Source organism: Hylobates moloch, unplaced genomic scaffold (genome assembly GCF_009828535.3).
Source record: "Hylobates moloch isolate HMO894 unplaced genomic scaffold, HMol_V3 SCAFFOLD_13, whole genome shotgun sequence".
Taxonomy (NCBI): domain Eukaryota; kingdom Metazoa; phylum Chordata; class Mammalia; order Primates; family Hylobatidae; genus Hylobates; species Hylobates moloch.
The window spans coordinates 103,746,521-103,818,609 of record NW_026652288.1 but is presented as its reverse complement, the minus strand read 5'-3'; positions in this window follow the sequence as shown (position 1 = coordinate 103,818,609).

Below are 72,089 nucleotides of genomic sequence, written 5' to 3'. Positions count from 1 at the left end.
GTGCAGGGCATGTATGGAGAGCGCTCTTGGGATTGATGCCTGTGGGGGAGAAGGAAGGAAGCAGGATTGTGTCGAGGGGGAGGTTGAAGCCCCTGCTGACCCCAGGAGGTCTGGAGCTGGAGGGCCCTTCAGCACTGTCCTGGGTGGGGGTGAGGGGCCTTGAAACCTGAAGCCGATCACTCGGCTCCCGTAGGCTGCCCTGAAAGTGTTTTCCTGCTGCCCAGGCCAACCCCCGCATGGAATGAGGGTGGAGGGCGGTCTCCTGGCGGCACTCTGAAGCCAAGTCTGAGTGGCCCATCGCAGTCTCCACCACTGAGGCCCTCTAGTGCAGCCCAGGTCACCTGCAGGGGATGTTAAGACAGATTGCTGGCCAGGCGCAGTGGCTCATGCCTGTTATCCCAGCACTTTGGGAGGCCTAGGCAGGTGGATCACCTGAGGTCAGGAGTTCAAGACCAGCTTCACCAACATAGAGAAACCCCATCTCAACTAAATATACACAAATTAGCTGGGTGTGGTGGCATGTGCTTGTAGTCACAGCTACTTGGGAGGCTGAGGTAGGAGAATCACTTGAGTCGGGAGGCAGAGGTTGCAGTGAGCCGAGATCGTGCCATTGTACTCCAGCCTGGGCAACAGAGCAAGACCCTGCCTCAAAAAAAAAAAAAAAAAAAAAGACAACTGGGCTCCAGCCCCCAGTGTTCCTGATTGAGTCCAAGGTGTGGCCTGGGAATCTGCATCTGTAATAAGCTCCCAGGGGATGTTGATGCTGCTGGACCCAGGACCACATCCTGAGAAGGACCGTTCAGGTCTAATCCCCTCAGATTCCGCAGATGGGGAAGTCAAGACCCTCTGGAGAAGGATCTGTCCAGGTTGCACAGCAAGCCGGAAGCCAGGACGGTCCGGAGCGCAGGGCTGCTGACTTCTGGCCCCAGCAGGCAGGATGAAAAAGCACCTGGCGCCCGCCCTGTTGAAGGGGAGAGGGAGAGGAGAAACCAGCTGGGCGGGGAGGGGTGGGACTGTCTCTGAGGTGGCACCTTGTCGGTTGGAGCGTGCACAATGGGCCAAGGTATGGAAGAGTGTGTGTCCCCAGCCTGTCTCCTCTCCCTGAGCCTTGGCAGAGGCAGGGCTTGTCCTGCTCACTGCGGTAAGAGTAGGGGAAACTGAGGCAGATGGCTTGTTTAGGAAAGAGGGGGCAGCCACCTGGTGTAAGACAAGATCTAGCAGCTGAGCGGATGGGGTGGGCTGAAGGCAGGACACCAGGGGGAGACCTGGCTGGGCCTAAGCAGTCCTGTTCAAGGGGAGCAGGGACTGGGTGCCACCACCCTTCCCCTTGAGAGGCATCAGGGAGTAGCTGGGTGAGGAGGGCCTTCAGAGGGGCTTCTGTGTCATTCCGGGTCCCTCCCCTCCCCGTCACCTGACCCACCCAGAAAGTAAAGATCTGCGGGAATGGTCAGTGCTTCTCCCACGGGGGACCCAGCCCTCCCGGCGGGAGCAAGGCAGCCTGGTTTGATGTGGGTGGACAGGTGCCTTCCTGTTTGAGGCGTTCCCTGAGTTCACAAGGAGGACGAGGCAAGGGGGCCAGAATGGATTGGCTCAGCATCACAGACCCATGGACTGACAGCCAGAGGGGACCTGGGGATGACCCTGCTGCTCCACCTTCTTCCCTCTCCAGCACAGAAGACAGAGCAGAGAAGCGACTCACTCAGGTTCCTTCTGTGAGCCAGTGGCCGAGCCCAGCCTGGAGCCCAAGGCCCCTGACTCCCAATCCAGTGCTCTCCCTGCCAGAGGAGCCTGCTGCATCCAGAGGGGAGTCCTCATCCCTGCATCTCCTGGGACCCAGCCCTGAACCACGCAAGCAGAGAGGGAGGGCAGGCTCCCTGGGTCAGGGAGACAGCCACTTATGCAGGTCTCCACAGGACTCTGTTAGATCATCATTCCCGTCTCGCACATCTGTCCTTGGACATTCCATGGAGTCCCTAGATATCCTTGCTCACGTAAGAAAAATATCGATTGCGTTCATATGGTGCTTCCACGCAGAGGAAGCGGTGCACATAGGAAAGAGAGCTAAGGCACAAAGCCTGGGCGGGGGGAGCCGATGCTGGCGGACTTGCATGGGAGGGCAGCACCTTTTCTTTTGCTAAATCCGGGGCACCAGAGTCTGGGGGGAAGAGGGTTGGGGATGGGAATACGGATGATTTGGGGAAGTGTTTAGGTCCCATTTCCTCTTGCTCGGCTGAGCCAGCAGCAGGGACAAGGAGCAGGTTGGAGCACATGATTTGCAGCTTCTGGACTTGGCTGGTCAGGCTGTGGGGGCAGGAACAGAGAGGGGCGAGGGGCCAGTCTGACAGCCCAGCCCAGAGTCTGTGCCTGTTCTAAGGCTCTGCTCATTTCAAAGACATGGGCAGGCCGGCCCAGACCTGTAAGTGGACAACCTTAACAGTCACTCGCCCTAGGTGGGCCCTTTTTCAGACAGACAACATATCTCTGGAATAATCATAATAACAGTTGTAACCCTGAGGTCAGCAGAAAGCTGTCTTCTGCGATTTCAATAAACTTACCTGTGTCTCCTGACCCACACCCTGTGAGGTCCAGTACCCTCCCCAAGATGCCTCCGAGTCCCCAGGACGTACAGCTCCGTGAACAAGCCCCTCCCTCAAATGCCACCTCCTGGGCCGCTCTTTTTTGAATGGCCCACAGTCTGCACTCTTCAGATTGAGGAAGAACATTGATTCAGAATGAACGTTACAGGCAAAAATTCTACCTGGATGGGGGCGTCTCCTGCCCTTGCATCAGGCGGGAGGAGCGTGGGGTAGCCCCACGCCTGGTGATGCTGGTTTTAGAACTTGGTTCCCTAACGTACAGGTGCCCTTTCCCCTTCATAAATTGTCACTCATCTGTGGGGTTTTCCTCTGAGACTATATGAAGATCCTGCTCCCCAGGAACTTCTCACTCAGTGGTTTTCACATCTGTTGAGCTGCTGCCTCAGTATTAGTGATCTCCAGGTGATGATTGACCACTCCTGGCTCCGCCCGGACTTACTTCCTCGCCAGCATTCCACTCTAAGGAGGAGGTTTCCTTCTCCCACCCTTACTCTTTAAACCTGTGGCTCTAAACCTGAGCTGCATATTTGAATTACCTGGCAGCTTTAAAAAATTGTTCATGCCTGCCTCCCTGCACCCCGCCCCCTGCCCCCGCTGCATTCTGATTTTGGGGTCTGGGTGGAGCTTGAGCATGGGTGTCTTTTTAAAGCTCCGGTGAAGCTGTTTTGTCGTGGGGGTGCTGAGCATCACTGCCCAGGGAGATGGGGAGCCACGGTGGGGGGCGGGGGTTGAAGCAGAGGAGAGAAGAGCTCACTGGAGCTTGGGATGGTCCCTCTGGCTGCAGGAGCCTGGGCTTCCAGGCTTCCGAGGGGAGCGGGGCAGGGGCAGGGAGACAGTGGAGTGAGGAGGCTGCTTCAAGAATCCCACTGAAACATGATGAAGGGCAATCGAAGGAATCCAGTCCCCTAGCTGCTGGAGTCCCGAGGGCTGTCTTTGAGGGGCTGAAGTCAATAAAAAAGTCATAAACATTCTTTTTCATAGGCATGGAGGCGTGTTTCACGCATTTCCACCTCCCTCAAAACTGACACTTAGACGGGATTGGGAGGGCAGAGAACGACTGAGAGGGTGGGCCGAGAAGAGGCCAGGGCCCGAGCCAGTCCCGGCCACGGTGTTTGCTCTGCAGCCTGCATGTCCCCTTAGCTGAGTCGCCAGCTGGCTGTCCCTTATCCGGAGAGTGACTTAAGGCACATGAGGGGAAAATGCTCATCTTGACCTAATGATTCTCGTTAGTTTGAGGATTACTCACGCTGGGCTTTATTCTGCTCTTATTTAAAGAACATACAGGCCGGGCGCAGTGGCTCACGCCTGTAATCCCAGCACTTTGGGAGGCCGAGGCGGGCGGATCACTTGAGGTCAGGAAGTCGAGACCATCCTGGCCAACATGGTGAAACCCTGTCTCTACTAAAATACAAAAATTAGCCGGGTGTGGTGGTGCACGCCTGTAACCCCAGCTACTCGGGAGGCTGAGGCAGGAGAATCTCTTGAACCTGCGAGGCAGAGTTTGCAGTGAGCTGAGATCGTGCCACTGCCCTCCAGCCTGGGCGACAGAGTGAGACCCCGTCTCAAAAATAAATAACAAATAAATAATGTACATCTGTATCTGTCAAGAACAGTAGGCAGGTGGGAACCCAGGGGACCGTGGGGTTTTGGGAGGATGTTACATGGCTCAGTGACCAGAATGTGACCAGAATGGAGTGCTGGCTGCTGGGGCTGAGCCCACGCCTCCTGGGCAGATGCCAGGGCAGCCGCCCCAGCCCGAGCCTCGCAGTCCCTTCTGGGGATGACAGACCTGGCTTGGCACCTCTCCTCCAGAGAATGGGGGTGGGGGGGCCTTTCTTGGGGCCTCTGAAGGGTTCCCCACTAACAGATTTCTTAAAGGGCTGTGGCTCCAGTCACTAGAAGGCTGGCCCAGCAGCTGTTTCGTGGACCTTTGCCCTAAACTCAGGAAAACGCTTAGGCCAAGGCCTGGCCGGGAACCGCTCACTCCTCCAGCCCTCAAGACCTGCTGTCCACAGGCCACCCTCTCAGGAACTGCCACCCAAGGCCCAGAGCACGTGACCACGGGCACTTGGCACCTACGGAGTCCTCTAGCCCAGCTTCTCACAGCCACAGCTAACCTCATTCCATCAGGACCTCCTTTGATGTCTGTCTCTCATACCCCAAGAACCCGGGGGGCCTGGGCATGGGCTGTGCCTGGAGATTGTGCCCTGGGAAGCACCAAAGTCACGAGTCAACGATCACACGTGACTCCAGGGAGGGGGCCGTGAGAGGTGCAGGCTGGGTGACACAGGTGTCGGAGGGGACAGGGCGGGGATGCAGGGGGAGGGTTGTCATCCTTGAGAGAAGTAGCATCTGAATGGGGTCTTGAAAAGACACTGAGGACTTCTAGGGGCAGGGGAGAGGGCTTCGGTAGAACAGCACTGCCTCTCCAGAGAAGCCAGGCTCCTGAGGGAGCCCCTGTCACCAGGAGGAGCGGAAGAGGGGTCAGAACTCCAGGTTCCACTTGTGTGTGGAAACAGGCAAGGGCAGACAACACCCCTTCTCCCTGTTAGGCCGCTTCTTTGTCATAACAATGAGAAAGGGCATTGTCTGTGTGGCCTTGGGCAAGTCCCCTCCCCTCTGGGGCCTCAGTGTCCTCACTTTCTATGAGGTCCTTCTGGCTCTGGCAGTCCGTGGCCCTGGAGTTACTCCTGGAGCATGGATTCTCCGATAGCTGGCTCGGGCTCAGCTTGTCACCACCCTCTCCTCCCCACTGTGGCTCCCGTTCTGGGCACAGTGACAGGCAGCACGAGGGGTTTGCAGACCGGCAAGCACATGATCAACCGTCAACCCAGGAGCTGCAGGCAGTGGGAGGAGGGACATCGGGCTCTAGCTTTGGCACCGCGTGACCTTGGGCAAGTCACTTCCCCTCTCTGGGTTTCAGGCTCCTCTTCTGTCAAAAGGGGCAATGCCTGCCTCAGTCCTTGAAGAACTGTTGTGTGGCGTGAACTTGGTGGCCTTTGAAACCAGCGCAGAGCTGCTGGGTGAATGTGGGGGTGAGGACAGCTAATTCCCTCCTGGGTTAGACTCGGCAGGTCACTCTCTCCCCACGCGGCATTGCACATCTGGGGCAGTGGCTTTTCCTCATAGCTGGGAGGCAAGAATTCATTGCAATTCTCCTTCTTCGGTTCCCCATCCCCCATCCCCCATCAAAAAAATGGCGTTGCCTGCCATCCAACCCCGGGGAAATGCTGTGAGATTCAATGAAGTGACATTTGCAAAACAGCCTGGCTATGAAACCAGCTCTTCTCTTGGCCTCCTTGAAGCTCTTCATGTCTCCCCTACCGCTGAGTGGGGCTGGTGGAATCCTCTGGACCTCTGGGCCCCCAGCTTTAGAGGCTCCTCCTGGCTGCAGGGTCCCTTCCACACTTAACCTCCTGCAGCCACAGCTCTGGGTTCTCACCATTTTGTTGCAGTCTCTGAGGCCTCCAGAGCACTCCCTCCCACACTGCTCAGTCTCTGAGGCCTCCAGATCAATCCCTCCTACAACTGCCAAGCCCTGGCTACCTGGCCCTCTGCAGGCCAAGGGTTCAGCTGAAAGGACAGCTCTTTTCTTTCCTTGCAGTTTTTCTCTTTTTAAGAGAATATCAAACCAAGAAATGCAGATTCGAAGAAATCAATCCTTGCTGTAGTTACAGCAAATCAATTCAGCACAAATTTACATAGCACCTGCTGTGGGTGGGTCCCGCAGCCCTGAGGAATCAAAGCTGAATCAGGCCCCATTGAGCCTAAGATGAGCTCGCCCAGCTCACAGGGCAGGAAGGGAGATGGACCCGGGCATTCATCGTTCAGATTCAAGCTGAAGAGTGTTCCAGACCAGAAAACCAGTTACCACTCGCACTACCATGTCGTTACTTGGCAATGTGTACTTAGCTTTTTATTATATTTTAATGTGGGGGGGACAGGGTCTCGCTCTGTCTCCCAGGCAGTGGCACAATTGGTTCACTGCAGCCTCAACCTCCTGGGCTCAAGCGATCCTCCCATCTCAGCCTCCTAAGTAGCTGGAACTACAGATACGTGCCACCACACCTGGCTAATTTTGTTTATTTTTTTTGTAGAGATGAAGTCTCACTGTGTTGCCCAGGCTGGTCTCAAACTCCTGGGCTCAAGCCATCCTCTTGCCTTGACCTCCCAAAGTGCTGGGATTATGGGCGTGAGCCACCATGCCCAGCCCCTACCTTTATTATATGCTGACACTACCTACTTTGGATTGTTCTGAAAATGAATAAAATACTGCATGTGAAGGAACTCTGCAAGCAGAAGCACTCCAACTGTGCTTTGCTGCACCTAATGACCAATGCTCTGATGGCTGTGGAGGTGCGGGAAAGGCTGTGTCAGCCTGGAGAGCTCTGGGCATGTTTCTTGGAGGAGGTTGGATTTGTTCCTTTAAAAATGGTGTGTTCTGCTCTGATCTTTGAAAACTGGCAAGCCACATGTAGAAAAATGAAAAATGAAACTGGATCCTCATCTGTCACTTTATATAAAAATCAACTCAAGATGGATTAAAGACTTAAATCTAAGGCCTGAAGCCATAAAAAATTCTAAAAACCTCTAATAACCTTGGATAAACTCTTCTAGACATTGGCTTAGGTGAATAATTCATGACTAAGAACCCAAAAGCAAATGCAACAAAAACAAAAGTAAATAAATAAATGAGATCTAATTAAACTAAAAAGCTTCTGCACAGCAAGATAAATAATCAGCAGAGTAAACAGACAACCCCAGAGTAGGAGAAAATACTTGCAAACTATGCATCCGACAAAGGTAATATCCAGGATCTACAAGGAACTCAAACAAATCAGCAAGAAAAAAACAAACAAACAACCCCATCCGAAAGGGGACAAAGGACATGAATAGACAATTCTCAAAAGAAGATATACGAACAGCCACCATCATATGAAAAAATGCTCACCATCACTAATCATCGTCAGGGAAATGCAAGTTTAAACCACTTTGAGATATCACCTCACTCCTGCAACAATGGCCATAATTAAAAATCAAAAAACAACAGATGTTGGCATGGATGTGGTGAAAAGGGAACACTTTTACACTGCTGTTGGGAAAGTAAACTAGTACAACCACTATGGAAAACAGACGGAGATTACTTAAAGAACTAAAAGTAGAATGATCATTAAATCCAGCAATCCCACTACTGGGTATCTATCCAGAGGAAAAGAAGTCATTATATGAAAAAGACACATGCGCACACGTTTGGAGCAGCACAATTCACAATTGCAAAGATATGGAGCCAACCTAAGTGCCCATCAACCAACGAGTGGATAAGGTATTTATACACCATGGAATACTACAGAGCCATAAAAAGGAATGAAATAATGGCATTCACAACAACCTGGAGTTGAAGACCATTATTCTAAGTGAAGTAATTCAGGAATGGAAAACCAAACATCATATAGTCTTACTTATAAGCGGGAGCTAAGCTGTGAGGATGCAAAGGCATAAGAATGATAAAACCGACTTTGGGGATGGGGCAGGGGAATGTTGAGAGGGGATGAGGGATAAAATACTATATATTGGGTACAGTGTACACTGCTTGGGTGATGGGTCCACCAGAACCTCAGAAATCACCACTAAAGAACATACCCCATGTAACCAAAAGCCACCTTTACACCCCAAACTATTGAAATACAAATAAAAATTATTTTTAAAAAAGTTTTCTTCAAACAACAAAAATGGTGTGTTATTTCATATTAAGTTTGTCCCAAATAACAAACAACTTAAACTGTAAAGCTATTTTTTTTCCATAAAGCTTTCAAAATGTAGGTGGGCTAGGCCAGTGTGGTAGCTCCATGGGGTCAGGGACACACGGTATGCTTCTGTCTTGTTTCTTCTCTAAACATGGCTTAATTCCTAAGATTACTTCAAGATCAAAAATGGCTGTTTCAGTTCCAGCCATTATGCCTGTATTTCAGCCACTAGGAAGGAAGGAAGGAAGGGGTATGACCACTTCCTGTAAGAAAAGTCCCTAATGTTGCATTTACTTGTTGACTAGATCCTAGACATGTGGCCATATCTGCTGCAAGAGATGCTGGGAAATGTAGTCTTTATTCTGAGTATCTATGTGCTCAGCTTAATATCCTATGGAAGAATGGGGAACAAAGATCAGGACTAACAAGCAGTGGCTGCCACAGCCGGGTGGGCCTCTGGCTCCCTGCAAACTGTGTCTCCAACTTTTATTCCTTTTTGCTTTAGGGAGACTTCTCCTCCCGCCCTGGCCATCTGGTATTCAAAGAGTGGACCTGCACAGGGGTGGGCTGGCTGGGTCTGATTTCTGACTGTCCCGGGAAAACGTCAAGCTGGACCTCCAGCTGCTCCAGAGCGAGCTCTGCCAGGAGGGAAGGGGTTGTGGTCGGGGGCTGCGCACTGGGGTCTGCACAACCTCAGCAACAATCAATTCATCTGAAGGTTTCCCCCAGCATGGAAGAGAGTCCCAGGTATGAAGGCAGAGGATGGGGACCGGGTGTTAGGGAGGACTGTGGGTGACCCCTGCCCCTTGCTAAGTCCGCCGCCCGGGGTCTCCTGGCCCAGCGCTTTCTAGGTTTTGTTTTCTCCTGGGATGCACGTGCCTCCTCCCGTCAGATGCTAACAGGAAGGAGATCTCCGTTCTTACCTCCTGCCCGTGTTTCTCATCTTGCTGAATAGTGTCACAGCTCCTCAGCCCGCAGCACACAGAGGGTGGTGGCACCTCTTGCTTTAGACTTTCCCGGAGGGTGGGACAGCACCAGGCTCAGTAGCCCAGAAAGCAACCAGCCAGAACAGGGAAGCCACCAGCCAGAACAGGGGCGCCGACTCCTTTCTCCCCTCGGTGGGCCCCCCTTTCCGACTCTCCCTGCGTTCTTGGTTCCTTCTCCAGGGTGGCTGCTAGATGACACTCGGGTTCTAGACACTCTTGGGGTGACTGAACAGACCCTCAATGGGCGCTCGTAAGGCCTCAGCGCCACATCTCAGCACAGGCATCCGCCCTGCCCGCTCTTACTCTGGGGACCCCCATGTTGCATCTCTCCCCCTCACCACCTCTCTGACCTCGGGCGGCTCAGGACCCCTCGTTTGGCCTCAGTTTCCTGTTCTCTGAAAACAGGGTCGATAATCCTGCATGGGCAGCCCTGTGCCCCCGAGAGGAAGCTCCCGAGCACCAGATGTGGTGCTGGATTCGAGGGGCTCTGCAGACAGTGCTGCGTCCCAGCTGAGGCCACCTGTTTGCTCTACCTCCTCCTTCAGGCTGTACCCCACCCACCACGCTCTTCCCCGATTGTATCGATGCTATGACCACGTCTTCAGGGCAGGGCTGGTGCCAGTGGGCGAGGAGGCCTCTATCAGGCCAGGATCAGCCAGCCCCAATCCTTCTCTGAATGCCCCCATCCCTGCTGCTGAAGGGGGCCACTGTGCCTGGGTGAGGAGCCAGAAGCCCTGGCAGAATGAGGAGGCCGGCAGGAGGTGACACCGGACGAGGACAGTCAGAGTCCACCAGCTTCATTTTCCCAGGCCGTTTACGGAAGAGCTGTGCTTTGCAGCGTTGGGGCGCTGTGGGGCGGGGATGCTGCCATTTGGTCCCCAGTTTCTGGCGTGACGCGGTGGGGAAAGCACGGGAAGCAGTCAGCCTGGGAAGCTCGCGACGCCTCTTGGCTGTGAAGAAGGTCCCACGTGGCTCTGGGTCCTCAGGCGCAGGGCCCCGATGGGGACAGGAGGTGTCAGGGCTGGGCCCTGGGGAAGGAGGGAGCTGCTGGGGGGGAATGTGGTGGAGGGCGAGCTGTCCTCCCTCTCCGGGCCCCCAGCTCCGTGGATGGAGGAGGGCCCAGGCTAGGCCGCCCCTGCGCTTCCTCCCGGGTTGGAGTGCAGTTTGTGTTGGGGGGTCTGGGAAGAGCCGCTAGAACCTTTGCGCCTCCACGCACCACACCTGCAAAGGATTCAAGATGCTTTTCTTCATCCCCACAGACGTTTATGCTTTAACTTAATCTTCATCATAATGAAGCAAAGCAGGTGACTTCATAGCCCTTTACGGGTGAGGCCCTGGCTGCAAGAAGCTCCTTAGGCCAAGGGCAGCGTTTGGCAGGTGCTTTCTCTTCAGAGCCTCGGCCTCCTGAGTGGCCTGGAGAGGTTGGGACTCCATCCCCTCTGGATCTAATCACCTGGGATTTTCTGACCCGGGCGGGGATTTGGGCGGGCTTCTCTGAGGCCCCAGCCAGGAGGCAGTGTGAGGAGCTGCTGGAGACCCACTCCCCAGTCCTCAGCGCTGGGGAAGGAGACTCTGTGCCTCAGTTCACCTTTCCCACGGAGCCAGGCCTGCATCCCTCCACGTACAGCGGAGGGGCCTGGGCAGGAGCTGGGGGGCTTCACCTGCTGCCTCCCTCAGGTGTTCCCACCTTGCGGCGGCCCGTGCTTGCCCTTCCTCCCAGGTTCCCCTTCCGAAGCCTGGGGAAAGGGAAATCGCTCACCCCCATCCTCGGCCTGGGACGCCCTCCCCTCCCTGCCTTTCAAAATCCAGCCCATCCTCCCGTTTCTCTTCAGTACCCTGCTTCCACCCCACTTGGATGTGGCCTCCCCACCTTGAAATCCCCTCTCCAGGCATTATCTACCTCTCCTAATAGGACCATTTTTGGTCTTGGGTGTAGGTATTTGGAACCTGTCCTGAATTCTGCCCTAAACTGAGAACTTTGAGGTATAGGAGGCATCTCTGTTTCCCTAAATAAGGACCTAGGTCCCAGCAGGCACTCAGTGGCTGTATACTGAAGGAACACTGGTGGACACAGGGTCCCCACTCCCCAGTGTCCACCGAATGAGCAGTTCAGATCTAGAGTGTGTGCTCGTGGCAACATGGTGGAAGGTCCAGAGCTTTCAGGACTTCAAGGTACAGGGATGGGTCATAGACTTCGTGGGTCAGCTGGCCACACTCAGTGCTATTAAGATGTTGTTTGCATGGGACACACTTTGAGTTCCAAACAGCCTAGTGTTAAATGAGCTCATGGGAACAAACTGTCTTGGGTGAACTTGGGGACTGGTTGGATCTCCAAGCCCCACGCCCAGGTGCCCGTCTGAAGACAGGCCAAGGTGGGAAGCACAGGAACACTCCTGAAGTGGGAAGCCGCAGGTGTGAAACGGAAAGGCATCCAGCCCCTGGTCCTTGTCCTTTTAAATTAGAAAGGCCTGAAGCCGTCTCCCTGCTCCACCCCGCCCTAGCCTGCCCCAGAAGGGCAGAGGAACTAGAAACTCCGCTGTGGCTTGGACCACAGCTGTCTATTTCACTGTGTGTCCTCAACACTCTTCCCTGAACCTTGAAGGTCAATATCACAACACTTCCTGGATCTGAAATAAAGTAATCAGTTGTTAGATCCACTTAGCCAAGGCCCACCTCTGAGTATGCAGTGAGGCGGCTCTCCCTTTCTCTTTCAAGCTGGAATCAATCTCTGCGTAATTAACCCAGTCTGACTCAGTGTTTAATCTGCAGGTGTGTCTGCCCAAGGCCTGTGGCCTGCGGCCTGCGACCTCCTGGCTCGCTGACCGCCGTCTGTCTGCTACTTCTACCCAGATGTATTTTTCCAGAGAAGGATCTGCTGTTGCCAAAATGCACCAGTTAAACACTTAGCTTTAGGAGGAAAAGTCTATCAAGGACTGTTTTGATATGCGTCCAGCCCCTGCTGTCAGGAAACTCAGGATTGAAAGAGATCTGTCTCAGGAACTTTCTCTAGGACTCAAATTCTAGATTTTGCTCAGCCATTCTTTTTTAGCGCCTTAACTTTTATTGATAATACTTTTGCTGCCTAAGAATATATATTTGATGTTTTAGCATTGGATCACCATCTACTCTACACACAGAATTGTATATGTAAGCGTACAGCTTGATGCAGCTGCACAAACGGAACACACCTGCTTAACCCCTTGGTCATTTTTAAAGTCCTGATTTATCAAAATAAGATTTTGTCAGGAGGGAAAGCCCTACTTGTGGGTACAGATCAGAGCTCGTGTTAGACACAAGTCCTCACGCAAACTGGAAGGTAGGTTTAACTGTCTCCTGTGTGCAGAAGAGGAAACACAGGTTTAGACAGGTGAGGCTGCCTGGCTTGTAAGTCTGGGGGGCTGAGACTCGGCCCGTTCCTTTGCCTGCAGGTGTGCTTGGAGGTCCTCGTGCTGTCCAGCTAGGGATCTGGGCATGTGTCTTCTTGGGGTCAGGCAGCACACACTGCCCACTTCTTTGCTGGGAACATTCTCAGTCCATTGGGAAAGCAGAGCCTACATATATCTATTCCCGGGTGACAGGTGTCACCTACCAGTCATCTGCTCTCCCTCCCCATCACCTGCATTGGGCTGGTCTACCACTCAACATTTAACGGCAGTATGGCAAGGGCGCTGGCCAGTCAGAACGGCACCAGGCACATGCAGTCCTGGAGCAGAGCCTACAGCCCTGCTCCATCAGGCACCACCCTGCAGTGGCTGGATGGTGGGGAGCAAGCCTTGGGGTGGATGTTGGGCTTGGTGGCAGGGGAGGGGAGAGAGGCTCTCTCAGGCTCAGCAACTGTACAGAAGTACTTCAATATTTCAACAACTAGCCTGGGCACCCTGGTGCTTCCTGACCCACCGTCAGCTCTGATTGGAGATTCTATGTAGAACAGATCTATTCCTTGCTCCCCAAACAGCTTGCAGCCCAGCCGAGGAGACAGGCTACAGGATGACGATCAGAGAATTGCACTTGGGTCTCACCTGGTCATTTGTTTGTCTGTCCAAACATCATGTACCGCAGGCAGCCACCTGTCAGCTACCTAGATGATGAGTATCAGAGGGCCTCTGTCATTGGGAGTGCACTGTTTACAAGAAGAAAGAGGCATTTGAACAAGTAACCACAGCGTTGTCTTTTGTTTGGGTTGATATGCTGGACTGGAGATCCCTTTAGAGCATGTTTGTGGGGATTACAGAGCCTTCGAGCCTTACAAAATCATCTTCTCTGATTCCCTGTGTCTCACCCGAGTTCTCAGAAGAGCAGTTGCACACTCGAGTCTGGAGGACACGGGCAGAACCAGAGCTCCTTGCCTCCCTCCCAGCCCCCAACCCAAGTACCACGTTCCTGATCCTATCCTGGAAGCAGCTTCGAGGACATGCCCAGACCCCTGGGGGGTGACGTGGTGGCAAGGTGACAAAGGGGCAGGTCACAACGCTGTCACAAGCTGATATGCAAGAACTCACAGGCATGACCCCCAGGGACTATGGGTGTGGGGGCATCTGCCCTGCCCTTTCCAGCGGGCCTAGTTTTGGTGGCCTCTGTTCCATTTATTTGCTTAAGAACACAAAGCTGAATGCACTGTTTTCAGGAAGTTGTATGTCTAAGTCACCTTAGTAAAATAAATAAAAACTGTGGAGTTTTGGAATGCTCTTCAGGTGCCTGCCACATCCATTTCCTGGAAGTCCCTGTTTCCTGTCGGTGTCTGATAAGGGCTTTCTCAGGAATTGAGCGGAGCTTTTCCAGGAGATGTCACATAAGGAACCTCCCCCTGGGTTCCCAAGGCCCAGTTACATTGTAGCTAAATCACAGATTTACCAAAGTATACAGGGTCAACTTTCTCTACCTCCACCTGGACACTTTTTTGAAGGAAAATGGATTTTGGATGTAAGCGTCTCCGTGATTGTTCCATGCTCCCGGGGTTATAAGACTCCTTGAAAGCAGAGGTTCGGCAACCTCTAGCCAGGTTCCCCACACAGCTGGGGGGCTCTTCCCACCCTAAGGAGTGATCCACTTGCCAGGGAGTCTTGGGACTGGCTCAGCCCCTGCCCTGGCTGCCGAGGGACCCTGGCTTTGTCTGCAGACCTTGTGCTTAGGGGGAAATTCCAGGCTTCTCCGGAAACCATCCTAAGTGCCTGGAATCCTCCTCTCGGACTTGTCTGGGCTGTAAATCTGTTTGATCACAGACAGAACATTTATCTTTCAATAGGAAGCTTCCTGAGGAAGGACAGCAAAGGGGTTTGGAATGAGTGAGCTCAAAGTATCAGCCTGCATACGAGATGCCCCCGGGGGGAGCCTGGCTGTTGTGGCGCTGCAGTCACACTGGGCCAGGCCCCTGCTGAGGCCCAGCACTGCACAGGCACCCGGAGCCTTGCCCTTCTCCCTCAGGGCACCCCAGGGCAATACCGCCCTCTGGCCCAGCTGCTGGGCCTGGCCATGCTCCCCTGGCTTCCCAAGTGCAGGAGGAGGCAATGGTCTTTGCCAGCAGGCCGGCCACCCTCGAGAAGTGGGGTCTTCTTTGGGGATGTGGAGGCAGTGCTAGGAGTGGACGGAAGGGCTCGGAAGCCAAGCTCAGGTGTTCCCTATGGCTGAGGTCCCTGACAAGGATCCTCAAACAGGGAGAATGCTGGTACCCTTCCAGTTTGGGCCTGGGTGTCACTTACCTGGGACACTTGTCACATCCCCTTTAAATCTCTGTCCTTGCCTGGCTCTGGCCAGAAACATTGTAGGGCTTTTTGATTCTGAAGAACAGGAGGGCTTCCAGGATTCTCTCCTGAAGCTCAGGGATATCCAGTGGCTTTGGGGTAAAAGCCCATTTGCTAATCTGCTGCACAGCTGGTGAAAAGCCATGGGTCTCTCCCTTCAACCCCACCCAGCTAGATGGGGTCTACTCTGGAGGCCCGAAAACACCTTAAACTCATCGCACAGAAAACCGGCTCCATACTTGGCCCCTCTTCCTTTTTCCCGACCTGCAGTACCCCATCCTTCGACCCACAGTACCCCACCCTTCGACCCACAGTACCCCACCCTTCGACCCAGAGTACCGCACCCTTTGACCCACAGTACCCCACCCTTCGACCCACAGTACCACATCCTTCCTTCTGCTGGATGTTGGAGGACTCAAAGTTATTCTAAATTTCTCCAATACTCTTAACATTTAAAATCCAAATCCAGGCAATAATTCAATGTTCCAGCGATGTCCTTTGTGACCCATTCATTTCAGTTGATTTGGTTCTATTGATCTTTTTTTTTGAGACAGAGTTTCGCTCTTGTTACCCAGGCTGGAGTACAGTGATGCAATCTCAGCTCACCGCAACCTCTGCCCCCGGCTTGAAGCGATTCTCCTGCCTCACCTTCCCAAGTAGCTGGGATTACAGGCACGTGCCACCACGCGCAGCTAATTTTGTATTTTTAGTAGAGATGGGGTTTCTCCGTGTTGGTCAGGCTGGTCTCGAACTCCTGTGATCTGCCCACCTCAACCTCCCAAAGTGTTGGGATTACAGGCATGAGCCACCGGGCCCGGCCGATCCCTTTTTTTCATTTGTTCGTTCATTCATTCATTCCAGACACATTACAGCCACAGAGGTGAGGAGGATTCAGGTCCTGCCTGCAGGGACAGTTGCATATACAGCCAGCCACACAAGGGGCAAGAAGAAGTCTGTGCTGGGCCACAGGGGCAGCTCTCAGGAGGCTCCGTATTGACTTCACGCCCATGCTGTGCTCCATTCATCACAAATCTGACAGTATGCAACAAAAAGCAGGCCACAAAATAATGGACGGTATTAACAGCAGAGTCAAGATGTGGGAAAATGGAATAAAATGAGCTCTCCAGGCACCATCTATTTTTTAGAAAATGGAATCCTTTCATTCAGGAAGCTTGATGGATAAATGAAGTAGGCCAGGCAGGGAGAATACAAATAGCAGCAGCTCCTGTGGGGAGCCTGCCAGCCCCTCGCTGAGTGCGTGATCTACACCATCACATCACACCCTGTGAAGTCGGTACTCTGATGATTCCCATTTTACAGATGGAGAAACCATGACACAGGAATGATGTGGCTGGCTCACAGTCACAGAGCTAGAGCCAGAACTCAAACCCGGGTCTGTTTCACTCCAAAGTTTCTGCTAATGACGGCATGGAAAAAGATTCCTCATTTCCACCAGCTTCCTTTTAATCAAGGCAGATTAGACATTCATGCATTGGCTAATCTAGGCTTTGAGTGTAGTGACGTTTATTTAGTGCCTACAAAGCAAGATTAGCCATCACACGTTTTGTCATTCTGGAAACTGACTCTTGGCCATTCCCAGCCAGGCTTTATCTCAACATACTTCCTGAAATCTCAGGCCATGTGTATTTTGCCTACAGAGTGGCTCTGAAAATAAAGTAGGCTGGAAGTCAGGTGAGTGATGTCATCTTGGACTCGTAGGCGATTAACAGTATGACCTTGGAGAAGTCACTTTCCTCTGGTTTCAGTTGCCCATTTGAAAATGAAAGAATTGCAGCAATTCTACCACTAGGACTAGAAGAGAAGTACCTGGGCATTAAGAGGCATGCTCAATGGGAAGCCGAGGTGGGTGGATTGCCTGAGGTTAGGAGTTCGAGACCAGCCTGGCCATCATGGTGAAACCCTGTCTCTAGTAAAAATACAAAAATTAGCTGGGCATGGTGGTGCGTGCCTGTAATCCCAGCTACTCAGGAGGCTGAGGCAGGAGAATCACTTGAACCTGGGAGGTGGAGGTTGCAGTGAGCTGAGATCGCACCACTGCACTCCAGCCTGGGTGATAGAGCAAGACTCCATCTCAAAAACAAAACAAAACAAAACAAAACAAACAAACAAACAAAACAAAACAAAAAAACCCCAGAAGCATGCCCCAAGATGCTCATGGCAGTGTCACCTGTGAGCATGAGAAACTGGAGGCCACCTGTGAGAATGGAGAATAACCCATGGTGACCGTATGTGGCAGCAGGTCTCCAAGTCAATCCCAGCGATCTCCACCTCCTGGCATCCCCACAGTGTAGTTGTCTTCCACACTGAACCGGGGAAGGTCTGCTTGACCAACAGCATATGGCAGAATTGTTACCAGTGGAAGGCTGGAAGGTATCTGAGTTACCAGCAGTGAATCCGTGTGGGTCTGCAGCAACCTCAATTCTTGCCTGCTCAGAAGAAAGAATTTGACTGAGGGGCCTAAGGCTGAAAAAGACAGGAAGGCAAGAGGAGGAGTGGAAGGTTTTATAAAGCCTTTAGAACAGGAAAGAAAGGACACTTGGAAAAGACCCCAAGTGGACAACGTAAGAACAAGCGCAGCGTTTAACCTTGATCTGAGGACTTTCTGGGCTGGCCCCTTTCTCGTGATTCTTGTCTTAGGGTGATCTGCCTGCATGTGCAGTGCCCTCCTTACCCTTACACAGCGTGTGTAGGAAGTTGTTCACATACCCCTCTGAGGCTTTCTTCCCTTTTCTTGTGGGGTGCTCCCAGAGGGTCATACTCTGCCATTTTGTCTCTTAATGCACCATGCCTGGGAAGTTGTGTCTCCCTGGCACCTGCATTCAATGAACACTTTAGTGCAGCAGGTGTGGACCATCAGGAAATGGCCTCTCCCTGGCACTGGCTGCCAATTTATCACTTTTAGAGAGGCAGTGTGATCACTGCCAAACCATCACGCAACACTCCCCAGAGCCCTCTCCCGCCCCGCCCTTGCCTGTCTCACTACCTGTAACAGAAGGAATGGCATGGCACTCCCGGCCTTAGTGAAACCTAAGCAGTTTCCATCTTGGGTTTTCTCCCTCCTTCCTCTTGAGTCACTTGCCCTGCGGAAGCTGCCTAGTTGTGAGCAGCCCTGTAGAGAGGCCCATGTGGAAAGGAATTGAGTCCTTTAGCCGACAGCCATGGGCGTGAGCCATCTTATCTGTGGATCCTTTAACCCCAGTCAAGCTTTCAGATGACCACAGCCCTGCCAGCTCAGCTGCAACCCCACGACAGGCCCTGATCCAGAACCACCATGAGGGGCTGTTTCAGGGCTCCTGATCTCAGAATCTGTGTGAAATAATAAATTGTCGTTGTTTTAAAGCTGCTAAATTTGGGGGGTAATTTGTTATCCAGCAATGGATAACAACTACACCCCACACTATAGGATATTATGCAGCAGTTAAAAGACTGGAATAGGTCTATGTGTACTGATACAGAAAGATTTCTGAGATATGTGTTAAGATACCCTTAGAATGTGTTGTTAGAAAATAATAATTACAGAAAAATACATACAGCTATATATCTTTTATGTAAAATACCACCGCTCACTATACTTTTATGCATTTACATATGCAAGTAGATATGTAGCGAATTACCCATCATGATGGCTACAATGATGAACATCAATTTACCTCTCAGTAAGAGAGTCAGAGGACGGTGCGAAATGGAATTTTCATTTTCTATTCAATAGATTGCTCTCTCCCTCTCTCTATATATATTATATATATATATAATTTTACCATGATAATGTGTCAATCAATGTATTACTTATACTCAATTTAAAAATTCTTTAAACGAAGGCATTTAAGTATTTGATCACTGAGATCTCTTTCAACTCTGGTGTTTTATAGTTCTGTTAAAATGTCATTGGAATGTAAATTAGAAGAACGGGATAACATTTATCACCTCTTTGTTGGCAAACATTAAAAGTTTGATAAACCAATGTTGGCAAAGATATGCTGGGATTTAAGGGGAGGGCAGGGCTGCCCTTCGAATCCAGTTCTCTTGACTCCCAAATCTGGGGCCCTTCCTGTTATTTTACCTTTGTGCCTATAGTTTACATGCAGGTGTCTGTGTTAGAGGAACTTGTCTCTGGTGGAAATATATATATATGTATTTTTTGAGACAGGGTCTCCATCTGTCGCCCAGGCTGGAGTGCAGTGGCACGATCTCGGCTCACTGCAACCGCTGCCTCCTGGGTTCAAGCGATTCTCCCGCCTCAGTCTCCTGAGTAGCTGGGATTACAGGTGTGCCCAACTATAGCCTGGCTAATTTTTGTATTTTTGTGTTTTTAGTAGAGATGGGGTTTCACCATGTTGGCCAGGCTGGTCTCAAACTTCTGGCCTTAAGTGATCCGCCCGCCTGGGCCTCCCGAAGTCCTGGGATTACAGGCATGAGCCACGGCTCCTGGCCTGGGTGGACATTTAAATTGTGGCTCCTTGGAGCTCCCTCTGTTTTTGCTGAGGAAAATTTCTCATTTCCCATTACTTATAAGAGACAGGCTCTGTGAGAAGCTCCAATTTGCCAGCTGCTTCCACGTCACAGAACAAAATCATCCTGTTGAACTCATCAGTCTAGAACTACTTCCACCTCAGAGCTCTGGGGCCTGGTCCAGCCCAGCTAACTTGACTGCTGAGGGCTTTGCTCCGTCTTGGGAGGGCTGGGGCCTCCCTCATCTGACCTGGGTGTTCAGCTGTGATGATTGAGCTACGCTGCCATGAAACTTCCCCAGAGTTGGTGCCACGCCTCCCCCTCCCTGCAGCTTGCCACACCACTCGGGCTGAAGGATCTGCCTGCCCAGCCCTGAACGTCTCATCTTGGGTTGGTCTGCATAAAGACGGCCTGGGGAAAAAGTGATAGCATCACAAATTATACACAGTAAAATGCCTCTGCATTGTCTCACTTGGGGAAATAAACTGATACTGGCCTAAGGCTTTGAACAAGAGTTTTATGGGGAGCTAAGAAGAGGGGTTCTCTGCCTGGCTTTGCAGGAGAATCACCTGTGCTCCCCTCTCCATTCTGACAGAATGGTCTGGGGGCTTGGGCATGGTATTGTTTGAAAGTGCCTCAGATAGCTTTAATAAACAGCCAGGGTTTCAGAACATCTGGATTGGAGGGAAATGGGAAAAGAACATTGAGGTCAAATGGATGGGATTAATTATGTTTGCTAAATCAGGAAACTCTCTAGAGAGGGAAGTGACTTGCCCACCGTTTTGCATACTGTTGGAAAATTAAATTAAAGTTTCATTTTAACAAGGGCCATCTACACTGGGCTGGGTGTGAAGGGAAACTGGGACGTCAGGGCTGTAACGAGAAGCAGAAGAGAAGGGCCTAAGTCCCAACCCATAGCTTCTGGGAGAGAAATTGTGGGAGGCCAACACGGTGAAACCCCGTCTCTACCAAGAAACAAAAATCAGCCGGGCGTGGTGGCGGGTGCCGGTGATCCCAGCTACTCAGGAGGCTGAGGCAGGAGAATCGCTTCAACTCGAGAGGCGGAGGTTGTGGTGAACCGAAGTCGTGCCACTGCAGTCCAGCCTGGGCAACAAGAGCGAAATTCCATCTCAAAAAAAAAAAAAAAAGACAAAAGATGAAAGTGGTGAGGGTGTGGAGAAAAGGGAACCCTTGCACACTGTTGGTGGGAATGTCAATTAGTACAGCCATTATGGGAAACAGCATGTATATTCCAAAAAACATGGAAAACAAGGCCAGGTGTGGTGGCTCACGCCTGTAATACCAGCACTTTGGGAGGCCGAGGCGGGCAGATCACGAGGTCAGGAGATCGAGACCATCCTGGCTAACACGGTGAAACCCCATCTCTACTAAAAATACAAAAAAAATTAGCCGGGTGTGGTGGCGGGCGCCTATAGTCCCAGCTACTCGGGAGGCTGAGGCAGGAGAATGGTGTGAACCCGGGAGGCGGAGCTTGCAGTGAGCCGAGATCGCGCCACTGCACTCCAGCCTGGGCGACAGAGTGAGACTCCGTCTCAAAAAAAAAGGAAAAGAAAACTACCATATGATCCAGCAATCTCATTACTGGGTATATTTCCAAAGGCTATGAAATCAGTCTGTGGAAGAGATACCTGCACCCCCGTCTGTTGCAGCACTATTCCCAATAGCCACGATATGAAACAACCGAGTGTCCATCAACAGATGAATGGAGAAAGAACATGTGGTACATGGACACAACTGAATACTATTCGGCTTTAAAAAGAAGGAGATTCTGCCATTCGTCACAACGTGGATGAACCTGGAGGACGCTATGTTAAGTGAATTAAGCCAGGCACAGAAAGACAAATGCTGCACAGTTTCACATGTGCCATCTACAAAAGTGAAACTAATAGAAGCAGAGTAAAACGGTGGCTACAGACACTGAGTGTGCGTGTGTGTGTGTGTGTGTGTGTGTGTAGATGGGGGGAGTTGGGGAGATGCTGGTCAAAGAACACAACATTTCAGTTAGACAGGAGGAATAAGTTCAAGAAGCCTATTGAACATCATGGTGATTGTAGTTAATAACAATATGTTGTATACTTGAAAATGGCGAAGAGACTAGGTTTTAAGTGTCCTCACCATATAAAATGATAATATGGGAGGTAATGTATATCTCACCTTGATTTAGGCATTCCACAATGTACACAGATATCAAAACATCATGCTGTACTCCATCAGTATACGAAATTTTGCTTGTCAGTTAAAATAATAAATTAAAAAACACAACCCTACTGCAATTCACAACAGCAAGCACAATACATTCCAGGAAGTAGAGCAACTATAGACATTCCTCCATCTCAGTGCAACACAAACACAAATGGACAATCCTAGAAAGCAGAAATGCCTATTATTCAAAATTGAAACCAACAAAACCAAATTTTAACTATTCTAACACATTTTGGAAGTTCCAAAGATCATAAGTTATAATAATGAAACATATATAATAAACATAATGAAAACCTTTATATATACTTTATCTAATAATATATACATATGTAAATTTAAGGAAAATCTTACTTTTTTTTTTTTTGAGATGGAGTCTCATTCTGTCACCCAGGCTTGAGTGCAGTGGCGTGATCTCCTGCCTCAGCCTCCCAGTAGCTGGGACTACAGGCATCTGCCACTGTGCCCGGCTAATTTTTTGTATTTTTAGTAGAGACGGGGTTTCACAGTGTTAGCCAGGATGGATACATTTTATAATATATGGCTGATGCAGCTAAAGTGTTTATAGGAAAATTTATAGTCTTGAATATTTATGTTAATAAAAAACAAAATAGATAAAACAAGTATCATACTCAATAAATTAAAAAATATATATCTGAGAACAGAAAAAGGAATAAATTAATAAATGAAGAAGTTAAAGACTAGGGAATCTCTACATCATAAAAATGATAAAATAGGCCGGGTGTGGTGGCTCATGCCTGTAATCTCAGCACTTTGGGAGACCGAGGCAGGTGGATCACTTGAGGTCGGGAGTTCGAGACCAGCCTGGCCAACATGGTGAAACCCCGTCTCTACTAAAAATACAGAAAATTAGCTGGGCATGGTGATGAGTGCCTGTAATCCCAGCTACTTGGGAGGCCGAGGCAGGGGAATCATTTGAACCCGGGAGGCAGAGGTTGCAGTGAGCCAAGTCCATGCCATTGAACTCCAGCCTGGGTGACAAGAGCAAAACTCTGCTTCAAAAGGAAAAGAAAACAAAACAAAACAAAACAAAACAAAACAAAAGATAAAGTAAGTAATAAATCTGAGCTCTGAATATCAGGAGATGGAGCTTTTAGGTAGCTGTGTCAGGAGCTGCCCACCACACTGAATTGTTAGGAAACCACCACATATGTGAAAAGGTAAAAGCCTCGGAGGCCCTGTTTTCTAGTTATGAAGAAATGTGGCTAGAAAACAAATCGTTTGTCAAGTAAAACCACAGTAACAAGAACCTATATATCCAAACCCAAGGGATACAACCAAAACTATACTTAGAAGAAATGGTATAGCATTAATTGTTTATATTGTTTGATAAAAAGAATAAAAATCCCACCTTCATCTAAAAAGGTGAATCTTCCTCTACCTCCCCAACAAAACAGACTTAAGGAAGGAATCAGCAAGAACAAAATGAAGAAACCAATAAGGCAGAAAATATTAGAATTGATAAACCATCCAAATCCCTTGAAAAAAAAAAAAACAGCAAAACAGTCAGATTTCTAATGGGGTTAACTAGGAAAATAAAGGGAGACATATCTAACATTAAACTTGAGAAAGGGTTATCACCATATGAGCAAAAGGCATCAGTTTCAAATGAATGAATATTATGCACTGTATTTGCTAATAGAATAGAAAATCTCAATGAAATTAGCAATTACAGATTATAGAAACAGGAGGGAACACAAGGAGTCAAATAGATTTCAAAGAACAGCTCAATGGGTGAATTTGATCAAAACTTCCAATTATAATTATTGTTCCATTTAATTTGTCCCAGAGCATAGAGAAAACATCCCATTTAATTTTGTGACGATAGCATAACCCTGATACTCAAACCTTGATCTTCGGCTCCTCCTCTTGGACAAAGGCTCTCTCCTTAGACTTTTGGTTTTTTCTGCTTGCTCTCTGTATTCACTGACTTTCCCCAGGCCTGCCCCTGTTGGAAGGAGAGAGTGCCACAGAGCCGCAGCTTCAGAATCTGTTCCTTCTTCAGGATCTCCTGCCTCTGCTCTGGGGCTCAGCAGGATAATTTGGAAGGATGGGGCCTGAGCTGACGGTTTCTGCTGCCTGGGGCACCTTCTCCCACCTTTTCTAACCAGACTGTGATTTGTTTCAGCCTGGCGGGGATCTGTGGGACACTTCAGCTCTGCTGGAGAGTTAGGAATGCTGCAGACACATTGCCTCAATCTGGTCAGAAAAGGTTGTTTTAATGTTTTTATACTCCTAGCACTTTCAAAAATAAATGGAAGATCTCAGAAGAAAAGGTACTTTTCAAGTAGGCTGGAGGGGTAAGACGAGACTGAGGAAAAGAGGAAGCAAGTTAGCTAAAATACTAAGTATTCCTGTTAAAACTGATTCTCCAGTTTAGTTCTAAGCTTCTTGGCAAGGCATGATAAAAAGTGAAATGCAGACCATTACGTAATAGAAGCATATTTTCTTAGGAGAGATGGTACTTTTCCTGGCACTAAATTCTAAAATTATTTTTCACCTAGAGTTTACTTAAGGAAAATAGGAGCATATATAGACCAGCTCTTCAACAGAAATCCCACAGCAAATGCAGAAAATGAGTTCTGGTTGTTTCTTGTAGTGACTGTCAAGAAAAGCCCAGAGCAGAACATCAAAGCACAGCGCAGTGAAGGGGAATCTGCAGGAAGCTGAGATCCTGTGGTCCCGAGCAGGAAGAGCCAAGACTATAGGGTTCACCACTGGTCAGTGGGACAATGAGCGGTGTCACTAGGGTGTGGGCAGAAGCCAGATTCAGGGGTGAAGGTAGAACTAGGCAGCCAGGACAGCAGACCTTGAATCTGTATCCAGGAAGCTGGTAAAAGTGTGGTAAGAACCTTCCAGTGAATAGCTATTTACTGTTAATTTCTCCTTTCTGGCACACAGGAGAAATATTTCTCACCTCCTTGGAGTTAGGAGGGGTTGTAGCTTCTCCTATTGCCGTGAGCAGAGGAGTTCTTGCAGTGAGAAGGGAGGAGACATCAGATTAAAGCAGCCAGCAGGCCAGGCACAGTGGCTCACGCCTGTAATCCCAGCACTTTGGGAGGCCGAGGTGGGCGGATCACCACCGAAGGTCGAGAGTTTGCGACTAGCCTGACCAACATGGTGAAACCCTGTCCCTACTAAAAATACAAAAATTAGGCAGGTGTGGTGGCGCACGCCTGTAATCCCAGCTACTTGGGAGGCTGAGGCAGGAGAATCGCTTGAATCTGGGAGGTAGAGGTTGCAGTGAGTCAAGATGGCGCCATTGCACTCCAGCCTGGGCCACGAGAGCGAAACTCTGTTTAAAACAAAACAAACAAAAACAAACAAAAAAGCAGCGTTGCTGGGTCCCTGCATGGAAGGCAGCTACTCTGGAGAGTCACTGTGACCTGCAGTGGACCTTGCCTAAGTGAGGAAAAATAAACCCAACCCTTGTTGTGTTCGACTTGGGACTGTTTGTTATAGAAGTGTCGCCTAGCCTATGTTAACTAAAATTGGATGAATGAGCCCAGATGGAGCCCCGGGAGAGGAACAGCAGAGTGAAGTGAGGCTATGTTTAAGTGTAGGAAAGGCCTGAACATGTTTCTAGATGAAGGAGAATGGTCCAGAAGGGTTGGAGAAGAGGATTTACCTGGTCATTCCAATTTAACAGATGGCAGCAGGTGTGTGACCCCCAGCAAGAGAGGAAGGCTTACCTTGAGACAAGAAGAGAGCCACTCTTTCCTCAGGCACAAGGGCAAGTGAAGATGAGTGATGAGGGAGGGAGGGAGGGCAGGAGGGAAGGGAAGCTGACGGCTTTTGTCTGATGGTCTGGATTTCCTCAGTAAACAGGGAAATAGTGCTGGAGAGAGGTGGGAAGAAAGGATGGGACAGGACTTTCGACAAAGGGAAGAGCTTTGGGGCAGTCCCAAGAGGAGGACGATAGGGTGGTGAAGGAGCAGAGTCTGTCGCAAGGGCTCACTATGCATTTGTAGGACACTTGGTTTTTGAAAAGCTGTGATCTTCCCTAGGAAATCTCCACCTCTTTGCGGGGAAGGGACAGTCTCATTATACTGCCTTGGGCAGAAGCGAGCTCCCATCCCTGCAGCTATTGAAGCAGAGCGTGTATAACACACGGGCAGGGACGTGGTGAAGGATATCCCTGAATTGGATAGACAAAACGCCCTTTAAGTTCCCTTCCAACCTTGAGGTTTTATGATTCTATAATTCTATGTATTGTAAAGAACTTAACAAAATCAAATTACTTCCATCCTATTCAAATTATAGTGACCTGCCTTTTAGCTTGCCCGAGGGAATGGACTTAAGACTGCTGTGCACTCAGAATAGACGATGTGATTCCCGCACTCTCATTCCAGGTCAGTTCTCCTAAGTATGGGAGTAATTATGATGGAGGAGATGCACCACGTGCTGACCAGAGAGTTAGCTCAGCATTCATCTCTCTAGAGCAGGCGTGATGGGCCAGCTAAAAACAGAGTGTCATTTTGACACATACTCTTTTTGTTTGCTGATGACTTTTTGAATTTTTTGTTACGAAGCTCAGCATTTTCCTTGTTGACTCTGGGTTTTGTTCTCTTTAGAGAATTTTATTTAGTTCTTATGTCTTAGAAGTAGCTCACTAAAGGACATAGCAAGAGGGAGAAGAGATGTCCTATATGATTCTGGCTCCAAAGGTACCACAGATCTCTGACTGATGGCAGGACTGGTACCCATCTCCAGAACCCAATTGATTCATGGTTACTCCATGTGTCCTGGAATAAAACACAGGAAATAAAGGCTGTTCCAACAACATGAGGTTTGCATCTTGTTGGGATGGAGCTATAGAAACCCCAGCCTGGCTCAAAAGGTAACCTTTTCAACAAGGCTCATCATAAAATTCACAAACCATTGAACATGTTGCAATTCTATTCTCGTTTTAGTGACTCCTCTCGACTACTTCCATCGCCATAACCTTCTATTTGATGACCAGCAGCAGATGCATTTTCAGGAGAAATGGGAGGCATCAGACACGACCATGACCTCCAGCCGCAATAAGGATATGTTTGTCCTGGAGTCTCCTTTTACCTTCTAGTTACCTTGTCGCATCTTGTGACATAAATCATCTGCCCAATGCCCTCAAATATTCCCTTATAGAACAGGGCTTTACCACTCCGTGGCATAAGAAATTTTGCTCAAGTCCTTCCCCAACTCTGGCATCAGTAGATTAGGGGAATATCAACAACATGTGAGTCCAACATGTCATGGGGGAGATAGAAGAAAGATGTTCTAAGATCAAAGGGAGTATCACCCTGTTTAGTCCATAATAAACTCAAGTTGATAAATGGCTTGATGACGCCTAATAATCAAGAACAGAAGGGCAGAAATGCTAATCAAAAACTCCACTCACGGCCGGGCACAGTGGCTCATGCCTATAATCTCAGCACTTTGGGAGGCTGAGGCGGGTGGATCACAAGGTCAGGAGTTCAAGACGAGCCTGGCCAAGATGGTGAAACCCCGTCTCTACTAAAAATACAAAAATTAGCCGGGTGTGGTTGTGGGCGCCTGTAATCCCAGCTACTTGGGAGGCTAGGGCAGGGAATTGCTTGAACCTAGGAAGCGGAGGTTGCAGTGAGCCGAGATCACGCCACTGTACTCCAGCCCGGGCGACAGAGCAAGACTCCATCTCAAAATAAACAAACGAACAAACAAACAAAAGATTCCACTTACTGACTGGAGAGTCAGAAAGAGTTCTTCATTTCTGGTTGGAGTCACCTTCACTGATGCAGCCTAAAGTATATCAGTTATACTTCCTTGACCTCATGTGGCATCTGAACATACTGAGATTCAAATGAGAAACTATTGATACCATCCTTGGCTGTTTCTAAATAGATATTAAATATCTCTGATACAGGATCCATAAATCTATAGGATTCTTTAGCCAGAATAGAATGAGAACCTTTAGCAAGATGGAAAGACAAAAAGGTGGCACCAGACTCCTAGCCTGAGTAGAGGTACTACAACAGCAACTGAAATTTAGCCCTTGAAGAGTTTAGACTCACTGTGAGTTTCTCCACTTAGACTCACCACGAAGTTTCTAAAATATCATGATTCTTATAAGAAATAGTTACTCGTATCTACCAAACAGGTGCGGTGGTAGATGGAGGGTAAATAGTGTTGATGAGAGTTACTGTAAAGCCCCAGGAGAAAGGAGCCTCTAGGAAATGTTGGATAAACATAAACCCTTCTGCCACAAACACCTGGATAAAATGCAACAAAAATTATTGTAAACAATAGCTTGGCCGGGCGCGGAGGCTCACGCTTGTAATCCCAGCACTTTGGGAGGCCGAGGCGGGCAGATCATGAGGTCAGGAGATCGAGACCATCCTGGCTAACACAGTGGCACCCCCGTCTCTACTAAAAATACAAAAAATTAGCCAGGCGTGGTGGTGGAGAGGCTGAGGCAGGAGAATGGCGTGAACCCGAGAGGCGGAGCTTGCAGTGAGCCGAGATTGCACCACTGCACTCCAGCCTGGGTGACAGAGCGAGACTTCGTCTCAAAAAAAAAAAAAAAAAAAAATAGCCAAGCATGCAAGCAAGAAAGAAAATTACCAAACACCAGAAACAAAGAGGGACTAAATGGCTACAGTGGAGAGTGAATGAGTTGCTGCTGCCTACTCTTGGGGTAAGTGTGGGGAGAGATTGATGGTGGCGATGGGGTGGTGGTCATGATGTAATCAGTTTCAGCAACCTAAGGGCTTGGGCCTTCATTCTCACATAAGGTCAGGAAATGAGACCTTGGAGAAGGAAGGGAGCTAGAAGGAGACTTCTGCTGACAATTGGCATTCTTGGAGGGCCACACCCTCAGGGAAAGTAGAGATTCGGGAAAAAGCCCATCCACTGGCACGGCAAGATAACAAAAAGCATGTCTGTCTCTGCTTGGGCCCAGAGTGAAAATTTCTCCCCCAAGAAATCACAACTTAGGGCTTGTGTTTCATATAGATTTACATGTGAATTTATACTATCCAGAAGTCCAGGAAACTCCCAAACCAAAGCCCTTAATATACAGCCAGGCATGGTGGTGTGTGCCCCAAAGTCCCAGATACTTGGGATGCTGGGCAGGAGGACCCCTTGAACCCAGGAATTCGAGTTCAGCCTGGGCAACATTGCAAGACCCCACCCCTTAAAAATGGGGTCCTAGGCTGCTGATATTTTGATTTGCCTAGTGAAATACAGCAACACTTTAGAGAAACTATTCTATAATCTAGGATGAAAGGGTTTCACAGAATACACAAGCTACACTAAAGATGAGAAAAATATCCATCAAGCACAAGAGTCTGATGACATAATTAACAGAAGGACTAAAGTTCCAGGAAATTGGGATAATAGCCAGATAAGGAATGTGAGTTTGTCTAAAATTAATAAAGAACTTGCACATGTAAAAAAAACCTATGTACAAGATTTCTGCAGTATTACATGTTAAATGAATATGTTTTATAGCATGTAAATTATATCTCAATAAAGCTGTTACTTAAAATAGTCCGAAAATTAATGAGCTAAGCCTACAATCCAAGAAGCCAGAAAATTATAAAAGAGTAAACCTAAAGAAAATAGAAGGAAGAAAATAATAAAGATAAGAGCATACATAATGAAATAGAGACACATGAGTGTGATCTTTGCAAAAATTAATAAAATAGACACATCTATGGCAAGACTGTTAAAGAAAACAGGAGAGAAGGCTCAAATAACCCAAATCAGGAGTGATAAAGGAACCATCAGTAGGGGTGCTGCAGACATTACAAAGATAATAAGAAAGTATTATGAACAAATATGCCAATCAATTAGACGATTTAAAAGAAATAGATAAATTCACTCCCCAATTCTATTTGTTATCTGAGAGGTGATGGGCCTCCCAGGCTTTTCTACATGGATCAGTTTAACTTACAGAGAGAAGGATGCTGAGGGTATGGAAACGGAATTAACTTGGGCGTGGGAAGGCGGGGAAGAGCAGTGGTCCCTGGAGCAGGCCTGGGTAGGGCACCCTGGAGGGAGGTAATTGGCATTGAGGGGACAGTAAGAGGGCTCTGGAGCCTGGGAGGGAGCCTCAAGAGGGAGAGTGGAGGTCTCCAGTGGCCACTTTCCAGGGTCACAGCATGGCTTCAGCAGGACCTTCCCATCTCTTGGTCAGTGAGGTCACATCCTTCTTTTCTGCCCTGGGCTGTCATCTTTCTCTGCCACCATCTGCCCTGCAGTCTTGTGAGGGTTCCTTCTCTAGTTTTTTGTTTGTTTTTTTGTTTTCAGGGTATCACTCTGTCACCCAGGCTGGAGTGCAGTGGCATGCTCACAGCTCACTGCAGCCTTAACCTCCTGGGCTCAAGCAATCCTCCTGCCTCAGCCTCCTGAGTTCCTGGGACTACAAGTGCATGCCACCACACCTGGCTAATTGTTGTATTTTTTGTCAAGATGGGATTTTGCAAGAGATGTGGAATAGGGCATGTTTGGTGATTTTGCAGTTCCTCCACAAATCAAGGTACAGAGCAAGAGCTGAGGTGGTGGGTCCACATCGTGTTTCGTGGAACCCCAGGGTTCTAAGATTCTCGGCGGCCTCCTAGAGGTGAAATTCAGGAGCTCAGCTGCAGGGCTCAGGCCTCCTGCCTCGGTGGCATCCTGTGAAACTCTGCCCACAGCCGTTTTATATCCTTGTGAAAGTTCATTTGCAAGACTCAAGTCTAAGCAATTTTCAAAATCCTTCCCCATCTAAGTTGCAGTCAGAAAGCAGGCATCAGATGGTCATTGATTGCTGATGTCTGGATTCCCTGCTGAGGCCCAGGGCCAAGGGGGTGTCTGCTATGAGCTGAAATGAGGGTTTCATCTCTCCACCGTGGGTTGTGCAGTTCAGGATTGGCCTGTGTTTGGTCTGTGATTGCTGCACATCCCTGAGGCTTTCAGGACACTTCATAGATGCCTAAGATGCTGATTAATCTTCCCAACACCACTTGAAGAGTCTCAGAAGAATGTGAGCCAATCTTCGATGTGGCTGTAGGCAGAGGTTTCCGGTTTGGCTGGGTGTCTGCTATGTCTTCAACCCTGTGCTGGGTTTATGATAAGAAAGACAGTGGGAATAGGAAGTAGGGCAGGGGTGGAACTCGAACACAAAGGAAGGAAAAGCCAAGCTAGTAAGGTCCACCTGATCAGAAAACACGGCTAAATAATTAGAAAAGAACCAATGGTATTTTTGGAGGGGAATTATAGAAAGAAAAGGAGCTGTGTGGCCAGGGCTGTCTGAGAGTTGCCAGACAGAAGACAGGTAGAATCGTGTGGCTTCCAGAAGTAGAACCATGAGCCATGAGTGGAAGCCCCAAGGAGACACATCTTGGGCTATTGTTGTGAAGATACTCTGAACTCAAAGATCGACCTGAGGCAAAGATACTCTGAACTCAAAGACGGACCTGAGGCGAAGATACTCTGAACTCAAAGACCAACCTGAGACGGAATGACCTCCCTGGGGAGGCCATGAGTGCCCCACCTCGACAGGCATTCAGAGTCTGCACAATTCTTCTTGGCAACGTTGAGGAGAGAATGGGTTATGGACCAGTGGGGTGGGTGAGGTGAGTTGTGTGATCTCCATAGTGCCTTCGAGCCCTTCTGACTTCCAGGTAGGAGCTACATTTTTAGGTGCAGAGTCAGCTACTGTAAAAGTTTAGAGAAAGAAGCCAGCACAGTCCAGGCTGGTCAAAGGGGTCTTCCTTAGGCTCTTGCCGTCAACCTGGAAACACCAAGTACAACAGCTGTGTTCCCAGCACCCCCTCCTGGAGCATTGGTGAGGAAATTATGGTACAGAAAACCGCACTGTGCTCTCAGTGCATCTGGGTGTGAGATACCATCAGGAGATGAGACTGCACCGAGGCCTGGTGTAACTGGGCACAGGATTCCAATAATTGGAGCCATCACAAGGGCCTAGTTAGCTTGACTTGTACCTTTTAAGCAGCCTCTGAGTGAAAAGCACATTTATGAAATGCCCCATTCATTTCCTGCCCGAGATCCTATCTTAATCCTGGGCTCTTGCCTCTTAGAGAATTAGCTGTTTCTCAGAAAACATTCCCCCCTCCTAAAGATGCTGAGGCTTTAGGAGGCTCCATTTGGCAAAGCAAACTCTGCGATTGTGTGTTTTCCATGTATTTCTTAAGCATTCTTTCTTCTTTGCTTGTTTAAACATCTGGTATAAAACATGGGACCAATTTGATGCTGCATCATTTCCTATCGCAGATTTTAGTTGATCTGAGAGAATACACTTAAAAACTCTGAAAATGATCTGAGTCACTGTAAATGCTGCAGCCAGCCATTGTGGAAAGTCACTGGATCTCGATATTGCAGATGTAAAGCTGTCAGATGCTTTAGCCTGCTATGGCTGGGTGCGTGAGCTGAGAGAGGCTGCAAACGTCCAGGGAGGACACAGACAGAGTACCAGGTGATGTCATGGGCTTTTGTAAGGCAACCCTGCAGGTCACCACTCATGCTCACCAGCCCCCCAAAATGGTGAGCGGTATGTAGCACTGTTTTCAGATATCTATCTTACAATTTCAGGAGGAAAAATAAAATCCACAGTCATTATCAAAGGGCCAGCTAAATTGTCCCTGGCCTGGGCCTGTGGAAATTCTTCACTGTGTGCATCTGTGAAGAACTGAAATTCTCAGTGTCGAGAAGAGAATCAAGGCATGGATGTAGGAGCTTTGATGTATAAACCCTCAAGCCCCTGAGTTTTGGTGACATGAGAGGTGGCTGGCATGACCATGTGCTTAGATTCAGTTGGCCACCGGCTGGGGAAGACAGATACCTCTCCCCTCCTATGGCTGTCCTGAGGCACTGCACACGCTGGAAAGGGGCCTGGATGGTAGAGCTGGGGCAGCCAGCCCTGGGGACTGCCTGGGATGCCACGTATGAAACGGTGTGGGGTGGAGGGAAGATGAGCGTCTCTGAAATGTAACTGAAAACAATGTAATTGATGAGAAGATAGGACTGAATTGTCCAGCCTTTCCCCAAAACAGTATCTCCAAGAAAACTGAGGTCAGTCTTACTTTTCTGGCTGCCCAGTTCTGCCCTGATCCCCTTTGAGCCTGAAGCTCTTCCTTGGCTCCATCTCTCCCTCCTCAGAACTCCATCAGACTTCAGCTGCCCCCTCCTCCATCCTCTCCCATTGCGCACCTTGTGTTAAAGGCAAGTGTCTGTTCCTGCCCAGACTGCAAGCTGCTTGAGGGCGGAGACGGATTGCCTTATGCACCTTCATGTTGCCCCAATTAAGTCCGGGTGTGAGGGTGCGTGCTGAATGTCTGAGCTCTGCAGTAGGGCCTGTGTTGGCTCCATCTCTGTGTTGTTGCACATAGCAGGGCCTCAGTGAGTGTCTGCTAAATAAAGGACTGACAATCAGGAGTGTAGGGGCTGGGGACCCTCTGGGATGGCCATTTGAGAATGCCACTAGATCCCCTTGCATGTAGAGAGGAGACTGTTTGCCTGTGAAGCAGGTGGCTCACCTTCCCCAGGTCATTCTCTGTGCTGTGGGGAGTCTGGCTCTCGTGTGGTGCCCTGCGCCAATGCCCTTGCTTACTCTCCTAGGCTGATGGGGAGAGGCTCATGCCAGGGCTCCTGATGGCCAGATGGAGGCCTCATAGTGTTTCCCTCCCTCTGGAACAGAAATAGTGATCTAGGAGAACCAGCCAAGCATCAGGACGGTGAGGAGTCCAGAGGAAGTGCTGGTGGCCATGGCCAGCAGCTGCCCGCTGTGCCCCAGGGTGGAGACAGAGGCACCCATCCAGAAGGGCTGGTTCTGGGATCTGGGGGCAGGGAGCAGGCGGCTGGGCTGGGCCACCTACTGCAGACAGTCTCAGGATATTGTTTCTCCCTCCTGTCCCTGGCCACCCTGTGGGTCACTGTCACCCAGCATTTCCCTGCTCCAACCTGCTGGGCACTCTTCCGGCCCCCCATGCCTTCTCTCTCCCCTCAGCTGCCCAAAGGGCCTCAGCTTATCTGAGAGTGAGCCACAAAGCTGCACTTTCTCACTTCTGGTCCCCTTCTGCATGACTCTACACTGAATTAAAATCCCTAAAACTATATTTAGCACTTCCAGAAAGCCCTTCTACAGATTGCAGGAATGTTCTCAGATATACAACTGTAGGTGGCCCAGGGAAAGAAAGGAGCTGGTAAAGGCATTGCTTTTACAATTTGTATTGAATATCCATAAGTCCAGTAACGTGAGCAAATCCTAACCGTACACCTTGATGAACCTTTACATGTGTGTACACCCATGGAGCCACTGCCCAGATCAAGACTTAGCACATTTCCAGCACCATAGAAGGCTCCTCCAGTCAATAACCACCCCTCACCAAAGGGAACCACCGTCTTGATTTTGTGAGTGCACCATCTCTTAGTTGACTTGTCCTTGACCTTCCTGTAAATAGACTCATCCTGTAACAGCCGTGAAACTGCTGCACAGATTCCCTGCCGAGGGGAGCATACCTGAAGGAAGGCCCAGTCAGGAGTCACCCCCAGTTCTCACTGAGGCCCCCTCCCGAGGGTGCCTCCAGCCAATGCCTGAGCACATGTAATGAGCCTATTTTTGCAAGACAAGGACTCCCCCAACAGGTGACTTCGGCTCCGAGACCCCCTATTGGGACCCTGAGTCGCTTCCTCCCGCTCTCCCATCCGGCCCACCCTCCTCTACAGGCCAGACATGCCTTGTGGCCAAGGGCTTTCCTCATTGTCTCTGGCTCTTTCCTTTCTCCTTCACTGGCATTTTCCCAAGAAGTCTCTTACAGGTCTAAACCCATCTTGGTGTCTACCTCTTAGAGCACCTGAACTGACACACAAATACTGTGTATTCAGGTGCCTGGTTTCTTTCGTGTGTATCTGTCAGTGAGGTCCACACAAGTCACCGCATGGAGCAGGAAGGCACTGCCTTGGATGTGGCTGGTGTCCTCTTCCATGGGGTGGGAGACCTTACGACTTCCAGAACCTTCATATGTCCTCAAGACCCACATGTCACCAGGGCAGGAGCCCCCGACAGCATCCCTGCCAACCTGTCATCTGGACTTAGCTTGAATGTCTTCAGGGAGAGGCCTCTGTCTCCTCTGTTCATCCATTGGAAGGCAGTGGAGTAGAAAATTCTTCTTTATCCGGGTCAGTGCACAAGACGCCTGACTCCCTCCGCCAGTGGTGCGATTGACACAAACCATTCATTCCTCGGTTCCTTCTTTGAGGGAGCGTTACCTGTGGCCTGCTGTGTGGGGGCCTTGTGTGAGCCCTCATTTCAGACAGGGTGGGGAAGAACAGATCGGTGGTTGATGTAGGTCCAGTCCTGTGCCTTTTCTCTATGCAGGGGTGGCTGGGCGAGGTGAGTGCTGACTTGGAGGTGCAGAGGTAATGTGAGAGGAAGAGGAGCACCTTCATGAAGGTTTCTACAGCTGCAGGCTGAGTCCCCTCTCTTTCTCCTTGCAGATAAAACATCCCCCTTGCTCTGGAGGGAGAAACAAGTTCTGTGCTCTCCTGCCACATGGGCCTTGGTTGAAGTCTCAGCTCTAATTCCTAGATGTTGTATGATCTTGAGTACAACACTCACCCTCTAGGTCTCAGTTTCCTCCTATTTCAAATAGGATAATAATTCCCTACCTCTGAGACCTCTTTGAGGATTATATAATTTGATGCTTATGAAACATGCTTTGTGGATGACACCTGGGCAGCAGCCCAAGTCAGCTATGAGGTGGTGGTTCTAGGTGTGAGTTTAGGGGTGTATGTGTGTAGAAGGTTACATTATGGCCCCTCAAAAGATGTGTGCATCTCCTAACTCCTGGAACCCGTCAGTGGGAACTTACTTGGAAAAGAGTCTTTAAAGATGTAATTAAATTAAGGATCTCAAAATGAGATCATGCTGGATTATCCAGGTGTGCTGTAAATTCCATAAAGTGCCCTTATAAAAAGCAGAGGAGGAGAAGATACAAAGAAGAGAAGACAGGCTACATAAAGACAGAGTCAGCTGTGCAGCCACAAGCCAAGGAATGCTTACAGCCATCAGAAATGGGAAGCAGCAAGGAAATTTATCCCTAGAGCTTTCAGAGGGAGCAGAGCCCTGCAGACACCTTTACTGTAGACCTCTCCAAGGGAGGAGACCATCTCTCATACTGTCTTATGCTCAGTTTCTGCCTCTAAAGAAAGAAGAAGTAAAAACTGAAAGGCAGAAATGAAATCCACAGGCAGACAGCTCGGCGCCGTGCCCTTGGTCTGGTTAAAGATCGACCCCTGACCTAACCAGTTATGTTATCTATAGATTCCAGACATTGTATGGAAAAGCATTGTGAAAATCCTGTCCTATTCTGTTCTGATTACTGGTGCATGCAGCCCCCAGTCACATACCTCCTGCTTGCTCAATCGATCACAGCCCTCTCACGTGGACCCCCTTAGAGTTGTAAGCCCTTAAAATGGACAAGAATTGCTCACTCAGAGAGCTCGGCTTCTTCTTTTAACACAGATTTTTTTCTTTTTTGTTTCACTTTTTTTATTATTATACTTAAAGTTTTAGGGTATATGTGCACAACGTGCAGGTTTGTTACATATGTATACCATACTTGTCATTTAACATTAGGTATTTCTCCTAATGCTATCCCTCCCGGCTCCTCCCACCCCACAACAGGCCCCGGTGTGTGATGTTCCCCTTCCTGTGTCCAAGTGTTCTCGTTGTTCAATTCCCACCTATGAGTGAGAACATGCGGTGTTTTTTAAACTAAAATGAAAAGTGAACAAATTATCTCATGTTCTAATTCAATAAGAAAAGCTTCTGTTTCTAAGAAGCAGATTTTCATGTTCTTGTCAGCTAAAAATGTCTTAGTGGAAATCAATTTCAGGAACCCATTTCTCCAACTTTCCACACACACCAGCACTTTCTCTGCAAGGATGGTGGAAAGAGACCACCTCTTCTTACCTGTGATATCCTGGTCCACAAGCTGAACCCGGCCAGACCATCGCCAGGTGGCCCCACAGGAGGGGTTTGGGGAAGAGCAGAAGGAGCTGTGAAAGCTCTTTTAGGTTTGGGGCTGATTAAGCCACCAGCTGAAGTGGATGTGCAATCTTAATCAAGCCATCCTCCTTTCTGCCAAGCAGATGGCTGGAAAGACCTGCTTGCTTTTGATATTCGTGTCTTTGTAACTGGTAAGGCCACATTTTGGAAGCACAGAGAGTTGTAAAGTGAATGAAGCATTACGTAACATTATGTGTGAAGAACAAAAGAATAGGCTACGTGGAGGTTGACAGAAGTCTGAGTGTGGAGAGGGAGCCCATTCATGCCTGAAGGATCAAGAAAGTCTGCCTGCCCCCAGCCTTCCTCCTTCCTTCCTTTGAAAAATGTCTGATGAGCTTCGAGTGGGTTCCAGGCATTGTATTTACTAAGTGTTGAGGACCTTGCTGTGAACATGATCGGTGTGCATTTCTCCTGTCAGGGCACACCGCCTACAAGGGGAGACAGGCATTTAACAAATAATTTCAAACTCTGCGATAATGATGTGTTATGATTTGTTTTTCAAAAGTCAGTGACCGTATACATCATATGTGTGATATATATAAATGTATGTCTGTTTCTGGGGCCTCTCTTCTGCCCTAGTTGGTCTGAGGCTCTCCTCTCCTCTCACCAATACCTCACTGTCTGCTACAGAAAGTCTTTTTTTTTTTCTTTTTTGGACAGGGTCTCTCTCTGTCACCCAGGCTGGAGTGCAGTGGCGTGATCATGGTCCACTGGGCTCACTGCAGCCTCAGCCTCTCGGGCTCAAGTACTCCTCCCACCTCAGTCTCCCATGTAGCTAGCACTACAGGCACACGCCAACACACCTGGTTAATTTTTGTATTTTTTGTAGAGACACGGTCTCCTTATGATGCTGATGCTGGTCTTGAACTCCTGGGCTCAAGCAATCCTCCCACTTCAGCCTCCCGAAGTGCTGGGATTATAGGTGTGAGCCACCGTGCTCGGCCTGTAGTGCTGGGATTGCAGGTGTGAGCCACCGTGCCCGGCCTGTAGTGCTGGGATTGCAGGTGTGAGCCACTGTGCCTGACCTGTAGGAAGTCTTGAAAGCTGAGGGTCTTCATCCTCCGACTTTGCTCTTCCTAAATAAATTTAAGAATCAGCTCTTTAGACTCAATGAACTGTGTAAGTCAAGTGTTATGCAGGAGAAGCCCATGGAGTTAAGTATTTCTCATAAATGAAGTGTTTGTCATCAGTGCAGAGCTGAATGTGAGACGGGCAAATGGGTGAATGAGGGATATGGTAAAAATTAACTTCCTTTTTACTTTTTTAGGTTTTTTTTTTTCAAGGGATTTTGAGATTCTGTGATCCTTTCACAAATGATTTGTGGCTGATGGTTGGATGTGGGTCAGAACTATTTACAGCTGCCCAAGCCATCCTTTGTGTATTTTTGCTTCTTTCAGTCTTTCTTGGTAACAGGCATGTAGGTAAAGCTGGAGACATGATACTGGTCTGTAAAACAGAATGCTGGGGAGAGTGGGGAAGACTCACCCTGCAGGATGACAAGCTCACAGATCCCAAGCCCATCGGCACATGAGCCCATGGCCCCACTCCAGGGCTGGAATGTCCCATCCAGGGATTTCGGGGACTCCAGTTATGTCTGGCAGATTCAAAGATGAGAGAGGGTGAGGCAGCCCCGATATGGCCAGACAGGGAGTCTGCCTTTTGTCTGGGAGCCCTGCTGGTCCTTGCCATGCTTGGGGCTGGCAGAAACCTCGCTGTGCTGTGATCAGCAGCATTGCTCTGGGTCCGCCCTGCTCCCTGCTGGAAGCGTGTGGGTGGGCGGTGGGAGCCCAGGGCTGCCAGTCAGCGGTAGAGCCAGGTTTGGAGGTGGTGCTCATCACTTCCCCCAATTCCGTGGAATAGAACTTAGTCACCCGGCCACACCTTATTACGAGGGGAGGCTGGAAAGTGTAGTCTCGCTGTCCACCCCAGGAGGAAGAGGTGAACACAGCCGATTCTTCCACATTAGGGTCCCTTTCCTCCTGGGAAAGATGGACCAGAACGCAGCCTGGGCTGGCAGGAAGGCCCCCTGGAGGAGGCAGCACTGGCAGTGGGCTGGAAGGATGGTAGGCTTCCCCTGAGATGGGGTGGGTGGGCATTGTGTTCTGACACACAGAAGTGTTCCGCACACTTAAACTCTCCCCTGCCCCACTTCTCCTTCCAGCTGACTCAGGATGGAGCAGTGTCATTTGGGAGGACCAAGGAGGGTAACTCACCCCAAATATCTCCAGCTGCCCAACCAGCGCCAAGTGAGCACAAATGCCCAATCTTCTCACAAGGACTTTTGATGTCATTTTGTGAGTCAGGAAGGTGCTTTTTTAGCCGACAACTACATATTCATTGAGGAAACGTAATAAAAACCATCCCTCCCCTCATTTACCTAAATGTTATTTTCTGCAGTCCTTATGTAATTACTGGTATTTTTCAGTAACATTATTAAGGATAAATGAGCTCCGACTTCTCATCTGTCACACAAATTCAGATAGGAAAATTCCTCTTGAGACAGGGAGAGTGGGGAGGGAAAGGGAACGTTTTCTTGGAGACCACTGATGCTGGCAGGGCTCAGGGCACATTGTCTGGTTATTCAGAACGAATGCTGGCAGGTGCCTTCAGTGCTGGGCTCACTTCTCTGCACCTGCCCTCACAGCACTGCCCAGGAACTGTCTCAGAGAACACATCCCCTGTGCGTGGCTGATGGCAGACCCTCCTGCAGTCTGATGCCCAGGAGGCAGGGCCCCCAGAAAGGGACAAACTGAGGGCATAGTTTAGAGCTTCTCCTGCTGTGTCCTTTCCCCACCTCTTCCCTCTCCTAGATGGCTGGGATGGAGATTGAGATTCTTTTTTCAAGAATTTTAAATGGCAGGGACTGTTTCTAAAGAGCAGATCTGTGACTACTTTAAACTGCCTGTGCCCACTACCTGCAGACCTGTTCCTAAAGCCCTTACCTTATTCACAAGGAGCATGACACGAATGGCTGTGGGGCCTGAGGACAAGAGCCCTGCATACATCTGCTCAGGTTGTGTGCTGCACAATTCCAGGAGGCATCATAGGCTACAATGTATTCCACCTGCACTGTGGGTGGGTGGCCCGACTGCAGAATCCTGGACGCAGCTAAACAGTACAAGGAGGCTGCCAGAAGACCCCAGACTGGTGCTGTCAGGCTTTCTCTAATCTAGGGATGTAAACATTCGCTGTACCTCTGTCGGCTGCCAACATGAAGGCAATGGCATTTGGATGGGAGGGCCTGGGAGCGGTTAACTGGGTTCTACGGCCTGGGCAAGCCATGCCATTGTTCTGGAGACAAGAGAGAACCCCCACCCTAACCATCCTGAGACATGCGAATCTGAGGGGCTCAGGGAGACAAGAGTTTTGAGTAGGCCTAGAGGGCCAATGGGAGGAAAAAGCAAAGCGTTGGGTGCAGGAGCCCGGGTTTAGAGCCTGCAAACTGAGCTGGGTGCCAGACTCCCAGGTCGGACAGTCTCCAGCCAGCTAGCTAGTGATCAGATTTTATTCTTTCACTTATGATCATTTCACATCCATTGAACCCTCTCCTTGTGCCAGGCCCTGTAGCAATATATTATATGATCTCATTTAATCCTCAGGGCACCCTTCGAAGGTTCTTTTGTGATCCCTAGTTTAGAAATGAGGAACAGACACGCGGAGAGGGTCAGTGACTTGCCCAAGATCACACCGCATGTACACAATGGAACTGGGATCTGAACTCAGATTCTCATTTTGAACAATCGTGCTCCTCGCCTTTGCTCAGAATCATCTGAAAATAGGGCACGTTTGCTTTAGGAAAGTGAGATTAGGGGAGGTAGACATGAACTGGGTACACAGGTCTGTCCCAAACACTCTGATCGTGGCATCATTCAGCTCCTTGATATCCTTCCCTTCCCTCCTCTTCTACCTCCTCTCATGCTTTTTCATGTCATGGTCATCCCTTCCAACCAGGCTAGTCCTGAACCCCCCTGCCTCTAGCGAGGGCAGGGAGAAGGTTATTTGCAGACCCTCACTTTTATCTCTGCATCAACACTCGGTCTTCCCTTCCAGATTTGGTGCTATGTTCATGCCTTCAAGAAGCCTGCACAGGTTCATGTCACTCATGTATTCATCCAATACCTGATGAGCACCTATTTTGTGCCAGGGACCATTCCAAACCCTGGGATGCACAAATGAATGAGCTGCGTGACCTACCCTTAAAAAGCTCGCTGTCTAGCTGGGGAGAAGGGGAGTGGAATAGAGTAGGAGAGACCAGGTGGCCCTGCAACAGCAGCTCTCAAGCTGAAGGACCACCTGGGGATCTGATTGAAAGCTCTGGGGTGGGGCCCAATGTCCTGCCATTCCAACAAGCTGCTGAGTGCTGCTGCGGGGGCTGGGGACCACTCTATGTGTACCAGAAGCCCTGAGTATTTCAGCTGCTACCACACAAATGAACGCCTGGTGCTGGGAGGAGGGGAGCTCAGATAGGGAATAGGGGTTTGGGAAGGAGCTGAGTGAGGCCTGGCCAAGTCCTGACCTAAGTGGAGGGGAAGTGATCTCGGTTGCCTTTTGGAAATGAAATGCGTTCAAAACCTCACCAAGGGACCTGGGCTGGCTGTGTTTCCATCCCAGAATACATACTCTATTTCTTCTGTGTTGACTTGCTTTGAACAAGTCACTTGCTTCTGGGAAATGAGGAGGTTAGGCACAGAAGCTGAGCTGAGCTTCCCTCCAGCTCTAACATTTTTAGGAGTCTGTGGTTCCCACCAAAACCAGCAGATCCACTCTGTTTCTTGGCACACACCTAGAGCTTGGTAGACACAAGGGACCTAAGAAATGATGCAATTCAATCTCTTCATTTTGCACATGAGGAAGCAGAGCCCAAGACAAGGTAATTTTCCAAGATTACATGGTGGGCCTGCGGCCAGAACCAACCCCAGACTCCCAACTGCCAGGCCTCGCTCCTTCCTCTGGGGCTCCCGTGCTGCACAGTCCCGGGAGGCTCCCTTTCCCTCGTATTTCCTCTCCCATGTGAAACCTCTCCCACGGAGTTGTGCATAGGGGTCCTGCCTTCCGTGGTCCCAGACTGTCATTCAGAGTGAGACACATAACTTGCCTGGGAGGAATTAACTAAGCTCTTCCATGAAGGGCTGCCAACCATCAGAAGAAAGTATTCCCAGCCTGCCAGATTCTCGTGGAGGGAAATTACAAGTCCTAGTAATGATCATCACAGGGAACTCGGAGTAAACACAAAGTCTCTCTCTTTTTTAATCTCAAGTGATTGATGTGAGCAGTACAGCTTCCCTGGTGCTTTAAGGATAACAAAGAACAAATGGAACTTGGTGTGCCGAGTGCATTCGCTGAGGGCGGCATGTCACTGGGTGTTGATCAGATGCAGATGTGGAACTTACACCCACATGAACACAAGGGTTCACACAAAACGCTCACGTGTGTAGCTCACTCATGTACACATGCACAACTGCACCTACCCACATTCATCCCTCAGTACTCAGGAGTGCTCAGGGGCAAGGCTGTATTTCGTAGAAGGTTCTGGGCATGGTGTGTGCACAACAAATGCCCATTTGGATCTCTGAAAAGCAAACCAATGCACCCTGTAAGCTGAAACTGTATCCCTTTGAAAAACAAACCCCACCTCTCCCCCAGAGGATTAACTGGGTTTACCTCATCCACTGTTTTAATTAATATAGGATACAGCTGACAGATGGACGGCTGAAGCTTGAGTTGCGTGAATGCAGAATTTCAAATATGTCAACAAGGTTTAATGGGCATTGTGATCAGAATGCTTTGGTTAAATAAACAGGTGCAGCAAGAAATGCCAATAAGCATACAGTGTGTCAGGTGCTCACCTACGGGGAGGCAACCTCCCTCCCCCTCCCACCCTTGGCCACTGTCCAGGCCAGCCCTGCTGTGACAAAGGGATTAGAAGTCCTGCCCCAGCTCGCCCAGCCAGCAAGCCCACCACCTGCTGGCTGTCTGAGGCATCCCCTCCCCTGATGCAGCCCCACCACACCCCTCCTTCTTGCAAGTGAATTCTGCAGACATTAGCAAAACTTGTGAAATGTGGCAGGAGGGCTGAGACCCAGGAGGGCTGGGACTTTTGAGCTGGGGCTCTTGCCCTCAAGAAGCCCCCAGTCGAGCCGGGAAGACAGGTCTAAGCCCAAGAAACTAAATTCTTCTTGTGGGCTGAAGGCTTCTCTGTACTTCATCCTCCATCTTCACTGAGTCAGCCACGCCCAGCAGAAACAAGAGTTGTGTCAATGGATGTGACATTGGCCAAGTGCTCTGGGAGGGAGGGAGATTTCATCTGCTGGAAAAATGGGGAAGGCTTAACTTTGGTGGTCTTTGGGTTGGACCTTGGAGGATGGGAGGAAGTCAAAAGAGAAACTTGGGAGGGGAGAGAGGCAAAGGGAACTCAGAGGTTGGAAGATGTCTGCACAAAGGCAAATCAATGGTTTGACTCAGGGGTCAGGGCTTGACATCGGGAGGGATGGGGAGGACAGAGAAGCATCTCTGTTGAAGCCAGAGGAGAAGGTGGTGCAGATCACACAGAGACCTGAATAGCCTGCAGAGGAATTTGAGCCTTACTCTGTGGGGCAATTGGGAGCTAAGAAAGGCAGCTTTACACAGACCAAGGCCGGCTAGTCTTGAGTCTGCCGTCATCACTGAGTAGCAGGGATTGTGGCAACATGGAGGTGCAGGGGGTAGGTGGCAGGAGCATGGCCACATCACAATCATGCCCCTTTATATTGACTAACACTAAATTAGCACTGTGATGGAGATGGCCTGCCGGCCCAGGTGGCCCTTTGGCAGATCCGTTTCTTTTCCTCTGCCTCTATTGAAATGTACATGAAAGTGATTGAGGATAACTGCTCCGAATCAGCACTGTCTGGCTCAAGACCATGTCTGGGGAACCCCAGGAGCCCTTAGTCCCCCGGTTTGAGAAATACTGTCCTAGCTACTCTGCTATTCCCCTCGGCTTACAAAGACCACCAGAGAACTCCAGATCTATATCGCAGTTTTTTGGTCCAGGTCAAACTGATTTCACCACATTGCTTTTGCAGTTCTGTCACTGGCCACGTTGAGGGGCCTTATAAAGAGGTTAATGTGTTCCCTGAAAAGACTCTGTTGAGAATGTGCTCTAACACGCCAGCGTTCCTTCTCTTTAAAGACCTAAGCGAGAAATGCCTCAGGCCTTAGAACCAAGAAGAGTTGATGCTTTCCTGAAAACTGGTCTTTTCTTACCATTATCTATGCTCTTGGTCTCAAGACTGATCACATTTTCCTCTTTGCATTGGCTAGTAGGAAGCTCAGAAGCAAAAATGTGGCTCACCTTTAACAAAGTGTATAGGACCTTACCATGCAGCTTAGAGGCTTATTTTATTTTAGTGTCCTCACTTTACTCTTCTTTCCCATCCAATTTCTTTGTGTAAGTCTTTAGAATCCTATGCCAAATTTATTTTTGTGAGCCACCAAGAATCATATAAAGTGGGGCATAACAAAATCAAAATTAATGAAGAGTCATGGGCATTAAACTGGAAGAAACTTTAGAGAAAATCTAGTCTAACCCCTTAAATTACAGACAATGCAATTAAGGCTTTGAGAGGAGTAACGAGTCAGGGTGCCTCAGTGAGCCTGGGGTTTTGGGGAGAGCCTGGACTTCCACCTAGGTACCCTGATCTCACCTTTCCTTTCTGTTGTGCCTCCGAACCAAAAAATCTAGAAGACTTTTCTAACTCTTGCATGCGGTCTCATGAAACCATCTCTGTTTGAAATAATCAACCCATCCTGTCACTCTAGCTTCCTCTAAGGCATCACCAGCCAGGTTAACACACCCCCACGCTCTCCAGCCAAAGCCAGGGGAAGGCATCATCTTCTGCATTGCAGCGGGGCAGGACCTGGATGTTGAAAAAAAGTCCTGTTTTATGTAAGATCGTTCTGATGTGTACTGTAGACCTTGAAGTGAGCTGGTTGCCAGTGGTGATTAAAACTCAATGTAGAGGATGCTCTATTTTACTATCCAGAGGAAAGGTGGGGGACAGGTATTTTATAATAAACCTTGAGAGAGAGATTGTGAGAGAGATGGGGTTGACAGCTTTTCTCCTATGTTGACTCCCAGGCGGCACTGAACCAGCCCCTCTGCCTCATTTGGAAGCTGTAAACATCCAGCAGCATTATCAGAAATTCACCAGGGATGAGATGTCTAGTGAATAAGTGGTTGGGTGGGGGGGACAGTCAGTGATTTTTTTCTCTTTTTTCCCACAGCACTCTGTTTACAAACATGACATGGGCTCTGCGAATGAGCTAGTTCACAGCCAGCCTTTGGGGGTGGTCTTCTGGGGCTCTGGGGTAAGTGTGTCCAGCCCAGCCCCTTGGCGGGTGAGTGGGCCTAGGCTTGTGTCTGGGGTTCCAGCTCTGATCAGCCTTGCTGTGCTCGGCTCTCCCTGCATACTCAGAGCTGTGCACAGAGGGCTGGGTGGGCTTGGGGAATGTGGGGATTCTGGGTGGTGCTGGAAAGCACGCCTCTGCCTCCTCCAGGTCTCAGCTGAATCCTCACCTCCTCGGGAATCCTTCCTCACCTCCCTGACCAGTTCTCACCATTCTATCCATGTCCCTCTCTTGGCTTTTGTGATAGTTGGAACTTTACATTAATTTGTGGAATGGCACATTTAATGTCTGTCTCTTCCAAGGAACTGTGAGCTCCAGGAGGGCCCACAAGTAATGGTCCTCACTCACCAATCTGCTGAACTCAGTGCCTGGCACATTGATGTTGTTCAATGAATATTTTTTGGTTGAATGAATAAATGATTGAATGAGTTAGTCTCTCGACCTTGTTAAGCATCTACTGTACTTGATCTCTTGAATCAGGCCCTGTGTCCCCTGGGGCTGGGTCAGGGCTGGGAAACTTGATCTCTTGAATGAGGTCCCGTGTCCTCTGGGGCTGGGTCTGGGCTGGGAAGAGCACTCACCTCCTATCATTAACTCTTGGGCAGGGATGATTCCCAGGCAGATGGGCTCAGGATGGCTGTAGTTACGGGAGGAGAGTGTGAGCGTCAGCGTGGGAGGTCATCCTGGGAGAGGCCTAGAGACTGAGATCAGAGCTGAAGGGCAGACCATGGAACAGGGAGGCGTCTGGGCGGCTGCACATGCCGTGGAGTTCTGGTCCAGGCTTTCATGTCTTAAACAGGATGATGAGACAAGTGAGTATGGCTTGAAGTGTGTATGTTTTCAAATCTGGTTTTTGTGATTGTACAATTATTGAAAGAAGAAGAAAACTGAGTGGTTAATATGTACATGAAACATCTTTAATAATCATGGCAATGCAAATTTAAACAAAAATGAAATAGCATCTCCATCCATCATCTTGGCTAAAAGTAGTCCGGTTGACAGTGCCAGTACTGGGGAAGACGTGGAGAAGCCCTCATAATGCCATTGGTGGGAGGTAAATCGGCAAGCTGCTTCAAGAGCTGTTGGGGGGTACCTGGTGGACCCTAAAACGGCAGGCCCCAGGACCTAGTGATTCGATTTCTAGCTATGTTCTCTAGTCTAAAGCAATGGTTCTCAAACCATATGTAGTTTGCCTCCAAACTGCAGATTGCCGGGCACTGACCCCAGAGTTTCTAATTCAGTCTGGGGTGGAGCCTGAGGATTTTCACTTCTGTCAAGTTCTCAGGGGATGCTGATGCTGCTGGTCCTGGAACCCCACAAGAGAACCGCTGCTCTAGTGTGCACAGGAAAACATGCCCATAAATATTCACTGTATTGCGTCTTATAGCAAAAATTAGAAACAAATGAGAAGTCCATCAGAGGAGGAATAGATGAATATATGTGGCAAATAATGCAATAGACTATTATACAGAAGTTAAGTGAATGAAAGAAACGTATATTTCAAAGCAAAAGATGCAAGTTGCAAGGTGTTATACACAGTATGATGCATTTTATCGGTACATTTAAGAGCAATTAAAAAAATCTATTATACTTTTTTTTTTTTTGAGACGGAGTTTTGCTCTTGTCGCCCAGGCTGAAGTGCAGTGGCGCAATCTTGGCTCACTGCAACCTCCACCTCCCAGGTTCAAGCAATGCTCCTGCCTCAGCCTCCTGAGTAGCTGGGACTACAGGTGCGCGCCACCACGCCCAGATAATTTTTTTTTTTTTTTTTTTAAGCAGAGACAGGGTTGACCATGTTGGCCAGGATGGTCTCAATCTCCTGACCTCATGATCTGCCCGCCTCGGCCTCCCGAAGTGCTGGGATTATAGGCGTGAGCCATCGCGCCCGGCCCAAAAATCTATTATAATTCTATGTAGTCAATATAATACAAATATTAAAACATGGACTGGATATACATCTAATCTATAAAAGCTGTTGTCTCTGGAGAGGTCAGGAGGGACTAGGACTGGAGAAGAGAATAAAGAAGATTTTATCTAATCTGTTTTGTTTTATTCTTTAAAAACATGAGATTGATGTAAATAAAATAGGATCTTTCCTAATTTTAGGGAGCAGCTACATGGCTTTCATTGTATTATTCTTTGGACTTTTCTATATCCTTTAAGTGATTTTTTTAAAAAAAGTAATGTATGTTCATTGTAGAAAATTAGAAAATGCAAAAAAGTATAAGGATAGAAATGAAAAGCATCCACAAATACAGTGTAAACATTTTGCTATTCTTTCCAGTTTTTATTTACAAAAACCAAATAGAGATCATACATACAGTTTACACTTTTACAACCGGCTTTTGTGGCTTGCTATGATATTGTAAATAGTCTCCCATCCATTAAATTTGTTTGAGGAATACCTTTTAATTCGCTATATAATGCCTCTTATGGTGGCACTTTTATTTAACCAATCCCCTATTGGTCTTTTGGCTTTGTTACTGTTATAAATAAGGAGGGGATGAACATCTTAGTATAAGAGCTTCATTGAGGCGACTTCCTTCTGTGCTTGGATGTAACAGTGTCCTTGAGTTTTGGGTCACAAAGCACGTGATCTTGTCTGCCCCACTGGGCCTGGGATGGGGTGGCTTGGGGGTATGAATGAAATAGGTCTGTGTGTCCAGTTAAGTTCCCGGAACCCAAGAAGGCCTGGGCAATGGAGCTCACAGAGTTAGCGTGCAAGCCATCTCCTGTCCTCCCTTCATTCTTTCAGGCCAGACAGGTTTTCAGAACGTTGGGTGACCCTGGGGCAGAGACATAGGGCAGTCAGAGATGATGGGTCTTGGTCTAGATGGGAGATGCAGGAACAACCACCAATCTCGCAGGTTAGGGAGGGAACCCCAGAGAGCTGCAGGAGTTTCGAGGAGGGCGTGATCAGCTCCATGCGTGATGGCAGCTGGGAAGAGTTTGGAGAGGAGGTTATAATAAGAATGTGTGTTTTGTTTTTGTTGTTGTTGTTTTGTTTTTATGACTAGCTTTATCGAGGTCTATTTTACAGATCATAAAATTCAATCATTTTAAGTGTATAATTCAATGACTTTTAGTAACTTACTGAGTGGCAAAACCATTACCAGAAACCAGTTTTAGAGGATTTTCACCCCCAGTAAGATCCCTCACACCAATTTACAGTTAATCCCCATCCCTACACCCACCCCTTGGCACCCTCACCTACTTTGTGTCTCTACACATTTTCAAGTTTAGGTTACATTTTGAAGGATGGAAACTGGACGTTCAATTAAGGTAGTAGCAAGGGAAGTACAAAACCAGGGGATATGGTGGTGCTGCTTTCCAGCAGAAAAGCAGTTCAAAGCCCGGACTGTGCCTTCTGGAGCGAAATTCAAATGTGGAAGCTTCGAATAGTCAAGAGCTCTGCACCCCCTGGAAATACATGTTCTACCTTTGGTCAAGTAAAGCACTTCTTTCCTTTCACCTCTTGGGTGCCTGGATTCCTTGCTTCCTGTGGTTCCTAAGCTCACTCAAGTGGATGCAGCGCTGTTGTTGGCTTTGAAAATACATTTGGCTGTGGATTCTCTGGCCTGGCACTCATGGGAAAGCTGGGCTGGGGAGTCTCAGCAGGATCAGGGCATGAGGGCCTGGAGGCCTGGCAGAGACTGTAGAGGACACGGTGGCAGAGCGATCCCAGTAAGGGTCTTCGCTCCCTTGGTGTCATCTGACCTGGTCCTGCTGTGAAGTCCTCATGACCTCTGTCCACCTTAGAACTAAGCATTTTTTCACCCTGAAAACGGGTTGAGCAGACCATCTGTGTTCAGTCTGTCTGCCTTTATATAATCAGGTGCCTTTCAGATGCCTTGTACCAGATTCTTTAAAAATCACATTACAAAGTTTCCAGAAATAATGCAAGCTCAATGCAGACAAACAGCACAATAAATAACAATTCAAAGTCAACCCTATGATCTCATCCGAAGGTCACCGCTGCTGCCTTTGTGGGTCTATACTTCCTTTTATTTATGTTTTAATTTCCATGGCATTTTGTTGGCTCCCATTAAATCCCCAGGGCAGTGGGAGAAGGTGCCTTAGATCATCAGGGCACAAGCCTGGCTCTTACTGACCTGGAAGGCCCGCATCCTGGGGCTCTCACGCTGGCTTAGAGATGGGCTGCTCTGGTACTTTGAACCCGTTGTTTAAGGTTAAGCTTGGTTTTTCCCTTTGATGTGAGTCAAGTGCTCAGCTCTGGGGAGACAGTCCCTCTGCCTGGGGCATTATCTGCTATGTGAAGGAAAAGAGTCAACCTGAAGCTATTAGCAGCTCTAAATTCTCTAACGACGATCTGGGCAGCAGGTTGCAACACATCTCGGGATCATTCCATTTTTGTAGAAGCCATTCCCACTAATCATTTATTAATTACTCTCCCAGCTGAGGCAATTAAGTAGACGTAGGATTAAAAAAGAGGCCCATAGTCATTTCACATCTGAGCACTCTGAGGTTCATGGGCCCTGGAAGAATGTGAAAAATGGACTCCATTCTTCTCTGTACTTTGCATTTTTCTCTGGATTTGGCTTCAGCCCCAGAGGGAGGCCTAGGAGGGCAGGGGGTTGCGGAGGGGAGGATGTACACTGGTGTGTGCAAGAGTGTACACATGTGTGTGACACCCAGTGGTCCAGGCTCAGAGGGGAGGGACACTGACCCTGTGAAGTCTGAGGAAGGCTTTGGGGCAGAAGCTGGGACAGGGGCTGCCTGCAAAAGGGGGAACCCAGAGAGCTGAGCCTGTCTGCTAGGATTGAGGGTTAGAGATGGGAAACAGGGCAGCAGCTCCTTGGGCTTGTCCCAGAGGGCTGGAGGGGTCCTGACTCTGAGCTGGTGAGCAAGGGACAGTGGGATGGAAAGGACGTCATAGGGCATCTCCTGACCCCAGGGACCTGTCCTGGGTACTGTACGTGTGTGCTCCCATTTAATCCTCCCCATACTCTGGGAGTCAGGTATCAACAACCACATCTTGGACTTAAATTAGGGCTCAAAGAGGTGGAGTGACTTGCTCAAAGTCACACGGTGAATGAGTGCGGGGTTGGGGTTGGAGTCCAGGTGTTCAGACCTCAGCGTCTTGGCATTTTCCCTGATCCATGCTGCCATGAACGCAAGCAGCCAGGCTGGCAAACTCCAAAAGTCTGTCTTGGAAGTAAAAAAGCCAAATAATGTTGATTTTCTGCTGTTTTGGGAATCAAGAAAGCCTTCTCCCTTTTTTAAGGGATAAAATGCCCCCCTCTTTTTTTTCAGGGAATAGAGATGGTGATTGAAGAATTTCCAGAGAATCTAGTGGAGGTGGGAAAGTGTCCTTCTCCAGGGAGGGTCCCGAAGATGGGAACAGATTCCTGCTCTCCAGCGGCCCCTCCTCACCACAGGCCTCAGTTTCCAGGGAGAACATGTTCAACCTTCCTCCGTGAGAGGGCTGGGGGGCAGAGAGGGTGATGCTCCGAGGGTAAGTGTGGGGCGGCGGGGGCAGCTGGACTGAGAATCATTGGAACCTGCAGTGAAGAGAGATTGTGGATGCCAGCGCCCAAAGGGAGTGGTGTTCAGAGTGAGGGCTGCAAACCCTGGCAGGTGGAAGAAGTCACCAAGGGGGCTCTGAGCCCTGCAGGTTTTGAGGGAATCGTGCTCTTATTCTCAGCTTCCCAGGCATGACGATGGTCTTTCCCTAAACTCATCTCCCTGGGATGCACTTGGGTTTACGCTAATGCCTCCCCTGCCTGAAGAAAGCAACATACCCATTGCCCTTTGAAAAATAGGGAACCCCCTGGGGCACTACACAAAGGGGAGACTTTATTTATTTATTTATTTTGATGGAGTTTTGCTCTTGTTGCCCAGGCTGGAGTGCAATGGCTCGATCTCGGCTCACCGCAACCTCTGCCTCCCGGGTTCAAGCGATTCTCCTGCCTCAGCCTCCCGACCAGCTGGGTTTACAGGCCTGTACCACCACACCCATCTAATTTTGTATTTTTAGTAGAAATGGGGTTTCTCCATGTTGGTGAGGCTGGTCTTGAACTCCTGACCTCAGGTGATCCACCCACCTTGGCCTCTCAAAGTGCTGGGATTACAGGCGTGAGCCACCGCGCCTGGCCAGGGAGACCCCTTTTAAGGACTAATCAAGCCATTAAAACACCTTGGAGCACAAAACCTTTCCTGGTCTTATGCGTATTTCTGTTAGAGGTGAAGTCTCACTTTAGAAATAGGGAATTGGGGCTCAGGCTGGGATATTCTCAATCCAGAAATATAGTAGAGTCAGGTAGAGGGAGTAATAACTGTTTTTGTTTAAGAATTTTAATTCTTCTAGCCCCCAAATTAACTGTAATGTTCCCTGAGACTATCATGAAAAATATACAAATAAAACTTTTATGTGATGTCTTTCCTCTTTGTGCTCATTATTTAATAAAGTAGGTGGGCCAGGTGTGGTGGCTCACGCCTGTAATCCCAGCACTTTGGGAGGCCGAGGCAGGCAGATCACGAGGTCAGGAGATCGAGACCATCCTGGCTAACACGGTGAAACCCCATCTCTACTAAAAATACAAAAAAAATTAGCCAGGCGTGGTGGCGGGCGCCTGTAGTCCCAGCTACTCGGGAGGCTGAGGCAGGAGAATGGTGTGAATCTGGGAGGTGGAGCTTGCAGTGAGCCGAGATCACGCCACTGCACTCCAGCCTGGGCGACAGAGTGAGACTCCATCTCAAAAAAATAAAAAATAAATAAATAAATAAAGTAGGTAAAAGTTATTTTATCCAATCACATCATAAATTGTCCTAGGAGAGTTAATCTTCATCTCATTTCATTTTGTAGAATGTCTTATGTTTTCTACTTCCCATTTAAAATATGCTAAGTATGGACCAATTTTTTTAGTGGAATTTATCTTTCTCTTTTATTAAATACATAGTAAAATGTGATCATTATATTCAGTGAAATTAATTGAATTATTTCTGATTCTTATTTAATTAATTCCCCAAGCGAAACACCAGAGTTCAAAGAAGTATGGATTTTATCATATTCCTCACTTCCTAAAACACTTGCAATTTTGGCTTCATAGTACATTATTATAAACCTTATAAATTAAGTAGTCAGTAATCATATATTGAGCTATTATTTTGTTTTTAAAGCTTATAAAATAGGTTAAATATTACATTGGGCAAAAATGATGTAAAGCTTGAACCATTTTTAAAACACTACCTTATGATGTTCTTTTACAAAGTTTATCTTCTACTAAGTTTTATAGTATTCCATAAAATGCCCATTAGCACGTTTCTAAAGCTGGACTTTTTATGACATAAAGCCTGATTTGGTTGATAGATATAATAGTAAGGACTGGTTTGATAATTAAGTTACATGACATATTTTTTTTCATAATTTGAATTAACTAAATTTGCAGTTTTAGGTTTTCTGAGAATATATTTAAAGCAAGTGATGATATAAAAGCATTTTATCAAAATGTTGTATTGTCAAAAGTTTAATTGAAGTAATAGATTTCGATTTCCTAAACTCGTCTGACAATAATGGGTTAAGTCAAGTACCTCTTAGGGAAAGAGTAATGGGTCTGATTAAGAGTCATTTCCTAAGTCTTAATGTAATTTTTTGGTATTCTTTCCAGAAGATGACAAGGATAATAACTCTTGAGACTGGTAAAAATCCTTTTGCCAAACAAATGGTTTTCAGTTTTTGGTTTTCATCAAAATTCATAGTAGTTTACTACATGATTTTCAGGCATGTAAGTCAGTAGTTCAGAGAATTAAATAACATTTTTAGAACAAAACTCCTTCCACTCCCATCTACTGATATGACTAGAGTTTCTCAATGCCTACATCTAAAAAACCAGAAAAATAGGTATAAAATTGATGCTCAACTCTGACTCATTAAGACAGTAAGTCATATCCAACTGATACACAACCTACTTGGAAAAAAGCCAGCTCCATTTATCTCCATTTATCTCATTAAGAAGTGCATTTGTAATAAAAATTGTTTTTTAAATTTTCTAATTATTAAATTTTAATTAAGTTCCTTGCCTCCAGATCCTATTCTCCTGCCTCAGTTTCACCTAACGGAAGTGTTTTCCACTAAAAGCAAAGATCTAACCTGCCCGAGGGAGCATCACCACTCACAGCTTTTATATATTGGATCACCTGGTGACATTGAATTTAAGGAGCAAAGGAGGGAAGAGAGAGACAGAGAAAGGGAGACGAGGAGAAGGAGGAGGAAGAGGAGGAGGAGGAAGAGGAGGAGGAAGAGGAGGAGGAGGAGAAGGAGGAAGAAGAGGAGGAGGAGGAAGAGGAGGAGGAGGTTCCCGAGGAGGAGGAGGAAGAGGAGGAGGAAGAGGAGGAGGAGGAGGAGGATTGCTTTAGAGCACAGCAGGCTTCTGGATAGGGAATAATAACATGATCAAGCATGTTTGACCCTGTCTAATATGTGAATATTTAACTTCTCTGTGTCTCTCTTCTCTGGCTAAACCTGCCGTTTCCATCATCCCCATGACCTGATCTGCAGACTGCTCTGTGCCCCTCTGTGCTGGGCACTTCCCTTTAGAGTCTTTCTAGTCAGCCAGTGTTCCCTTCCCAGGGCTGGGAGAGGAAAAGAGTTCATCGCAGTCATACTGGTTAGATCCATGACCCCTAGCACAAGACCAACCACACTCCTCTCAGTTACTGAGCACCTGTGCTGACACAGATGTGTGCTCCAGGCGAGCCCTAGCTAACCTGAAGGATGGGTTCTAAGCTTAGCACACTAGGTTAGAATCCTGTGTAGTCCACATTACCCTTGAAAGTCCCCTAGGAAGGCATAACACTGGAGTCAGACACACTCTCTCTCTCTGTGAGTGCATCCCGGCCAGATTTTCCTCCAGCACTGGAATTGTTAGTTCTTTGATTGAACACCACAGGAAGTCGTTGACAGGTATTTGGAGATCATGCACCATAAAAAACGTGTCTCTTTAGTCATTAGGATCATACTCTGCCCAGCCAAGTGCTCATTCTCTGACAGGCATGTGGAAAATGAGACTGGGGAGGGAATAATAGATGTGTCTTCTGTATCACGTCATATGGCCACACTAAGGCATGGAGTCAATGCCTTGGGATCAAAGACACCCTTTATTTATTTATTTTTTTTGAGACACGGTCTCACCCTGTCACTAGGCCAGAGTGCAATGGCACCATCTCTGGCACCATCTCAGTTCACTGCAACCTCTGCCTCCCGGGTTCAAGCGATTCTCCTGCCTCAGCCTCCCAAGTAGCTGGGACTACAGGCATGCACCACCATGCCTGGCTAATTTTTATATTTTTAGTAGAGACAGGGTTTCACCATCTTGGCCAGGATGGTCTCCACCTCTTGACCTTGTGATCTGCTCACCTCGGCCTCCCAAAGTGCTGGGATTACAGGCGTGAGCCACCGCACCCAGTCAGAGACACTCTTTAAATAATCTCTCTCTCCCCTCCCCCAGTGGATTCACTGACTCCATAGGTTACGTGTATGTATGATGCAGCCACACTCCTTCTCAAATCCTGACAAGCAGATAGCCATGGCAGAGGACACTCAGTGTCTGGTCTGTGTAAAATACAACCTCTTATCTTCTGAGGGTGATCCTCCTCCTGTGTGTAGATTGCAAATGGCCACAGATTCTTTCGAGAGGTGGAGCCTGTTTCCCTACTCCTTAAACCTGGACTTGCCTGGTGACTTGCTTTGACCGGTAGAATGCGGCGGAAGTGATGCTACGTGGTTGCCAAATCTAGGCCTTAGGAAGCCTTGTGGTGCCTTGCTCTTGCCGCCTTGGACTTCTGCTGCCATGTGAACACGCTGCTGGAGAACTGAGACACCCTGGCTGACGCCATGCTCAGAGCTGAACATGCGTGTAAGGCCATCCTAGGCCATGCAGGCCCAGCTGGGCTGTCTGCTAACTGGAGCTGCATAAGTGACCCCAGATGAGACTAGCAGAAAAACCACTGCTGGTTCCAGCCCACGCTGTTGACTCAGAGTGTGAACCAATAAATGTCATGTGAAGCCACTAGGTAGGGAGGATTTGTTAGTTGTTGCTGAGACAAATGTGGGCTCCCCTTCCGTATGGTGGGCTTGTTGTTGTGAGGTAGCCACTCGGCCAGACACTACATCTCCCCACTCTTCCATGTCAAGTATGGCCACCATAGAGCTGGCTCTCGCCAGTGGAGTATGAATGGAAGTTACGTGCAATACCCCTGAACTGAGGCTTAGGAGTGGATGGGCTTTCTCCACTCTCTCTTCCCCCTTCTGTTGACTGGAAACAGAGGCCTTCCGGGTTCCCGGGGATGGGGAAACCACAGGAAATGATGAACCTGAGTTCCTGGTCCCCATGTGACGAATAGCTCACCAATAAGGAATGCTGGCATTGGATGTTATAGGAGTGATCAACTTCTTTTGTGTTAAGACTTTGAAGGTTTGGGGTGTTTGTTAGAGCAAGTGACTATTAGAGCTCACAATGACAAATTTCTCTGGTGGGCACTACTCCAAGCCCTTTACATTTATTAGCCTCCTTCGTCCTTCCAGCAGCCCCACAAAGAAGGGATTATTTTCACTTTGACAGCGGTGGAAACTGCCACTCTAAGGCATGAAGTAAATTTCCCAAGGGCACACCTAGAATCAAGTGGGTGGGGACTTGATCTAGACAGCCCGTGAGCTAGTTCCTGGTCCTGCCCTGTCTCTCCTGCCCCCTCTGGGGCAGTTTCCTCATCTGTAAAATGGATTGGGAGTGAGGAGGCTAAAATCACGAGCTTTCCTCTGCAGCCCTGACTTCCTAGGTTTCTGTGGTTCTCAGACTTGACATTGGGACACAGGTACAGGAGAGTCAGGGCGTGAAGGGAATTCACAGTCCTGCTTCTTAAGTCCCAGGAGGTCCATCTTGGTCTCTAGACCGTTCTGTAATCAGTAGGGTGGTGGGGGCAGCCGGGCTGAATTGGCAAATCCTGGGAGCTGCAGTGTCTACAACTTAGAAGACAGGAGTCAAAATGTGTGGTACCTGCACGTCGGTGTCTCTCCAGGGAAAGCCAGGCCTGGCACTCCCCATCTGCAACACCTCCACAAAGTTTGTACCCGGTGATGGGCATGGTCCTATCGCTGTCTGGGGAGGCCCTGATCAGGGGGCTGGCAGAGTCAGGGCTGTGCCTTGGCATGAGAGAGTTGGAGACAAAAGCTTTGGACAGTAGGTTGGGTAGGGAATTAGAATGCCCCCTCCCGCTATGTGGCACATAGGAAAGCAAAAGCCCAAAGAGGCTGAATGACTTGCCCCAGGTCGCCCAGCCAGCTGGGGCCAGGCCCCTTTTCCTGCGTCATGCTGCCTGCTGGGCCTGGGCTGGGGTCAGCCCACTGACGCCGTTTGGCTGTGTTTTTTCCGTGTGTCTGATGTAGAGAAGAATTTTGAAGATATACTTGGGAGAAGCTTCTTCTCTTTGGAAGTCCCACACAAAAAACCTCAGAGGAGAGGACGGCCCTGCACACCTGTGGACTTCAGGGCCTTCAGCTGCCCCTCTCCTCCCTGAAGGGCCTCGCAGGCAACACTGCTAGACTGACGACAGAGGGTGGTAGCTGTCAGGCCTCTGCCTTCTGTGCAGTTTCATTTCAGTCAGACACTGATGTGTTGGAGAGGAGGCCTGGATTCTGTTCCCAACGTGGCGAGTCACCAACTACGTGATTTGGTGGGAAGCCTCAATTTCCTTATCTGGGAGGAGGGAGGGAAGGGCAGTGGGCTGGACTAAACAGCCTCTGAGGCCCCTGGGACTCTATTCCTGTGGAAATGGGAAAAATGTTTTGGGGTGTATATAGGTATCTATATGTCTAGACACACACGCACATATGCATATGTATATATCTATTTATATTCATTCTCTCTACATATGTTTATATTCATATATATTTATATTCATTTTTTTTTTGAGATGGAGTTTCACTCTTGTCACCCAGGCTAGAGTGCAATGGCACAATCGTGGCTCACCACAACCTCTGCCTCCCGGGTTCAAGCAATTCTCCTGACTCAGCCTCCTGAGTAGCTGGGATTACAGGTGCCCGCCACCAGGCCCAACTAATTTTTGTATTTTTAGTAGAGACGAGGTTTCACCATGTTGGCCAGGCTGGTCTCGAACTCCTGACCTCAGGTGATCCACTCGCCTCAGCCTCCCAAAGTGCTGGGATTACAGGCATGAGCCATTGTGCCCAGCCTATTTATATTCATTCTATTTATATATGATATTATATATGTCTCAGCTTTGAACCTGATATTTCCAAAAGAAGCCTGGCTCATTAAGGAAGCGGAATGAATATAATCTTATTGTCACACAACACTTACCGCCTACACACGTCCTCATACAAGGGGGTTGGGGAAGACTCAAGTTCAGCGTCATGCCCACGGCTCTGGGGTGGGAGGGGCCTGGATTCTTGACTCATTTGTTGCTTAGTTCCATCTTGGATTTTGCTTCTTCGACTTGGCCCTGGTTCAGCCAGGCCCGACTGGGTGTCTAGGCCCTTGGCAAAGCCGTTGCATAAGCAGGAGGCTATGCTGCAACTGGCACGGCGGAGACTGTGTGGTGAGGTTGCAGAACCAGGTAGGGCGTCTGACTAGACCAGCCCTGACTCAGCGTGCTTCCAGATGACCTAGGTGTGGGGGGCGTTGCCACATTAGTCAGGACTCCCTCTGTTGAGCGTGACAGAAACCCAGCTCACACTCACCTACACACAAAGGGAGGCTTTGGGCTCCAGAAATTGGGAAAGACAGGGGTGGAGTGGACCTCAGGCATGACCAGTTGGCAGCCTCAACGCAGCCAGCTCTCTCTCTGTGAATGGTCACCATTATTTTCTACTACACACAGGATAACCTGGGATGGGGGCCGTGGGAGGCAGAGGCCCCGCTGCACACAGCCCAGTTTAAATTACCCTAGTTGGTGACTGTGGAAGAGAAAGAGCTCAGAGTATATACAGGTTCCAGGGAAGGCTGTGGTCAGCTGCCTTAGGCCACAGGCCCACCTCTGGGACTGACATCATGTTCAGGCCAAGTTAGGGCAGAGGGGACTGCCACGGGCAGTGAAGTCGAATCCTAAGGGATGGGCCTTGTGGAGGAGCAGTTCTACGAATGAGGTCAACTGTTATCAGACAGGGGGCCATCGAGATCCTGAGGATGAGATCAAAACGCTAGCTACCCACTAAAGACCCAGTAGCAGTCAGCATCCAATAAGGAGGGCAGAGAGAGTTTCGTATAAAGAACTGAGGTTGAGGCCGGGCGCGGTGGCTCACGCCTGTAATCCCAGCACTTTGGGAGGCTGAGGTGGGCGGATCACGAGGTCAGGAGATGGAGACCATCCTGGCTAACATGGTGAAACCCCGTCTCTACTAAAAATACAAAAATTAGCCAGGCGCGGTGGCAGGCGCCTGTAGTCCCAGCTACTCAGGAGGCTGAGGCAGGAGAATGGCTTGAACCCGGGAGGCGGAGCTTGCAGCGAACCGAGATGGGGCCACTGCACTCCAGCCTGGAGACACAGCTAGACTGTATCTCAAAAAAAAAAAAAAAAAAAAAAAGAACTTAGGTTAAAACGAGGACACAGCCCAGGAGAGCCAGGGTATGAAGGGGATTTTCAGCAGAGCAGGAGTGAAAGTCTCTGCTTCATAAGTCCTGGGAGGTCCATCTCGGTCTCCAGACTCTTCTCTGCAGTTATCAGGGTGACAGGGACTCACAGGGTGAGCAGAAGTGGCAACTGCAGAAAGCAGCTACTACTATTTCTGTGGCTGAAGGAGCAAAAGGGGACATTTAGAAACACAGTGGAGGGACCCTGCAGAGCTGACTTGAGGAGCGGTCTCTGCTCGCTGGCGCTGGGGCCCTGCAGACAACGGCCCACTTACCTGGGACCCCGACCTCTGAGCAGGGGTCTGAGCCAGCTCTTGGGCCACAGGGTGACGGAACTGGTTCTGCCAGAGTCGGAGAAGCTGCAAGCTGCGTTCTGCCGCGGCTCCAGTTTGGCGCTGCCCGCTGTTGGCTGGGGAGGGAAATAGCTCCCAGGAACAGGAAGCCAGCAGGAAGCGGACAGGGAGCAAATAGGAAGAGCTGCCTCCCGCATCAGCCTAGTGGTGCCGCTCTAGCGCCCGGGCTGCGGAGCCTACACAGAGCCGGCTGGCAGAGCGGAACCGCGGGCAGAGTCCCAGCTCCAGCATCACCAGTTGGCGCCCAGAGGATGGGCGTGGAGCATAGAGGTCATGACTGGAAAGCGGCCCCAGATGTCTCCCTGCAGGCCTTCTGCTGGGTGCAGGAGTCCGTGGGACGGCCATTTCCCTCGGGAGGCTGGGAACTTCTTGAGGTCAGGGACGTGCTGGCTTCGCTGTGCATCCTCCACGGGGCCTGATATCCTTCCCCAGGCAGAGCGGGCCCTCGTAAGCAGGTGTTATGCTGAAATGAGCTGCACGGCAGGAGTCCTTGTCAGGCAAGGTGTCCCGGGCAGCTCCGCAGCCCTCCCTGCCCAGCCCTCAGAGTTCCTGTGTAAACGTTTTCCCGGGGCGTGGTTCCAGGCTCTCCCTGGAGTCGTGCACGGGGCCAGGGTAGGGGTGTTGAACAGTGGACCTTGAACACACTGGGGCAGGCTCTGCCCAGACCTGGCAGATGCACCCTAAACTTCCTTCTCATCCTCCTCCACTTGCAAATAAAGTCAACAGCAGGATCTTAGCTCCACCAGTTACAGGCTATCTGGCTTTGGGCAGGTTATTGGGCCATTCTGAGCCTCAGTTTCCCCAGAATGCCCTCGTCAGTCCCTTAATCCCTGCACTGGGAGACAGGAAGAGACTCTTGTTCCTCTTCATCCCATCCATTCCTCTCCCCTGTCTCCTGCTCCTTACTGGAGTGTGATTTTAACACAACACATCATAATTATGCTTTGAAAGGCAGTCAGTATTAGCAAGGCAGATATCTGTTTAACTGGAAAAAAAGGAAAGATCCAGGTCAGCGGGGACTTGCTGAGCAGAGCTCATGGACAGCTGTAGGCGAGGCAGGGGGGCAAAGGCGGAGAGAAGGCGAGGGAGGACAGGGGCTCTGCAACAACCTGAAGGAAGCAGGAGACCAGGCGGGCCCCATGCCCTGGGCTCCTGTGAATTCCAGAGCAGCTAAGCGTTTAGACAGGAATCCTCAGGAGAGGGCTGGAGCCCCCCAGCCTCCAGCTGCATCAGGGCAGGACAGCAGGGCGACAGGCCCAGTGGGGTAAGGGACACAAAAGTGGTTATGGACCATGTGGGAATGGGACTAGGCCAGTGCTCAGCAGAGTAAAGGCTCCCATGAGATTTTATGGCCATATCACAGTCTGCCCTGTCCTAAAGGTTTTTGTATAGGTTTTTCTTCCTCTTCCATCTCAAGTTCTATCAAGGCAGGGAATGGGTCTGAGTTTTCTCTGATGGTGCCCAGAGAGTATGATGGGTGTATCTGGGGACCACAGTCAAGTCTGGGTGAGTGTTTGGAGGGGCTTCTGGCAGCGTGGCCTAGGCTACTGGAGAGCCATGAGTCTGTGAGCTGAGACAATGGTGTGAGCAGTGGCAGATGTGACAATTCCCAGCCAGGAGCCCTGGCAGGCAGGCAGAGGGGATCAAAGCATAGGGACCTCATTTTCAGCCAGAGAAGGGATTAATGAAGAGCCCAGTGTCCCAAAGGGAGGCTAATTGGGTTCCGAAGAGTGATAAGTGTTCCTGGGCTCACTTGGCATGGTCCCACCCTCTGAGCCCTGTTTCCTCAAGAATTTAATTTAATGTCCCTTTGTTGAATGCAGCTGTCAGGGGAGGAGAGATTTGGGCTGTTTGGGCTGTTTTATTTTCCTCCCTCTTTCTTTTCCCTCTTTCCCTCCTTTCTTCTCTTGTGGGAAGGTGCCAGTGCTTGGAGAACTGGCAGGTTGGGGTCACCAGACCAACCTTCTCTGAGCAGGCCCTGAGCACAGAAAGCCCTGGGCCCCCTCCATCTCTCAGCAGCCCAGCCATCTGCCTTGCTCAGTCCCTGTGGAGACATTTGCTGGGGCTGCCTTTCCTTGGAACTGGCGGGTGGGGTCTGGCAGGTGGAGAGACACCTGAGCCCAGGCTTCTAATGCTTTTCTCTGGGATCCTGACATACAGCAGAGTCTGGACATACCTCCCCTCCCTGCTTGATAACCATCCCTGCTGGGCCTCCCAACTTGAAAGGTGGGACCACGGTACTTGTAGAGAAGGAGAGCTCTGGAGTTGGCCTGCCTGTGTCTGGATCCTGACTCTGTGTCACCCTGGGCAAGTCATTTAACTTCTTCAAACCTCAGTTTTTGCTCCTATGAATTAGCTACCCCAAAGAGATATTGTGAGGGCTACATGAGACAATCAGGGTGAAAGTTCAGCACAGGGCCTGGGATATGGTAAGCCTGGTGTAAGGATTATAAGCTTTTATTCGTAGGAGAGCATGTTAGTTTCCCATGGCTGTTTTAACAAATTACCGTAAACGGGGTGGCTTAGCAGAAACTTATTCTCTCCCAGTTCTGGAGCTCAGAAGTTCAAAATCATAGACAGCCATGCTCCTCTGAAGGCTTTAGGGGATAATTTGTTTCTTGTTTCTTCCAGTTTCTGGTGGCTGCTGGCATTCCTTGGTTTGTGGCCTCATCACTCCAATCTTCAAGGCCAGCATCTTCGAATTTCTCCCTGATCCATCTTCACATGGCCTTCTCATCTGTGTGTGTGGTAAAATCTCCCTCTGCCTGACTCTGATAAGGATAAATGAGTGTGCATTTAGGGCCTATCCAGATAACCCTCTGTCTCAAGATCCTTAATTTAATCACATCTGCAAAGACCCCTTTGTTTTGCCATACGATGTAAAATTCATAGGTCACAGGGATTAGAATATTGATTTTTTTGTGGGGGCAGGAGTCATTTTTCAGCCTACCAAAGATGGAGCAAAGAATTGGAGTGAGGGGTAGAAACTTGAGTGCTTTTCGTCATTGTCTTAGGACAGGCTCCCTAGTAGCAGACCCTGGGATGAGGTTCACTGTGCACACAGTTTATTAGGGAAGCACTCCCAGGAGAAACTGGCAAGACAATGGGAGATGCAGGTCAGAGAAGGGGAAGAAACTCAGTAGGGTGAGATTTGAAGTCCCAGCCTGCTCTGGTTTGAATGTGTCCCCCAAAAGTTCTTGTGTTAGAAACTTAATTGCCAATGTAACAGTATTAAGACGTGGGGCCTTTAAGAGATCCTTGGATCACAAGAGTGGAGCCCTCCTGAATGGATTACTGCCATTATCATGGGAGTGAATTAGTTCTCTAGGGAGGAAGTTATTTCTCAGGAGAGTGGGTTGTTATAAAATGAGCTCAGCTCACTCTTGCAGTCTTTTTCATATGTGCTTGCTTGCTCTCTCTGTATAATGCCTTCCCCAGTGTTATGATGAGCAAGAAAACCCTCACCAGGTGCTGACGCCATGCCCTTGGACTTCCCAGCCTCCAAGACCATAAGCCAAATAACCTTTTGGTCTTTATAAATTACCCAGTATCAGTCATTCTATTAAAGCAACAGAAAATGGTCTAAAATACAGCATCATATTAATCCCACAGAGAGCTTTAAAAAAGGAAATTCACTGATGAAACTGAATCTCACTTTTATCACTACCCATTCCTATTTCCCTCCTTTCCTTTCCAGAGGAAGTTATTGTCATAAATTTGGTATGTGCCTTCTTGTCCACTTAAAAAATCCTTATAATATACATTTGTGTCCCTAATCATGTAAAGTAGTATCTTCTGCATTTAAAAAATTTATGTAATAAATTTATATAATAAATAATCTCTCTCTCTCTCTCTGTGTGTGTGTGTGTATATATATATATATATACACACACACACACAGATCTGTCACTTTGATTTTTTCACTCAGTACAGGGTTTAGAAGATCTGTTCATGTCAAAATACACAGATATAGTTCATTGCTTTTCACTGATGCTAATTAATATGTACCACTTTTACTTTAGATGAAAATTTAGATTGTTTAAAAATGTTTTCATTATTATAAAGCTGAGGTGTCTTCTTACCCTCTAAGAAGAGTTTCTCTAGGGTTGATGCCTTGGGAATTTTTTCGGTCATAAAATGTGTGCATTTTTCAATGTTAATAATAACTGCAAAGCTGTTCCCCAAATGGCTGTGCTAGTTTATCACCCACTAGCAGTGTTTCTGAAAGTTCCCATTTTCCTCATATTTTCACAAAGATTAGTATTTTCAGACTTTTAATTTTTTTCTAAAATATGGAGATTGACATGATATGAGAAGATTTCAACTTGTTTTCTGTGAGTGCTTCCATGAGTTGAGCGTCTTTTCATGTATTCATGTCCACTTGGATTTCTTCTTCTGTGAATTACCCCTTTAAATCTCTTACCCTCTTTCTATTGGGTTGAGCGCCTTTTTCTTGTTGAGTAGTAGAAGGTCTTTATATATTCTGGAGACTACCTTTCTGGTATTTCATATTGTAAACAACTTCTAATCTGTCATTTTTTGTCATAAAGTATTTTGATTTTGATATAGACAAATCTATGAATTTTTAAACGGTTGGTTCTCTTATATCTTGAAAACTTTTTTTTTTAACCTGATGTCATAAAGATATTATCTTTTTTAATAGCTTAAAAGTTATATTTTTAATGTATAGGCTTTAGCCAAACTGGAATTTATTTTTGTGCATGCTATGAGATAGGAATCTTATTTTATCCTTTTATATGGAAAGCCATTGTCCCAACACCAAGTATATCTATATATATGTAGTCTCTAAGCTCTCTGCTCTATTAATTTGGTCTATTTTTTATTGCTCTATAAATATCACCCAGTTTCATTAGTATAGCTTTATAAGAATTGTTTATATCCTGTTGGTTAAGCCATATTCCCTAATCTGTTATTGTTCTTTAGAATTGCCTCGAATTTTCTTGATGGGATAGGTGAGATGAAACCTGGAAATCCTACAGCCAATTTTCTCCCAAAGGGAAGCCAGCCTAAAAATAAAGCTGACACCATGGAAGGGAGAGCAGAGACAGGAAAATGGTGGGTCCTTAATGAGACTGTTGCTGAATCAAGCTACTCTGAAGCTGACCCTGCCTCTGCAATGTCTGTTTATCTAAACTAACAAATCTACTTTATTATTAACCAATTTAGTTGATTTTTCTGTAACCTGTAACCAAAGCTTTCTAATGGATAAACCTGGTATGTCTTTTTATGCCTATTTTCAAGCTCTGTCATTATGTTTAGTGCATTTCTTATAAACTGCATAATCTGGACATTTGAAGTGTACTCTGAGTGTCTATCTTTTAATAGGAAAAATTAATCCATTTATGATTTATGTGTTTACTGTGATTATTTGGATTTTTGTCTATCTTATTTTGCATTCTTCATGTATCATTTCTTTGCCTTTCCCACTCCTTTTCTGTGGCTTTCTGTGAGACTGATTAGATTTTCTTCCCTCTTTTGCCCTATACTGATTTGAAAATTTTGCATGTGTTTCTGGTCTTTCACTATTTTCCTAAAGCTTATAATATGCATACTTCACTGTGTGTTTTTTGAACAAAGCCTGAAGTTAATCAACACTTTATCCTTCTCCTGAATAAAAACAGTAATTTTATACACTCAAAATTTCTTACTTACAATCTTTCACTGCTCATATTTTTACTATTTATATTATTTTAATTCCTCATGTTTTTAAATCTCCCAAATTGATGATGATGATGAGATGATGGTGATAATGATGATTCAATACTTATTTAGATCTTACTAATTTCTTCGTACACACTTACTGTTATGGGTTGAATTGTTTCTTCAAAATTCATATGTTGAAGCCCCAGTACCTCATAATGTAACTGTATTGGGAGATAGGGTCTTTAAAATAAAGATGTAATTAAGTTACAGTGAGGTGTTTAGAATGGGCCTTAATCCAATATGATGGATGTCCTTATAAGAAGAAGAAATTTGGACACAGACACGTGTGTGCACAGAGAGGAAAGGCCGTGTGAGGACAGAGCAACAAGACCGGCGTCTGCAAGCCAGAGAGAGAGTCCTCAGAAACCAGACCTGCTGACATCTTGACCCTGGGCATCCAGCCTCCAGAACTGGGAGAAAATAACTGTCTGTGGTTGAAGCCACCCACTCTGTGGTACTTTGTTATGGCAGCCCTAGCAAATTAATACACTTGCTTTTTTTTTTTTTTTTTAGTTGTGCTTTTCTTCTGGGCTCACTTTCTATTTCCCCTCTGAATCGTTGACTAGTTCAAGTTCTTTCAGAGGGGATCTCTGGGCCTTAAACTATCTTGATATAGCTAAACAAATATTTAGTTCACCTCTGTCTAACTGATCCACCTGGCATATCTTGAATGCCAGTTTACTTGAATATAGAATTGGAGGAGCGAGTCTCAGTCCCTGGGTAACGTGGACTTAGCAAGCCCCATTCCACCAGCTTCTACCTCTCAGAGGAATGACTCTCTTTAGGCATTTCTTCAAAGGGACATGCTCAATAAACAAGAGCTCCTTCACAAGTACATTGACTATTTTTTTCTTTTTTCAGACGAAGTCTCACTCTCACTCAGGCTGGAGTGCAGTGGTACGATCTCGGCTCACTGCAACCTCCACCTCCTGGGTTCAAGTGATTCTCCTGCCTCAGCCTCCCGAGTAGCTAGGATTACAGGTGCCCACCACCATGCCTGGCTAATTTTTGTATTTTTAGTAAGAGACAGGGTTTCACTATGTTAGCCAGGGTGGTCTTGAACTCCTGACCTTGTGATCCACCTGCCTTGGCCTCCCAAAGTGCTAGGATTACAAGCATGAACCACCACACCTGGCCCTATTGACCTCTTAAGTGTAGACATACTGGAAGAGAAGGAGAGGACCTTTCTACCCTATAATCCTCTTGGAAGACATTTTTTCTTAGCACATTGAAGATATAAATCATTGTCTTAGGATATCTATGTTGATGAAGGAAACTCTGCCGTTTATCTGATAGCCATTCTTTTGTAGGTAATCTATCTCTTCATTAAACTAGCTTTTACCATTTTTTTCCTTGTAGATGTGAATTTATGTCTATTTATCCTACTTTGGGCTTAGCGTGCTTATTTAATGTGGGGCCATAGGTCTTTCCTAATCTCTGAAAAAAATCTCTGCCATCATCTCTTTAAATATTGCCTCTTTCCCCATCTCTGTATTCTCATGCCCCTATTAGGCATGAGTCTGTCCTCCACATCTCTTAACTCCTCTCTCAGATTTCATCTCTTTATATGTCTGTGATTTCCTTTGCTCTGTCATCCTACTCATTAATTCCTCTTTCAGTTGTCTAGTGATGATTTAACTTGACCATTAATTTTTAAAAACCAATTATTATATTATTCATTTCTGTAATTGTCTCCTACAATATTCTGTTTTTGCATTATCAGTCTATTCTTTCTTTCTTTCTGTTTTTTGTTTGTTTGTTTGTTTGTTTTTGCTAGAGTCTCGCTCTGTCTCCCAGGCTAGAGTGCAGTGGTGCAATCTTGGCTCACTGCAACCTCCGCCTCACAGGTTCAAGCAATTCTCCTGCCTCAGCCTCCTGAGTAGCTGGGATTACAGGCATCTGCAGCCACCACTGGCTAATTTTTGTATTTTTAGCAGAGATGGGGTTTCACAATGTTGGCCAGGCTGGTCTTGAACTCCTGACCTCAAGTGATTCGCCTGCCTCAGCCTCCCTAAGTGCTGGGATTACAGGGGTGAGACACCGCGCCTGGCCTCTTATCAGTCTATTCTTTCTTTGAGTTCTTCAAATACTTTAAATATAGCTATTTTAAAGTCCCTCGCAGACTTCCATACAATTTTTCATTTGTGACATGTTTCCTGGTTGAATTTGCTGTTTACTGCTCAGAGCTTTGGATTTCTTTGTGCGCTTTGTATTTATGTGGGTGAAGCTGTCTCCTGAGGGGTCCTGCGTATGCCTGGATTGCAGAGATGTTCCTCTGGAATGACATTGTGATTGCATCTACTGCCTCTAAAGAGTAAACAGTTTCTAGACCAGTATTTATGTGAGTTTCTAGGCTCGGGACATCCACACCATGCTGGTAGCAATGAGAATACCTGTCCATAATTTTGTGTCATACAACCTGGAGGTTCAGATATTTTATTGGTGACGATTTCCCTCACAGTCCAAGGTAAGTGACCCACTTTTGTGCCTAATATTCAGGCCAGCAAGCAGGTTTTCTAATCCCAGTTCCTAAACAGGAGAGCCCTTTCCTGACTCCTGGTTTTATTTGGGGAACTCAGTTCTAGTATTCCTGCTGTCGGCAAGGCTGTGGCCTTGGTGTCACTTCCTAGGCGAGAACTAAAGCTGCAGCCTTTCTAAACACCGTATGACTCCATTTCTCTGGAATTCTGGAAAAAGCAGAAATAGAAGAGCAAATATAGACCAGTAGTTTCCAGGGGAGGTGGAAGAGTTGGCTACAAAGGGCAGAAGGGCATTTGCGGGTGACGGAACTGTTCCATGCCTTGACGGGGGTAGTAATTCTATGACTGTATTTATTTGCCGGAACTCACAGTATTATATCCTAAAAAGGGTGAATTTTACTGTATGTAAATTATATCCTAAGCTGATTTTTAAAAGATGCAGGATGATAAATTATCTCTATAGCTCAATATGATTTTTGATAACTTGAAAACTAAACCCAGCCTCTAAGGCACACACAGGGTGTAGCTCAATCCTGATTACCACTGCAAGTCTCCTCTTTGTTTGAGCATCCACAGATACTTCGTTAGCTTCTGAGCTTCGTTATAGGTTTTGATATAGTAATTTTCTGTACTTTACCTAGAATTTCTGTGTGTTTGGAGCACGAGACCGACCATGTCTGCTCAGACCACTACCTTGACTGAGAACCAGGCCACTGGCACTGCTGGACATAAAGTCTCTGATGGGCCTCAGGACTCTGAAAATGATCATGCATTTTCCAAATGAGCAGCACACACTATTCTGGGTGGCAGGAACTGCCTTGCTTTCCTAATCTAGATGCTGGGTCTTTTATCCTTTCTCCCTCTTCCGGATGTTTCCTTTGGAAGCACCTCCCCAGCCCAGGGTTCTGCTTCCGATGTCCCTGAAGTGCAGTCTGCCCCAGTGGCTGGATCCTCCCCGTGGCTGCTGAGGGCTGGATCTGCCCCAGAGTGTTGTGTTGATGCAGTGGGTGCTGCCTCCATCCTGAGCTAAGGGCCTAGGCCAAGCCCTAGGACTTGGCGTCCGGGAAGGCATCTGCTGGCATCTGCTTCCAGTGCATGCTGGTTGTCCAACAACTTGGGTAAATAATGCCATTGCATTTGGCTGTACCGCTGGAAATAGGCCAACTCCAAGAGGTTGCACTGCTTCTGCCTTAATTATTTGCATTGGCTGTTGAAGTGATTTGAAGCTACTAAAACCCAAAATGGATTCATTTGAGTGAATAGCTAAGAAGTTACAAATCTTTCTGTATAGTATTTTCTCAAAAACTTAAGAGCATGTTAAAAAATGTAGAGCAATACAGTACTTCTGTAAAACATACCCACCCAGATGTGTGTGTGTGTGTGTGTGTGTGTGTGTCTGTGTGTGTGAGAGAGAGAGACAGAATGTCAGGGTGGGAAGAACTCTCTAGAGAAGGGCCCTCTGATTTTACTGCTGTGGAAACTGAGGCTTAGAAAGGGGGAGTGGCCTATTCAAGTTCACACGGCTGGTTAGTAGACAACAGAGACCAGGTGGTCCCCTGAGTTCTAGTTTAGGAGTTGTCCCACTGAGCCTGCCTGCCTGTGAGTCATGTGACACCTGTCAGATAAGCTGTGCAGCTGGACTTGCTCATGGAGCCCAGTAGACAGTGGCCCTCAGGTTCCCCAAACTTGAGCCTGGAGAAAGGGAGAGCACCTGAATCAGAGGTGAGAATGATGAAGGCATGGCAGGCACCAGCCAGCATCTGACCAGCAGAAGCAGAGGCTCCCTCCCTTAGCTCCGTGAGTGTAGCCAGAAATCAGAACATGAGTCCTAGGGTCCTGAAGGTCTGAAGCCTTGAGGGGCGCCCTCGTCACGCTGTCATTATGAAGGCTGCTGTCATGAAGAAGGCGGGGCCGACTGGAGGGAAGGTGGTCACTCTCCCTACAAATGCATTCATCTCCTTCACTAGTTCCGGAGCTCTTCGTGTCGGGCTGTGGCACAAGGGGTATAGCACTGACCTTATTTAGAGTTGCAGGCACATGGTGAGAAAGAAAAGCAGATTGACCTTCACACAGATCTATCACTGTTTTCAGCTCTTTAGAGGCAATGCAGGCTGTCTTTTGGTATCTGTGGGGACGGCCCTCACTGCCACCATCCCCCTGCATACCACCATCCAGAAGTCCCTAAACAGAGCTCCTCCATGTGGTTGTCTGCTAACTGCAGGGCTGGGTTGCAGGGTCACCCTTGCATGAAGGAGCAGCTGGGAAGGCGAGTATTTTCCACTTTTCAGCCTCCACCATGAGAGGTAACAAGGGAGGGGCCTGGCAAGCTGCCGTGCCTTTCAGCCACAGTCCCCCCAAAGTTGGCAATGGGTCCCAGCTGTGGTCCCCTTGGGAGTTTTCTCAGCAATCCATGGAGACCACCAGACCCTAACAGACCCAGCTGTGTTGGCTGATACCAGCTGTTGCCAAGGCCCACCTGGATAGAGCCCAGGGGCACAGGCACCAGGGAGGCAGATCGCACAGAAATGAGGGCATGTTTTGTGGGTGGGTGTAACTGGAAACTGAATGGTTCTGGAGAGGCCAGGTCCAGGGGCTCACTTACTCCAATGGATAATAAGCCAAATTTAAACCTCAAAGTGTTTGCAGGAAGTCAGCATTAGCCTAAACAATCTCATCCAAAATATCAGTGACAACTAAAAAATTTCATTAGAAAAGCCGGCTGGGCGTGGTGGCTCACGCCTATAATCCCAGTACTTTGGGAGGCCGAGGCAGGTGGGTCACCTGAAGTCAGGAGTTCCAGACCAGCCTGGCCAACATGGTGAAACTCCGTCTCTACTAAAAACACAAAAATTAGCTGGGTGTGGTGGTGTATGCCTGTAAATTCCAGCTACTTGTGAAGCTGAGGCACAAGAATTGCTTGAACCTGGGAGGAGGAGGTCGTAGTGAGCTGAGACTGCACCACTGCACTCCAGCCTGGGAGACAGAATGAGACTCTATCTCAAAAAAAAAAAAAAAAAAAAAATTGGTTGCTGCTGCTGAAATATACTTTTCTGTGTATGTCATCATCAGTTACCAAAATTTAATGGTTCCCACTAGTGATGCTGAATAGCCCTGCTGAACATTCTAATAAGTAAGTTAGATAAGTTTGGCAATGTGTTTGCTCGGCAAGTTGAGCTCTACAAATTGTCTCTTGGTGAATTGGTCTCTCAGCTTTCCGTAAACTGGCATTTGCTGGACTGACCTAGACTCTCCCTTCTGGATGGAGACAGGGAGAGCTGGGGTGACCTCAGGGATGAGAGGTCAGCATTGTGTCCAATGAGTCAAGGTGTAACTGGGCCCAAATGGTCCTTTCTGAGGCTCTGCCTGGCTTCTCTCCAGTGACCGTGAGTGGTGTTGGTGTGGCTGAAGTGAACTTGCTGTTTAATTTCCAAAGGATCTTGGAGAAATGCACAACAGGAGACACTTTGGTGGTGCTTGTCCTTGATGCATCAGCAGCTCTGGAGGGTTCAGAAGCCCAAGAGTCTCTTCTTTCTCAGGAAGAAAAGGGCTGACTCCCTGAGAATCCTGGTGAAGACTATTTGTAAATGTGTTAAGGACCTGACTCTGGGCAAGACAGGTGGGGGTACCTTGAAAAGGTCAGAGTGCCACTGAATGCATGAGGCAGCTGTGCCCATTTGCGGAGGCTGGTCCTGGGGGAAAGGCATGAAGCTGGGCCACCTTCTGATTTTCTAAGGGCAACCCTGGGAGCACCTGTGGGTGGGGTGGGATGTGGGAGAGGGTCCTGGAGCAGGAGTCTGGGGCAAAATCCAACATTATGGAGCATGTCCAAAGGTTGCAGCCCATCCAGTCCTTGTTAGAATGAAAGACTCTCAATCCTGTATTCAAAAAAATTCGTGCTATGTTTATTTATTTCGCAAATAGTCACAAAGTGTTAGGTGTGTATGGGAGTGAGGTAGCTGGGGTGTGGTTGTTGAGTAAAGGAGGATGTTTTGGGAATTTTAGAGCATTGCTAAACTGGCCCATTTCTAAAGATGAATACATATTTGTTGATTGACTTAATTGTTAATTACAGTTCTGCCTGCCAATCTGCACAGCTACTTGAGTATGACATAAGACATGCTTAATCACAGTTGACATTTTTTTTTTTCTAAGCGTAGTGTTGGCAGAGTCTATACATTTTTAAAGTATTTTTTTTCTGGGTAAAGAGGCTTCTTCAGGCTGGGAATGGTGAATAATTTTCACTGTAAAGCATCTCAGAGCTTTGCACAGCACAGGCTTAAAGTACACTGTGATGGGCTTAAAGAGGATTTTATTAAATTGCGGTGTCTTAGGAATGGGAGCAGATTCAGGGCCCTTAAGAGAGAGACCCATGCTGCTGTCTGGTTGTCTGGGACCACTTGAGCCCCGGCCGGGTCTGCAATCCTGACCCCTGAAGCAGTGGCTTCTATATTTGGCATTCCTCCCAGTACCCATCTCTTTTCACAGCATTCCTTTGCTCCAGCACTGACCAGGAAGCACTGTCTATACCTCCAACCCTTCTAGAAAGAGAAAAAACTCTCCAGAACATGACCAGCAACATATCTACGGGAAACGAATCTGATTTTATTTTTAAAAATGCCAGTTCTGCAGAGCAATGCACCACACTTGAAAAACAGCATTCTTAAATATGCAAGTTGCTGAATGAGTAGTTTTGGAGTGTTCTTATTGCCCATGCAGTGGAATTTGTTGGGTTTTCC